Source organism: Bubalus bubalis, chromosome X (genome assembly GCF_019923935.1).
Source record: "Bubalus bubalis isolate 160015118507 breed Murrah chromosome X, NDDB_SH_1, whole genome shotgun sequence".
Classification (NCBI taxonomy): domain Eukaryota; kingdom Metazoa; phylum Chordata; class Mammalia; order Artiodactyla; family Bovidae; genus Bubalus; species Bubalus bubalis.
The window spans coordinates 24,406,939-24,479,027 of record NC_059181.1 but is presented as its reverse complement, the minus strand read 5'-3'; the positions used below and the strand labels follow the sequence as shown (position 1 = coordinate 24,479,027).

The following is a 72,089-nucleotide window of genomic DNA, read 5'->3' as shown; positions in this document are numbered from 1 at the left end:
TGGAGAAGGGATAGGCTACTCACTCCAGTATTCTGGCCTGGAGAATTCCAATTATTGTATAGTCCATGGGGTCACAAAGAGTCAGACATGACTGAGCAATTTTTACTTTCACCTTTCCTCTCTTTAAGAGTAAAGATGCTAAGTGTATGCATACACATGTGTGTTTTTGGTCAAATATTCTTTAAACACTACCTGCTTTCTTCTGTAAATGCCTTGTTTTCATTCCTTTTACGTATTCTCCTTATACTCACCTTTTATTTCCAGTCTTGGTTGAATTAACTATTATATATTTTTCAGCTGTTGCCTAGCTTTCCCCTTTTCACAATTACTGTATTTTACCATATTCTTGACCTATTTTGATTCTAGTAGACAAAATTCAGGCAACCTTCCCTAATAAAAGAGATATTTATTGTTGCTCAGAGAAAAATACCTTTAAATGGACATGAACTTTATCTAGTATGTTCTCACTTCTGAGGAGCGGTCACTGAGTTGGCTTTGATTCACACTAGGAATACAAATTAGTTATCCCTTTAAAATGGGATGTCCATCCAAACAGTGGTACAAAGTACCTACCCTACTCCTATTGTCACATAAACCTAGTAAATGAAATAGGCACTCATAAAGACAGAAGAGTGGGTCTCATCCTCTCATCTCCTGTTACAGAAAATCATATTCTATCCCTTTATATTTTTTTCTTTTCAGAAAAAAATTCCTCAGAATCTCTGTCTGAAACAAGATATCTTATGAAATACCCTAAACAATTTCCTACACTTTAATTCTTGGATGATGGTAATGTTGGATTTGGGGGCCATCTAGTCCCTAGATACATGTCTAAGCATGTTACAGGATAGAGACCTATCTAAGACTTGATTAGTGTTTTCGGATTTGTCCCTGTCTCAGAAAGCTGCTCTCATCCCTTACAGTTATCTTTCTGAATGACAGTTACTACAACACTATAGCTCTGATGGGACAAAAAAATCAGTTCTTAAGGAATGCAAATTTAATTAGCAAGTTACTGTTGGCAGGCTTCTTAAATTCCCTGAACCTCAATTTACTCATCTCTAAAGTGAAAAGCTTGAACAACATATTTTTAAAGATATATATATATATATATATACATATGTAATGGGAATATCATAGAAAGCGCTGCCATTACTTGAGAGCAAACACTTTTTCCTTGTTTACTAAAGTCATATGTAACCCAGACCATTAATTGACTTCATTCCCCAAGTCTCTTCCTCTTGTCCTCATGAATGCCCATCAGATTGAACCATCCAGTGGTCTTATTCCCTCTACTTTATTCCATCATATTCTTTGGGTCTTCTCAGATCCCTTCCATCCTCACAAGCCGAGCTTCCTTTTCTTGTTAATCTGTTGGTTCAATCTGATTTCCCAACTGGGGTAAGGGGCTTCAGATGTGAATGAGGAGGGATGAATGAACTAAAATGATATAATGAAAAAAATCACAAATATTTCTCTTAGTAAAACTGATAAGGATATAACGCCAATATGTTGTCATTCTAATAGTGTCTGTCTCTTTTTCCCATCTTACCAGTCTACTGTGGTCCCATCTTTGTTTTGATTACAATCTAAGAAGAGCTACAGTGATGTATCTTAATACCCCATTTCAGGAAAGAGGATAGGAGGTAAATAACATGCCCTACCACATATGATCCTGTGGTAGTCTCTGCATGATTTGTCATTCCTTTCAAATCCCTAAGCCTTGGTACCAGGCTTGTCCTGGAAAAATCTGTTTTGTTTCTTTTTTTTTAATATAAATTTATTTATTTTAATTGGAGGCTAATCACTTTACAATATTGTATTGGTTTTGCCATACATCAACATGTTTCCTTTCTTTCTTGCTGTTCTCAGTGACTAGCAAACCCCACTGTAGAAGGATATTCAAACTTTTACTTACTGGGGGAGCAGCACTTTATGAAGCTGTTTCTTAGTGATTTCCAGCCCTAATCAAAAGGATGTCTATCCTCTGCCTTGACTATTTAGGTCTCTTTAAATATACTCACTAACTTTTTTTTAGATAATATGCTAAAGATTACTCATTACTGTGCTGTCCATACTAGTATTTAATTTTTAAACAATATCCAATGACTATACTAAAAGAATCCAAGTACACAACCATGTGAAAATCATAAATTCAGCTGAAGGACTGGCAGGGAAGAAATATTTGGGATGTAGATAGAGAAGACTGAATAATTATATATGCAGTTTTTTCAGTATGAATGTGTATATATGTAGCAATTGAGATAGAATATTCATCTGTACCCTATACTTCTAAATGTTTTCACCTATTTTGCAAAGTTTTGTTTCTCTCTTCTCCCGTAAACAAAAACAAAAAAATGGAAGTGTAACGATATTCCGTAAGATCAGATTTGCTCTTTGAAGAATTTTGCTATCACAAAATCCCTAGTTTATTTCCCCCCTTCCTTTTAAGGTACCTGTTTCACATTTTAGAGTATTTAGTGCTGAAACTAAACATAAAGTAGCTCTTGCTTCAGTTGTCTATCTTAGAATAAGTTATTTAAATAGACATCCAAACTGCTTGAGGATTTTGTGAGGAAAAGATGAGTGAATAGTGAAGACAACAACCCATACGAGATTTAGAGGAAAAGTAGCCATAACTAAGAGAGATACTTGAACATCTTGACATTTAATGAATATGTAATGCTTATGCAGATGAACATATACAATTTTTTCATTGAATCAGTAACTGGTTCTCCGACTCTGATACCATTAGCACTTAGTTTAAACAGAAATATTTTGAGTTATTCAGTAACAATTCAGCTACTTAAATATATTATGCAGGAAGCAGAGGAGTTGGTATAATATACCAATATCCATAAGTTAACACTACACATCTGAATTTCTTAAGCAGATTACAATGATAGGATAGGTCCCGCAGTATAAAACCACTGAAATACAAGATAATTGAACTGGATTCTTCCCTCTTTGATTGTTTGCTGATATTATAATATTTAAACGACACTCCATTATACCAGTCCTATTAATGCTCCCTCTTCAACACTGGTGTATAAAGAAAGGCATCACAGCCATTAAAAGAGCAAAATATAACTGCTGATTCTTGCTGTGCCCACCCGTAATAATAAAGCCTACTACCTACCAAATCGCACTGAGTTTGACCAACTCAGTTTGAGTTTGACTCTCCCAGTTTGCCTAGGACTCAGGAGCCTCCCAGGACATACAACTTTCAGTGTTAAAACCAAGAAAGTCCTAGGCCTACCAAACAGGCACCTTAACCCATCATCCATGTAATTGGTGAAACTACCACCTAAGAGTCAACCTTGAGTCTTCCTTACCCTTAATTTTCCAGGTCAAAATTTTCAGTATATCTTGAAACCTCTACCATGAAAACATCCCTTGGGCTCACCACTTCTTAGCTGTCGCCTGTAGCAATAACAAGCCAAACTGGCATGGCCCTGCACCTAGTATACTGTGATGGCTACTGAAGTGTTCCCTTTCCAGCACTGCCCATTTACAAAACTCCCTAGCTCTGAATCAAGGCCAGGCATAATCTTGTTTCCACCTACTTCTCCACTCTCATCTCCTGCTTCTCTTGAAACTTTCACCATGATTTAGCCTTCTGGCTTTTCTCCCTCTCCTTGAACATGCCAAGCTTAGTTCCGTCAGGAGGTCTGTGTGCTGCTCTTCTCATTGCTTCCAGTGGTTTTTCCCCCGCTCTTTATGCAGCTGATCCTAGCACTTGCCATATATTCTAACAGTACATAGCACCTCCACAGAAAGCCTTCTTTGACCACCCCGTCTAAAATTCCAATCAGATAGTGTTGAGTTGGTCACTCAGTCATGTCCAACTCTTTGCAACCTCATGGACTGTAGCCCACCAGGATCCTCTGTCCATGGGATTCCCCAGGCAAGAATACTGGAGTGTGTTGTCATTCACTTTTCCAGGGGATATTCCCAACCCAGGGATCGAACCCAGGTCTCCTGCACTGCAGGCAGATTCTTTACCATTGAGCCACCAAGGACAGTTAAGACAGAGATATTCAGATAAGTCAGAGACAAATACTGTGCACTATCACCTATATATGTCTTCCCTGGCGGCTCAGAGGTTAAAGCACCTGCCTGCATTGCAGGAGACCTGAGTTCGATCCCTGGGTCGGGAAGATCACCTATATGTGGAATCTAAGAAATACAACAAACTAGTGAATATAATAAAAAAAGAAGCAGACTCACAGATACAAAAAACAAACTACTGGTTTCCAGTGATGGGGGAAGGGACTATTAAGGGAGTGGGAGGTACAATCTGTGGGTGTAAGATAGGGTCAAAAATGTATTGTACACCGTGGGGAATACAGCCAGTGATTTTGTAATAACAAAATGGAAAGTAACCTTGAAAAAATGTATAAAAAAATTGTATCAGGGCTTCCCTGATAGCTCAGGGTAAAGAATCCGCCTGCAATGCAGGAGACCCCAGTTCGATTCCTGGGTTGGAGAGATCCCCTAGAGAAGGGATAGGCTACCCACTCCATTATTCTGGCCTGGAGAATTCCATGGACTGTATAGTCTATGGGGTCGCAAAGAGTTGGACATGACTGAGTGACTTTCGCTTCACTTACAAAAATTAAATAAACCTCAAAATAAATTTCCATTCAGTGACTTTCCATCATATCACCATGATCTAATTCTCTCCATAAACAGTACTATCTGCTATTTTCTTATTTGTACTTGTTTATTTTGCATTTTAAAGTTAAATTTACAAAATAATTCAAAACTATTTGTACACAATAAGCACAAAACCATTTAAAATCTCTGCCATGCCATGCCTTGCTTAGTCGCTCAATCATGTCCGACTCTTTGCGATACCATGGACTATAGCCTCCCAGGCTCCTTTGGATTCTACAGGCAAGAATACTGGAGTGGATTGAAAATCTGCAAAATATGCAAAGAAACATCTAAAACTAATACTAATATGTGGATTTACCTGGTAAAATCATGGGTTGTTCATATTTTCTTATTCATGTTTTCTGCATCTTCCAGACTCTATTATATATTGTGCTTTCATAATTTTGGAATCAAACAAAATAAAAATCAAATTTATCCTGGAAGAGTTGTAGCCTCAGGTCTGGCCTCTGCCTAAAAGCTTTGCTGCCTTCCCCATCAGGGTTTTAGAGGCCACACCCCCTACTTCATTTGTTTTTCTTGTATATGTCTATCGTGTTACTTCTTGGATCATTCAGGATATCTTCTTTCCCTGTTGGTCTCTCTGTCTAGAGTGTGAACTCTGCTGAGGAACAGAAATCAAGGTCTGTGTCTTTGAGGTTGTATTCCTGATACCTACAGTACATATATATAAACTCCTTCTGCCTTTAAACATTTATATTCATATCTATGCTATGTTACTCTCTAATCATAATGAAAAAAAGCTTTCAACATGTCCAGTTCCTATCTACATGATTGTCTGCATCATTTGTCTCAAAAGAAGAACATGAACACAGGTCAATAAATTGTCCACACAAGTCACTCATAATTGCTCAATCTACTGATTCATGCCTCTCTTAAATTAGAACAATCATACACAGCAAACCTCCAGGGCAGGTTGGGATTTCCTGGATTCTGTTGCATTATTTACATAAACAGATCCTAAGTGGATTGATTATGTGTTTCAAAATCTGCCCTCTTTACATTTTGAGGGTGTACTATTACGACCACTGAATTGAATGACTTCAAATGAAATTCACAAATGATCTCTGACAAATGACTTAACACAGAAAAGAATACCATGCAGTTGTCAAGCTTCAGAATAGCTTTTGATGGTACACTGGAGAGTCCTACTGGTTTAGAGAAGCAATTAGAATTGCAAGGGTCTTGTAGACCTTAAAAGTTATCCATAATTCTCCTAAGAGTTAAAAGTGCAAGAATAAGGAGGATCCTTAGGGAACAATTTCAAATCGTAAAGCATTCAGACACAAAATAGGTAATAAAATAGACAAGTTGGTCATCAGCATTGTTCTTCGGATGGTTTCTAGTTGCTAGTGGAAAAATCAACATGAGATACATATGTTTACAAGGAACTTGATCTATAGAAGAGTAAAAATAGAATGTGATAATTTCAAGCAGTCTATTAACACAGACAACAAAAACCCACTTGCTTACTGACACCTCACATTCTTCTAAAAGGATGAAAGCCTTTAATTACATATTAATAGGTAAAGTTCTCTGCTCCTAAAGATTGTTACAAGTTCATATAAATTCACAGTTCAGTTCAGTTGCTCAGTCGTGTCCGACTCTTTGCGACCCCATGAATCGCAGCACGCCAGGCCTCCCTGTCCATCACCAACTCCCGGAGTTCACTCAGACTCATGTCCATTGAGTCAGTGATGCCATCTAGCCATCTCATCCTCTGTCGTCCCCTTCTCCTCCTGCCCCCAGTCCCTCCCAGCGTCAGAGTCTTTTGCAATGAGTCAAGTCTTCGCATGAGGTGGCCAAAGTACTGGAGTTTCAGCTTTAGCATCATTCCTTCCAAAGAAATCCCAGGGCTGATCTCCTTCAGAATGGACTGGTTGGATCTCCTTGCAGTCCAAGGGACTCTAAAGAGTCTTCTCCAACACCACAGTTCAAAAGCATCAATTCTTTGGCGCTCAGCCTTCTTCACAGTCCAACTCTCACATCCATACATGACCACAGGAAAAACCATAGCCTTGACTAGATGGACCTTTGTTGGCAAAGTAATGTCTCTGCTTTTGAATATGCTATCTAGGTTGGTCATAACTTTCCTTCCAAGGAGTAAGCGTCTTTTAATTCCAAATAACTGATATTATAGTATTATAGTCTTTCCTGTGAACAATTTATTTTTAAAAAATCATTGGCTTCCTGCTTACATTTTTTAAACATTAAGGTCCATAGCAGAAAGTTTAGGGGAAAAAAAGAAAATGATTTCTAATCCTATCACACAAGATTAAAAATTTTAAATCTTGTCAGTAATATTTCTGAAATTAATACATCTTTGTGTCTGTGGAATTGTCTTTCTCTTCACCAAGCATACACAGAAAATAACACAAAAACTTATAAAAATCTAGTGATGTGAACAGATATAAATCTATCACAAGACAATATTGCAGATCCTATGATTGCAGTGTAAATCATTTGCCACTGACTTAAACATATAGGAAATGCTAAAAATATTAGCAATTCTAATTCTATCATTCTAATTTATACCAAGTGTTGTGAATATAAAAGAGAGGTGGATAACTAAACTTTTCTTGGAAAATTAGGCAAGGTGATCTGTGTGTTGGGGCATACAAATGAGTAGGAGGTTCCTGAGTAAAGAGTAGGATAAAGACGATTTAAAGGTAGCAACAACAATATGAAATGTAGAAACTTGGGGAGAAGCTAGAACATAGGGTTTCAGATGAAAATGGTAGTAGAGAGGGTTACAGATAAAGATAGGAGAGAATTACACTGTGAAGAAATGCATTTCTGTGTGGAAGTGGAGGAGTGTATTTTTTTTTTACCAGGAAACTGATAGCCATTTGAAGATAAGATTAGAAGTTTTTAGATGATTAATCTGGGAGAAAATTAGAAGGTGAACTAAATAAAGGGACTTAATGTTAAGAAGATAAGATAATTATCTTACAATATACCTATAAAAATGACTGCTGAAATAGCTCTGAATTCTCTCTTTAACATTATTTATATTTATCAAGCCTTTTATTATCAAACCATTTCTTTCTCATTTCATTTTGTGTTTGGTTTGTTTTCCCTGCTACAAAATCATGACATATTTTTCCAATCAAGCATACATGAACTAAAATCATCTTTTAAGACAGTATGAAATATCTTATCCATTTAGTAGTGAAAAATACTAATATTAAAAAAGACTGATACCAAATAAAACTTAAGCCCTCTAAATTCATCCATTCTATGCAATTCTGATTACCATACTAAAATGGCTGCAATTTAACATTTGTGTCAGCTAGATTAAAAATGTTTTTTTTCCACAATAGTAATTGTAATTTCCACACACATAAGGAGTATTTTAAAAAGCCACACAAGATCTAATATTACCCCTTAACTTGCCATATTATTCTTTAGAACTTTGAGTGAAAGTAAATATGAGACATAAATACCATTTCCTTTATTTCTATGTGAGGTTTTTAATCTTACTTGCAAAACAGGAATTGTACTTAGGCCCAAAGGTAATTATCTGTATTATTTTAGAATGACAATAATAAACATATGGAGGGAAACACATCTCTAGGTCACTCCTGAAGACACTGGAGAGATACCAAGGCAGTTAAGACACCAAGGGTTAAGACACCGGAGAGAAGACAATTCTAAGTAAGAAGCCTCAAATCCCATGCTGCATTTCCTAGCTGAGAAGCCAAGCAGGAAGCAGTGAGTGAGAGGATGAGCAGATGAGCAGAGCTTCTAGTGGTCTTAGATAGCCAACTGGGCAAAAAGTGAGGTTGTGGCCCTGATAATCACTCGATATACAGTTGTGATGGCCAGAGAACGCAGAGTAAACAGAAATAGAGTAGCCTATACAAACATTAAAGCCCTGTGATGAATCAGCTCAATTCACGGTTGCTTGTTTACTTGCCCCAAACATTACATGTGCTAGAACCTAAAGCAAGTTCTCTCAGAAGTATATCATCCAGCCATTCAAATCATTGCTACTGCATTTTCTATGTAATGTTCAGCCATCAATAAAAAAGAAACAAGCATATGAAAATTAGACCAAATGAACAAAAAAGTAAGAGGACATATGAAGTAGAACCAAAGAGATCCAGGTACTGAGGTTGTCAGAGGTTGACTTTAAAATGACTGTGATTAATATTCAAGGAACAAAAGTGAGTGTAATCATCTGTAGCAGATATGCAATGATAAAAATGTCCAGGGAAGTACTTAGGCAGATAAAAATGAACTCATACAGAAGCAGAAAGAAATAGTCACCAAAACAATACATGAATGTGGATGAATAGTTGCCATTTAAATAATAAAATTAAAATACTGTGGTGTGTGGTCTAAATATATATATATATAAAAATTATAAAGTTACATAAAAAGTTAACAAAACATGATAGGATAGTGAAAGGAGTTAGAGTATTGTATGGTGTTTGTGTCATTCTGGAAGTGGTTAATGTACTAATTTATAATAGACTCATGACTCAGTGATCAATATGGTGTTCACTAAAATTAATACTCAAGAAAGTTTAAAATAATGTATATGCTGACACAGGGAAAACAGGCTATATTTTAAAAATCGAAAGAAGAAGAAATGAATGAAAAAAAGGTGGGGGAAATTAGAAATTACATTGTTTGATAGCTGATTCAAGTGCAAATATATCAGTAATGACATTAAATATAGTGAGTGAGTGAATGTGGGTCAGGTTTGAACCAAGTTTGGAAGCAAGGACCAACTGTGATGGTATACAGAGAGAGACAGTATACCATGATGGCAGAAAATACTAAGGAAGAGACAGTTCTGAGATGTAAAGCAGAAAACAAATCAGTTAGGCAAATGAAGATTTGTACGGCTGGCTGGGGAGAGGATGGCAAGAACATCAAGTAGCTGTAAGACGTTTAAACTACTTTAGGATTGTACATTAGTCTGCTTGGGCTGCCATAATCAAGTACCACAGACTGGGTGGCTTAAACAACTGAAATTTATTACAGCACCATTCTGGAGGCTGGAAGTTGAAATCAGGGAATCAGCAGGGTTTGTTCCTTCTGAAACTTTGAGGGAAGATTCTGCTCCAAGCCCTTCTCATTAGTTTGTCAATGGCTGTCTTCTGCCTGTCTTTTTTCACATCATTTCCCTCTATGCATGTCTGTGTCCAAATTGCCTCTTACTATAAGGACACAGTCATCTCTGACTACAACCCACCAGAATATCCTCATTTTAACTTGCTTATTTTTGTAAAGCCACTTCATGGATCACAGCCTTGTGCATGGCAAAGGAGCTGGCATAATCAATGAAGCTATGAACCATATGCTGCAGGGACACCCAAGATGGAAGGGTCATAGTGGAGAGTTCTGATAAAATGTGGTCCATGGTAGGAGGAAATGGCAACTCACTCCAGCATTCTGGGCAAAAGCAGAAACAATGCCCAGTTGTGGATGTGTCTGGTGGTGAAAGAAAAGTCCAGTGGTGGAAAGAACAATATTAAATAGGAACCTGGAATGTTAGGTCCATGAATCAAGGTAAATTGGATGTGGTCAAACAGGAGATGGCAAGAGTGAGCATCAACACCTTAGGAATCAGTGAACTAAAATGGACGGGAATGAGTGAATTTAATTCAGATGACCATTATATCTACTACTGTAGGCAAGACTCCCTGAGAAGAAATGGAGTAGCCATCACAGTAAACAAAAGAGTCCAAAATGCAATACGTGGGTGCACTCTCAAAAACAACAGAATGATCTCGGTTTATTTCCAAGGCAAACCATTCAACATCACAGAATCCAAGTCTATGCCCCAACCAGTGAGGCTGAAGAAGCTCAAGTTGGCAAGTTCTATGATGACCTACAAGACCTTCTAGAACTGACACCAAAAAACAGATATCCTTTTCATCATAGGGGATTAGAATGCACAAGTAGGAAGTCAAGAAATACCTGGAGTAACAGGCAAATTTGGCCTTGAAGTACAGAATGAAGCAGGGCAAAGGCAGATAGAGTTTTGCCAAAAGTACGCACTGGTCATTGCAAACACCCTCTTCCAACAACACAAGAGAAGACTCTACACATGGACATCACCAGATGGTCAACACTGAAATCAGATTTATTATATTCTTTGCAGCCAAAGATGGAGAAGCTCTATACAGTCAACAAAAACAAGACTGGGTGCTGACTGGCTCAGATCATGAACTCCTTATTGCAAAATTCAAACTTAAATTGCAGAAAGTTGGGAAAACCACTAGGCCATTCAGGTATGACCTAAATCAAATCCCTTACAATTATACAGTGGAGGTGACAAATAGATTCAAGGGATTCAATCTAATAGACAGAATGCCTGAAGAACTATGGACGGAGGTTCATAACACTGTACAGGAGGCAATGATCAAAACCATCCCCAAGAAAAAGAAATGCAAGAAGGCAAAATGGTTGTCTGAGGAGGCCTTACAAATAGCTGAGAAAAGAAGAGAAGTGAAAGGCAAAGGAGAAAGGGAAACAGATACCAAACTGAATCCAGAGTTTCAAAGAATAGCAAGGAGAGGCAAGAAACCCTTCTTACTTGAACAATGCAAAGAAATAGAGGGAAAAAACAGAAGGGGAAAAAGTGGAAGCTGTGGCTGATTTTCTTTTCTTGGGGTCCAAAATCACTGCATATTATGACTGCAACCATAAAATTAAAAGACGCTTGCTCCTTGGAAGAAAAGCTATGAGAAACCTAGACAGCATATGAAAAAGCAGAGACATCACTGTGCCAGCAAAGGTGTGTATAGTCAAAGCTACTTTTTTTCCGGTTCAGTTCAGTTCAGTTGCTGAGTCGTGTCCAGGACTGCAAGCACGCCAAGCTTCTCTGTGCATCACCAACTCCCTGAGTTTGCTCAAACTCATGTCCATCGAGTTGGGGATGCCATCCAACCATCTCATTCTCTGTTGTCCCCTTCTCCTCCTGCCTTCAATCTTTCCCAGCATCAGGGTCTTTTCCAATGAATCAGCTCTTTGCATCAGGTGGCCAAAGTATTGGAGTTTCAGTTTCAGCATAAGTCCTTCCAATGAATATTCAGGACTGATTTCCTTTAGGATGGACTGGTTGGATCTCCTTGCAGACCAACGGACTCTCAAGAGTCTTCTCCAACACCACAGTTCAAAAGCATTAATTCTTCGGTGCTCAGCTTGTTTATGGTCCAATTCTCACATCTGTACATGACTACTGGAAAAACAATAGCTTTGACTAGTTGGACCTTTGTCAGTAATGTCTCTGCTTTTTAATATGCTGTCTAGGTTGGTCGTAGCTTTTCTTCCAAGGAGTAAGCATCTTTTAATTTCATGGCTGCAGTTACCATCTGCAGTGATTTTGGAGCCCAAGAAAATAAAGTCTGTCATGCTTTCCATTGTTTCCCCAGCTATTGCTGTGAAGTGATGGGACTGGTTGCCAGGATCTTCGATATTTGAATTTTGAGTTTTAAGACAGCTTTTTCTTTTTCACTCTCCTCTTTTACTTTCATCAAGAGGCTCTTTAGTTCTTTGCTTTCTGCCATAAGGGTGGTGTCATCTGCGTATCTGAGGTTATTGAAATTTCTCCCAGTGATCTTGATTCCAGTTTGTACTTCATCCAGCCCAGCATTTTTTTTCCAGTACTCAGGTACAGATGTGAGAGTTGGACCATAGAAAAGGCTGAGTGCTGAAGAATTGATGCTTTCGAATTGTGGTGCTGGAAAAGACTCTTGAGAGTCCCTTGGACTGCAGGGAGATAAAACACCAGTCAATCCTAAAGGAAATCAACCCTGAGTATTCAATGGAAGGACTAAAGCTGAAGGTCTAATACTTTGGCCACTTGATGTGAAGAGCCAACTCATTTGAAAAGACCCTGATGCTGGGAAAGATGGAGGGGAGCAGGAGAAGGGAGAGACAGAGGATGAGATGGTTAGATAGCATCACTGACTCAATGGACATGAATTTGAGCAAGCTCCAGGAGATAGTGAAGGACAGGGAAGCCTGGCGTGCTTCAGTCCATGGGCTCAGAATAAGACATAACTTAGCAACGTAACGACAAGAAGCTTTGTAAAGACCATATCTCTAAATTAGGTCACAGTGTGAGGCACTAGAGGTTAGGACTTCAGCATATAAATTTGTGGTGGGGCACAATTCAATCCATAACACAGTGTTTATCATTATCGTCGTGGTTTGAAAGTCAAATGTGTTTGGAATGCTTTACAAGGCAACAGAAAATGTTTTTAGAAACATAAAAATGTTAATAGAGGCTCTTTAGTTCTTCACCTTCTGCCATAAGGGTGGTGTCATCTGCGTATCTGAGGTTATTGAAATTTCTCCCAGCGATCTTGATTCCAGTTTGTACTTCATCCAGCCCAGCATTTTTTTCCAGTACTCAGGTACAGATGTGCTGTAAAAAAAAAAAAAATAAAAGAGAATGAAGAAATTAAGAGAAATAATTCCTGTTATACTTGAGTATGAGCGGAATCTGCTATCAGCAGCAGTGAATCACCTTAAGGATGTTTTATTTGTGTTCAATTCTGAGTTGCACACATAGGAAAGATTTCAAAATCTTAGGAAGGATCAGTGAAGAGCCCCTAAGTATTAGTGAACATCAGTTAATATCATTTTCAAAGAACAAAAGATATGAATTAGTTCAGTTTGATGAATGACATTTACCACTCCCCGTGCCCAGAATATACCTCCTACCCACCTCAAAAGTGTTGGCTATATTTTTACAGTCTCATCCCAGACATCTTACTCTTTGTGGCATTTTAAATACACAACAATTAGGCACACACTGATATATACTGATTTTTCCTAAGTTATATTTTTGTTAAATAGCTGCTCAAATAGCTTGCTCCACTTGGATTGTCACACAACACCTTAATTCAACCATGTGAAATTATACTTTTGTTCTCCAGAGTGTATTGTGTTTAATCCAAGAGGTTTGCAAGATACTCAGTTTGTGAAGATGCAACTTATATATTGCTATTTAATTGTAAAAATAAAAGAGAAATGAAGATTTATTGATATTTTTACATTAAGATGAATAACTTTGTCTACCCCATATTGCTCACATGTCATAGTTGGTATGTGAACTACTTTGAGGGCAATGTTTAGAGTTCCATGAGAGGGCTTATAGGCCCTATGCCCCAACCCCCATCTCCATCCATCTATAGCATCATGAGATGATTTGTGGACTTTGTATGCTTAGTTAAGATTCTTTGATTATTTGTCTAGTTTTAACCAATCAAACCCTTTGAAAATGGATGTGACCTAATAAGATTTCTGAAAAGTAACATTAGAGTGAAGATATTATGAAAAATTCCAGCACAAGAGAAGAGCAATAAAGAGAGTGCACTGGCACTTCTAGCAAGGATTTCTCAGCTGGGACACGAAGGAAAACCATGTCAACCTAATTATTTCTGCTCAAAGTTCTAAAAATACAAATCCTGGAGAATACTATTAGAAAAATGAGTTTGACCTTTGACCATCTTTCAAGCCATAAAACACTGTAAGACTCTAAAAACTAAGCATCTAGAACATGAAAACAAATCTCAATAATTGGAAGTAAAAAGTTTTATATGTATATTAATGAGAAAATAATGTTAAATGTTAACTCAATAATTATCTTCATTTCCATGTCTATTTTGGTGTTTTAAAAATGCATATATTATTATATTATATGTATATATTAAACATAATGAAATAGATATACATATATTGAGATGCTCTAAACTGTTTTGCTAGCATTAGGGTCTGATAAAACAATTGGGAGATTTATACTCTACATATGCTTTATTTGGAAGTAGATATATCAAGTGAATTTCCAACTGAAATTTCTCCATTTAAAAAAATCACACTTACTTTGACAAAGTGAAGCTAGAGAGTTCTGACTAGTAAGTTTCTAAAGTTCCAAGATCAATTCAGAAGCAAATTCTATACAAATATAACTAGCTCATTAAAATGGACATAGGCCACAATGTGCTTAGCTAAAAAAAAATAACAGAGTTGAATATACTTTTCACTTAATCACAGTATGTACTGAATGTTTATTGTATGTCAGGGACTTGTTGGACTCCTTTCTGGTGGAAATGACAAAACAATAAATATATGATGTGTCAAATGTGATAAATGCTAGCTAGGGAGATACCTACATTAGGATGTACTGGCTAAAGAATGCTAGTGAAGGCGACTATTACTTCATCAAAGGTGATCAGCAAAACCCTGACTGATGAAGTGAGTTGAACAGTGACTGCAAGAAGTGCAGCAGAAAGCCATGAGCTGTCTGGCTATTCCAGTCAGAGGGAAATGCAGGACAAACTCCCTGCATGATGTGTTCCAGTAACAGCAAGGATGCCAGTGGAAGAAGTGGAGGCAGCAAGGTTGGTACTAGTAAGACAGTGACAGGCAGCAGAAGACTAGATCAAGAGCAAGCCTTCAGCCACTGGAAGAGGTCTGTATTTAGCTCTGAATGAAATGGCAAAGCCACTGGAGGATAAAGAGACAGTAAGTGACATAACTGAAAAGGATGGATATGTTTTAGAAGTATGACTCTGGCCTGTTGAGTCATAGTCATCTGTGGATAGAGAACTTAGCAGAGAGACCATTTCCGAAAATGTAATAATCAAAGCAAGTGACAATGATGACTAGACCAGGATGGCAGCCATGGAAGGGTGGGAAAAGGTTGAATTCTGGACATATTTTGAAAGTAGAACAAAAAGTATTTGCTGAGGAATTGGGAGAGAAAGACCGAAAAATCAAAACTCCCTCTCAAGTTTGAGGCCAAAGCAACTAGAGATTGGGAGGAACACATGTTGGGGGAGGGGAAGTTGGTAGAAGGGTAGCCTGGAAGTGCTGGTAAGGAACAAGGAGGGTCCCCATCCCTAGGACCATGGTACAAGCAGGTGCCAGCAGGGGGGTAGGTTATGAAATAATGGAGTAGTAAAGAAGGAAGCTGCAGAGGAAGTATTTTCTCAGTGGAAACTCAGGCTTGGGATAGAGTAAGAAGGTAAATGGACGGTTTTGGAAAGAAAATTAGTATAAATGATTCACTTTGCTGTTCAGCAGAAAGTAACACAACATTGTAAATGAACTATACTCCAATAAAAACTAATTAAAGAGAATTAGGCTATATGGAGTTATGACATATGGATTTTTTTTTCTGGTTCAAGAATAACAGGAGTTCTGGAGATCAGTGGAAGGGATTGGGGGAGGTGGGTTTTGGGACATGGGGACAGACTGAGGGTGTGCAGACTCATGTGGGGTTGAGAGTCAGGGTAAGGAAGTCAGTCACTGATATAATGAAAATAAAGGGCGTCATTTAGTAATCCTATCTATCTAATATTTTGGTAATTGATATTAGGATATCATTCAATTCAAATATAATATATTATGGTTTTTGAAACATAAATAAATTTCCAAAGAACCCTTGACCCAGAGGGATGGTATGGGGAGGGAGGTGGGAGGGGGGTTCAGGATGGGGAACACATGTACACCCGTGGCGGATTCATGTTGATGTATGGCAAAACCAATACAATATTGTAAGTAATTAGCCTCCAATTAAAAAAAATTTTAAAAAAAAGAACCCTTGAGGATGAACCATGTGAAAAATTGAATGCTAGGGATAAGAATAACAAAACACAAACTCTCATCTTCCATGAAATCTTAATTTAGTTGGGGATTTAAACCAAATAACTGAGAATTTCTATAACCTACTATTTTATAAAAATGAAAAACAATGCAATTCATATATGGCTATATTTATTTAAACAAATGCCACACAGGTGGTATATTTTAAAAACTTCAAGTTCAGAGGAGAGATACATAACTGTGGCCTGGGTCAAGAGGTGTCTTGACAAAGCGATGAATAAGCAGTACAAAGGGGAGGATGCATTCCAGGTAGAGAGAAAAGATCAAAATTTAAGGAACTTTTCTGAGTTTCTCGGTAGATGTTCTTCCTTCTATCTAAAGCATACATTCTCCATAAATATCTAAATATTTCACTAGTATGGTTATTAACTATTGGATGATTATATTTCAGGGATATTAACCAGCTTGTCTCTACTGACAAAGCTGTACATGTTTATTTTTAATTATGCTACTGACATCAAAAAAAATCTGAAAGCAAAGAGAGCAGATGTGTACTCCATGGGATTTAAAGAGTAATCCATCGTCCATTGCACCCACTTAGGTTCAGGCAGGAAGAAACACTTGCTAATGAGTCAGATGATTACCAGCATTGAGTTTATTTAGAGGAATTCCATGTGTGAGGGTGGGCCTGGAGTGAGTACACCCAGAAATAGAAATGTGAATGCCACCCTGTCAACATTATTAAAGTACAGATATACTGACTCAGCTTCGTACAACTGAGGTTTATCAATTGTTACTGTTCTAGGCTGCAGCTTAAATCTAGATGCTCTCCTAACACGGACTCAGCTTATAGGTGCTGTTTGGCTAGGCTGCCCACACGGCAGAGGTATATACTATAAAAAGCTGAACTGAGATAATGCCATGCACTTTGAAAGTCTATGACAAGAATTCTACTGCCATCAAGAGCATCTTTCCTTCATAGCAGGTCAAACAAGACTCTAATTCAATTTGTGGGATGCTAAAATCTTTGGTAGAGAAATAACCGGAGAAGGCAATGGCAACCCACTCCAGTACTCTTGCCTGGAAAATCCCATGGACGGAGGGGCCTGGTAGGCTGCAGTCCATGGGGTCGCTAGGAGTCGGACACGATGAGCGAATTCACTTTCACTTTTCACTTTCATGCATTGGAGAAGGAAATGGCAACCCACTCCAGTGTTCTTGCCTGGAGAATCCCAGGGATGGGGGAGCCTGGTGGCTGCCGTCTATGGGGTCGCACAGAGTCGGATACGACTGAAGCGACTTAGCAGCAGAGAAATAACCATACTAGCTCCCTCGAAGCAGCAGGAAATACTTCCTCTTCACCAAGCTGCAATTTATTTCACAATCACTATTTGATTTTAGACATAAACTGAACTATTCACTGCAATGATTGACACTATTAATCATTAACTGGCTCTAAGTGTTAAGGAGAATACACACACAGTAATTGTCTGCCACAAAAATAAAGAAAACCATCTTTTTGGTTTCAAATTGTAATATCTGCTTAACTATTCTGTTTCAGTGAAATGTTGAGTACAAAGTCACTGTGTCTGTTTTCAAAATATGTGGGTTTCTTTTTACTCTGAATTTTTTTAAACTACATTTTAAAATGCTGTTTTAATTTCTGTCTTTTCTCCAAATAATTGTCTTGTCCCTCTTTAAGAAACCTGCTGATGTTTGAGATATCTGATAATCTGAAAGGGATTCCCAAGGTCCATTTCTGTCAGCATTTAATTATAGTCAATCTCAGGTAATACTTACTCTTGTGCAGTTACAGTGAAAAAATCATTAACCTTCCCAGAGTAAATCAAACATATCCTCAAACAAAAGCTTTACGCGGGGGACCATCTCCTTAAAGATTATCGCATCACACAGCTCAAAGTACAGTTACTCTGTAGTTTATACCACTAGGTGATTCTGAGCATAATCACAGATATTGACATTTGTCTGAGGATGTAGATTCTTTAAAAATTTTTAGGTTAATGACTGTGTATATCATAATTATGCAAATAGTTGAACACATTAACAAAAAAGAGTTACCTACTAGATTTTTTTTGGTCAAAACCTATAAATAAGCTCTGTGCTCAAAAGGAAAGAAGGTTCGACACTGGAATCCAAATACCTAGGTTTGAATCCTATGTATTTTGTCTTTCTTTAAAAAATTAATTTACTTATTTTAATTGGAGGCTAATTACTTTACAGTATTGTGGTGGGTTTTGCCATACATAGACATGAATCAGCCATGGGTGTACATGTACACCCACGTACACCCATGGCTGAATCCTGTTTGTCTTTAGGAAAGCTAACTGACCTCTCTGAATCTATTTTCTTTCCTTTGTTTTTTTTTTTTTTTATGGTGTGTGTGGGGGCTAATCTTTATAACAGTGATCTTACCTTCTGTTTCATGGTTGTTGAAAGAATTAAATAATTGCCTGTTACATATGTGATAGGTAGTGACTAAAGCTAACTGCCAGTTTTGGCTGTAACCTCAGCAAAATTATTTAAATCTATTACATAGCTACAAGAGACAAGGGAAGGGAAATACTTAGTATTAGGTAATAACCAGTATCTGGGAAAATAATTATTTTTACAAGCATCAATTCAATATTATATGCTCTCTATCCTCGACTGTTCCATGTACCACCACGGCCTCCACACTATCAGAAGGCACCCGGTTCCCATTTAAAGGCAACACCAGTATCTTCAAAAGAGAAATAAAATTAGGATTTGGCTGGAGGGGAGGCAAAGATCTAAAACTAGACAGCATGACAGTCAAGAGGTACGACTGGAAAAGGGGACCTTCGGGGCAGTGAATAACCAAACTCTTCGGATTCAGTCTTTAGCAATCTGTGGAGCCTCTGGAAGAGGCAAAGCCAATAGACAGTGGCTATGGATATCTGGAGCTCAGGGATGAATTCTAGATTAGAAGATTCATGAGGAATTCAACAGCATTTAGGAAGGAGCTGAAGCCATGTGTCAGGGGGAGGTAACCCAGGAAAAAAACACAGGATGAATACAGAGGATTTAGGCAGTATCTACAAGATAGGATTTGGCTGGAGGGATACTTAAAATTGAGCTCACTCAGAGGAAAAAAACTCACATTGGGAAATACAATCACTGGCAGATATATACAAAGAAAACCAAGATGAGTACTCTCACAGAAATCTGAGAAGGAAACTTTTAAAGAGGAAACAGTAGAAAAGTCATTGGATTCAGTGATGTGTTGGGACATATTTCTAAGAAACCTAAGAACAAAAGCCACCCTTCTTTGAGTGAGGAACAAATTAGTAACTGAGAAACTGCAAAGACAGTAAATGTAAAATATTTCATGAGGAAGCTTGGTTGAGAAGGGAGGAGAGAAGTTGGACACTGCTTATCATGGGACATGTGCTCCAGATGTAATAGTTTCTGAGTATGTTTTAGGCCGAGGAAACATTTAGTGCAGAGAAAAAAAGTAGACAAGGCAGAGGAGACCAGACCTGACAGGGGAACGGAGATGATTCCTGAAGAGAAGGAATGGACTGAAATCTAATCCTTAATGTGATTTCCCTTGACCTTCAAGTGGGAACAAAGACAGTCTCTCATTAATGCCCAATTTGAAACTGTCAAGAGACCCAACACAGCAGCAGCATCTGGTCATCTGCTAGAAGTCACATCCCGTTAAGTGGAGATTATACAATAAATTCATGACTTTCAGTGTTGATAATTCCATTGCTCTGCCAATTGAAGAGACAGCATGCAAACATGCTCATTTCCATTCACTAGAAAATTGAGGGTAAAGTAGAAGAGATAAAACTCTGGGAGAAAGCGATGGATCAGATGAAAATTTCCAACTGAAATTAAAGGAATGTACTGAGCCTGAAATGGGCTATGTGTGCTGCATGCTAAGTCACTTCTGTCGTGTCTGACTCTCTGGACTGTAGCCCACCAGGCTCTTCTGTCCATGGGATTCTCTAGGCAAGAATACTGGAGTAGGTTGCCATGCCCTCCTCCAGCTGATTCCCAACCCAGGGATTGAGCCTGAGTCTTTTACATCTCCTGCATTGGCAGCGGGGTTCTTGACCACTAGCACCACCTGGGAAATGGGCTATAGGACATGAGAATAGTTTCTAGAAAATTCAGGGTAAAAGGCACTGTGATGTGTTGGCTGGAGATTACAAACAGAAGGTTCATCCTAAAGGATAAAAGCTATCTGGGAAAGTTAAAGCTCAAAATTTGTTCAACTTATAATACCTGGGGCAAGAAAGAGGACTCTATGAATCCAGAAAAAAGCATGGTGTCTGGAAGTCAGTGGTTTTATCTGAGAATGCGGAACCTCTCAACATTTATTTTGATTGAATCTTTGCTATCAAGGACCATGATTTTCAAACTAAAAAGAATAAAACAAACATGGTCCAGAGATATTTGAAGTACACAAGAGGTGACAAGATAAGAGAGAACGAGTTCAATTCACACAGGATACATAAAAAATTCCCAGAGCACAGAAAGAACTAGCAAACCCCACAAATGGAACTTTTTGAGACCTTTTTTTTTTTTTTAATAGAAAAATAAGGAAGGTGCCAGAAAACATAAGAAAAAGAAAATCACCTTAATTTTCAGGAAAAAAAAGAGATAGAGATCATAGAATCTAGGAACCATAGTGACAAAGGCAAAAATACTAGGTGCGTCATTATACAGATATACAGATAATTTGTCCATATGAGAGATCAAAGTAGGAAAAAGTGAACATACATAGCCTGTACAGACATCCGCAAAGGCTCTTTAGGAGAAATGGCTTTTGAAGATTGGGGACATTTTAACAGATGGAAAGGAGGAGGGAGTAGGACAGTGGGTGGGGCACATCAGACAAATGGGAGCAGCACGACAGAGAAGGCAGCAAGACTGTCCTTGTTAGGTTTGGAAAAAATAAATGGTATAAATATGGTAGAACAGAAAGAAAATCTGGTGCCTAAAAACTTACCACTTTTTGAGTGGGTATATTATGCCAGAGGCCCCCAACCTTTCTGGCACCCAGGATGGGTTTCGTGGAAGACAGTTTTTCCATGGATGGGGGGGGGGGAGTGGTTTCAGGATGATTCAGGCACATTAAATTTATTGTGCACTTTATTATGATTACATCAGCTCCACCTCAGACCTTCAGGCATTAGATCCTGGAGGCTGGGGACCCCTGCATTATGCTCTTCCTGCTAACAATAACATTAGCAAAAGATAGGAGAATGTGAATGCCAAGCTAAAGCACACTTCATATTGACCTTTGTTTTTTATGTAGAGACTGCCTCGGTAATTTTAAAGTCTGTCTCTACCTGAACTCAACCAATCCAAGAGGGAAGAAGAATGTCACTATGAAGACATTCTTGCAAATTCTCACACTTTATGGATCCTTTAATTTAAAGGAAGCTTCACACCTCTATACTATATCTGGCCCTCCAGGTCAGTGATCCAAAACTTCCCACACACTCTAAAGGTTTTCATTACTCATTTCTTAATATGCCACAGGTCTTCCATGACACATCACTTCAGAGTGTAGGTGTTCCGATGTGGAACAGATGTCAGCCCGGCAGGCAGAGCTGTGAAAACAGGATGGAAACGATGGTATTTGAAGTTTGTATGACCTAATTATCAATTTTTAATGGTGTGCATTTTGTTGATTTTAAGTAAAAAATTCAGTAAAAGTCTCCATATTTCAAAGACTGTCACCCATCAATACTAATTCCCTTATTGTCAAGATGCTGTCACCTGCCAGCCTTCTTAAGACCAAATGTGGAATGCAGTATGGCAGTTTTATTTATATGTAAATAAACTCACTCCATTGCCTTAAGGTTCCAGAGTAAAGCAAACAATATATTTTTCTGAGCAGTTGGGAACAATACTAGTACATTCCAATGGCAACATTCCAGCAGATGTCCTGGTAGATATTTTACCAGCTCTAGCAGTAAATTAAGCAATGACAGTGATCACAGAGATGGAAAATTCAATCAAGGCTGCACACTGACCTCAACTTTTAAATATATAAACACATAAATTGGATTTAGGATACTAGCAAAGGCTGCATGGTAAAGACAGACATAAATGTGGACGAACATATACCTGGTTTTGATACTAAAGACAGTACCTGGGGTCGAACTAGGGATTCCTAAATTTGAATCAGATTCTGCTTTCGGGTTAATCATCTCTAAAATGGGAATAAGTTACATGATTGGGATAGTTTAGACAGAGTTTTCACAGCAGGGAAATATGCCTGGTGCATGCACAGTAGGTGAGCATTAATTTTATTGTAACATTTGTATTTTCATCTGTTAATATTTCTTGATCCACATTTGTCACAGGCCTATTGTCTAAGTGATGATTTAAAAGATTTGAAGTTTTTGGAAAGCCTATTAAATATGAACTTCAAGTCTGTTAATATCATTTTGTTATGAAATACCAATTTTTCTCAAACAAATAATATTAACTATCTCACAAGGGCTTCTGTTTTGTCTTCAGTACAGCCCATTTCTGCACAAGTAACTCAGCTTCTACTTGCAGGGAATTTTTCACCTAATCAAGTATTGACATAGAAAATGTATTCCTGTCCTAACCCAAGCAATAAACAGCTGACACAAAGAGGTTCAATATTTGTGCACCAAGTGTTATACAGATGATTTGTGATGACACAAAAGTGTAGTTTTCATCTTCTGAAAGCATTTCCTTGGCTTTCTGCTGAAAGAAGGGGAAAAATCTGCCATCACTCCTTTCTATTTAGACACCTGAATTTCATTGAGAAGGAGACTTGGTGACAAGAGTGACATGATTATATGCTGCCTCGTGCCTTGCTGAGCAGGTGGGGGCACCAAGGCCAGTGGAGATAAGGGAGAATGTGAGAAATGAGGAGTGAGTTCATGCATCTGGTGTTTGTTGATTCTCTAATAATCAGAAAGATTATATTTAGTTAGAAAAGACGCTGCTGTGTTTTTCTGCATTTTTTACACGGCCATATTTTAACCCCTAATTAGCTGAAGTTGCCTTGGTTTTCCCTAATGGCCAGCCAGCTGGCTTCAGAGTATAACATGGCCTGATGCCAAAGCCTGGAGTATGAGGCACCTCTGGGTCTAATGACCGCCTGTGGCCTCAGGTCACCTCCATCCACCAAGCACAAGTGACAATCTGATTTTTATATCTCTTGTCATTACAATAAAGCAGACTCACATCGCTTATGGCATCCATTTCCTGTCATTCAGAAAAGGAAATGGTGCCTTTTTTTTTCCCATGGCAGTTTACTTGCCAATGAAAACAGGTTTTCCCGAAAGAGCCAATAACCTCAAGGCACCTGTATGGGACAAATTTGTTCAAAATACAGACATACTTTCTTCTCACACTGTTGAATCAGTGCAGCCTCAGGCCAGAGGAAACTTGGAATGCAAGCCAATCACCAAAGACAGACTCAGGACATAATCCTGCAGTGTAGAGATCTCATTGTACAACACAGACTTCTCCCAGTTCTTTTAAGTATGTGGAACAGCTACAGTTTTGCCCATTTCATATATATCGTCTCATCTCTATATTCCCCAGTTTTCCTTAAGAAGTTGATAAAAGGGGAATACCCATCCCAACAAAATGCTCCCCACAGTCCACAGTATGGAAGAAATGGAGAGCAAAATACAGTCATCTATCACTAACAGCCACCACTGAGCTACTTTTAGCTTTTTTGGAAGCCAGCAGCGAGTCCCACTCAGAACTCCCACGTGCAGAGCCAGGCTCCTACCTACACAGTAAAATCAAGACACTTTTTCTCCTCGGCTGATCATTTAACATTTCTAAAGTCTTCTGAAGCCTATCAAAAAGTTGAATAAGTAACATTTTCATTAATGTCCTTGATCTACAACTCTAAACACAGACACTGAATAAATCAAACCCCAAAGTCCTTTAGCACCAAAGTAATGTTTTTCATTTGAAATATCTTACTCTTCTTTGAAAATGGAAATAGCTCTTGAAATGAAACACAGATCTAAACTGCTAAGGGTTACAATTACTAAGAGAGAGAGAGAGAGATGTGCTATTTCCTCAGGAGAATATATTTCAATTTTTTTTCTGTAATCTAAAGAAAAATGTTAAGTTTCATTTTACTTTTGGTTTTGACTCCCTTCTCAATGGTTCTTTATTAGTATCTATCTTTAGGAATAAGGGACTTCAACATTATGTAGTTATTCGTGTTTCCCCAATGTAACAGGACTTTAAGCAAGTTCAAGGTTAAAAGAGCATCAATCCCAACCTGAGAGTCATTCTATATTTAACACAGAAAAAAACTAGTATGAAGAGAGGCAAATGTCTGTTCTCCCATTTTGCCTGGTGAGGTGTGTGCATTTCCTGTTTCTGTTTCTCTCCTTGTTCAATCTCATATATTGTGGACCTTATCTCCCTGAACTTTAACAGACATAATTCAGACCCTGCAAAGAGTGACCCAATGCCTTGGGAATTGGCATCAGGCCAGGCTGACAGATGGCTATCAGTTCAACAAGAAATATGCTAGGTTAGAGCATTACCAGCCAAATTCTTCTTTGAAACCACTCAAAGGGAAGCCTGTGAACACGTGCATACTTTTATACACAGAGATTTTCCAATTAGGCTATTATAGTGTTAGCTTAAATAGAGGACTTAGAAGTAAATTTAGTTGTCTGTTTTTGTGGATTTACTTGTTTCCTGGATTTTGAATTTATGTGGTTATTCATACACAGCAGGGAATGGTTTTTATATTTCTGAAATTCATGGAAGGCACTCAGAAACTGCATCCAAAAGGCTTCTTCCTCCTGTGCAAGCCTCCAGCCAAAGCAGGAAAACAACTGCTCAGGATCGTTTTTTTCTAGATGCTGAAGCTTGCTACGGAACTGCTCGTGTATTTTTACTCCATCTTAGACTCGACTGAATCTGCTACACAAACTAAATGAAGATGAAATATCACCTTCTTTGATTATCAGTAAATAGTTCACAAATTAACACTAAACTGCAAATGAGGGAATAATGTGTCTTTTTGAGAAAACCAGATGCTTTCTCTTCTGTAGTACGTGCGATAACAGGGTGGAATGGTTAATGTACAATGCATGCCATCTGCTGACTAATACAGAGTATTTACAAGCATAAATTCTCCCAATAACTGTGTTTGGTAAATGATTATGTGAATTAATACAACTATATTTGAACCACAACTTGGATCTTGCCAATATTGTTTCACTTTTCTAGTCAGGACTCGGCATTCTCTCTAATTAGAAAAAAATGATAATAAAAGGCAGGGGCTCTGAGGTTAAATTCGATGGTAAGTTTTCAAATGCCTCTCAGATATGCAATAAATAATGAATAAATCTGAATGTTTCTCCCTTTATCCATGTCAATTAAAGGAATAAAATATGTTTCTTAAAACCCCATAGTAGAGCCATGAATCTCTGAGCTTTACCTGTTCCTGATATATGTGTTGTGCTACTTTACACATCAATTTGAATTAGATGTAAACCATATCGCTGGAGAAATGTAATTTGTATTTTTGTTTAGACACAGCAAGTACTATAGATAATTATTAGATATTGTGTACAATTTATATTCAGCAGAAACAGTTCAAAAAAAAAATAAAGATTACCGATCTCTGTTGTTAATTTAATAGTTCAATCAGTACAACTGAAATGTGTTCAAATGTACACCATTCACAGGTACTAATCTCATGTACATAATAATTTCCATCTTTAAAAATGAACAGAATAACAGAATATTAATTTTGTATTTTTCTAACCTAAAATTTCACCTGTAATGACAGCCTCTGATTTACTGCCACAGATAACTCACAGTTTGATTTTCTAAGTTCAAATATCATTTTCAGTGTCTTGGAAACTTTATCACAAACTTCATTTGATTGGCATATAAGATAACAGATAACTAATCTCACCACCTCTATTTTTTTCCATTAGCATTGCAAATACTCCCTTTTAAAGGATCATAGGGAGAGCAAGTATGCACCAGGCAGAAAGTGATGATAGTTTGGATCTTGAAACAAGGGACTCTCACATCTCACTTTGTAAACAATTAAGCACCTTTCCACCTAAGGGCACTTTTCAGTCTGTACAATGAAAATAGTCTTAACTGGCTTGAGGAGTCACAAGACAAAGTTTGAGGCTGCCTGGAAGGCTGGAAATTAAAGAGAAAATTTCCAGAAAAGAAAGTCAAATAGAAGGGAGCTCCAAAATCTGCATGGAAACGCCATTCAAATACTTGGCTGACCTTCAGACTATCATGTGCTTGGGAGACTCGAGGAGCAACATATGGAAGGCTAAACTAATTGAACAAAGACTTCAGCTGCTGTCCATTTCAGGCAAGACAGGGTTTGAGTCCAACAAAGGTAACTGCCTGCTACAAGAAAACTGACACTGTTCCGGGAAAGAAAACACCTTTCAGAGTCTCTAACATATAACTCATGCTGTCTACTAATACAGGCTTTCCAGCTGGCACTAGCTTCCAGGAAACACAAAAGACGCAGGTTTGATCCCTGGGTTGGGAAGATCCCCTGGAGGAGGAAATGACAACCCACTCCAGTATTCTTGCATGGGAAATCCCATGGACAGAGGCACCTGGAAGGCTACTGTCTATGAGGTCACAGAGTCAGACATGTCTGAACAGGTCTACTAAAGAATCAAAATTTATTAGACGTGAAACACTGAAATGTGACTCGTGTTCAAGAAGAGAGGCAGTCAACAGAAATCAACCTGGAAATGACCCAGGTAATGGAATTAGCAAGCAAAGATCAGCTATTAGAAATACATTCAAATACTTAAAGAAAAACTATGGTCATAATGAGCACACTGATGAGAAATGTCAGGAGAGAAACTGAAGTTTGCTTTCTTTTTAAAGGACCAAATAGAAAGTCTGTAAGGGAAAACAATATCTTAAATGAAAAAGTCAGCGGATGGGCTTAAAAAGAGATTGGAAAAGCAAAGAAGGATTCCGTAAACTTGAAGTTAGATCAATAGCAATCACCTAGTCAAGTAAACAGGAAGAAAATATACTGAAAAAACAAAAGAGACTCAGTGATTTGTGGGACAGTAGTAAATGGTCTAAGATATATGCAATTAGTATCTTAGAAAAGAATATTATGAGAGAATGAGGCAGGAAAAAAGTTAAAAATGGTCAATTTTTTATGAATTTTATGAGAAATATTCACTTATAAACGCAAGAGGCCCAGAAAACCCAAAGCAGGATAATACAAAGAAAAACATGCCTAGTCAAACTTCTGAAAGCCAAACATCAACAGAAAATTTTAATGCAGACAGAAAAGGAGCCAAAACATTACACATACAGGGGCACAATTAATATGAATGATGACTAAGTTCTCATTAATGGAGGCTAGATGTCATATTTAAATTGCCCTAGGAGGAAAACAAAATAACTTTTATTCCACAATTTTGTATACACTGAAAATACCCTTTAAAATGAAGGTGAAATAAAAACATTCTTTTAAAAAAATTTTAAAAGACCTGAATTATTTTAAAAAATGCTCAACAGTATTTCTTCAACCTAAAGAAAAAGTATATCATAAAAACCCAAATGTAAAGGAAATAAAGGTAGCATCAGAGGTTAATATCTGGGCAAATACAAATGATAACTTTTTCATGCCATTTTTCTTAAATTTATTTAATAGACCTATGAATGTTTAAATCAAAATAGAAAAAGTAATTGTGAGTTTCATAGAAGTATCAGAAAAATATAAGACAACAAAACATTAGTAGGTGTAAATGGAGTTGCAAAGGTGTAGTACGGTCCTTAGACTTCTTGTGAAGTACTAAAATACTATTTGAATTTTGCCTGTGGTAACTTAAAGATGTATACTGTAATCTCTAGATCAGCCACTAAAATAGCTAAAGACATACTGTATATTTGAACAAGAATGTCTATACACCTTATCTATGATAGGTAAAACTGAGATAAAACCAAAATGTCCATCAACAAGAAAAACAAATTATGACATATCCATGAAATGGAGGTATGTAATTACAAAACAGTGAACTAGGGATATACAATAACAATAATGAATCTCAAGTAGGCTATGTTAAGTGAAAGAAGTCAGGCACAACAGAGTATATTCTAAATGATTCCATTTCTAGGATGTTCAAGGAATAAGTAAAAGTAATGTATGGTGACAGAATTAAAAAAATAAGTTGCCAATGAAGTATTGTGTGACTTTGGTCACCTGATGTAAAGAACTGACTCATTGGAAAAGACCCTGATGCTGGGAAAGATTGAAGGTGGGAGAAGGGGACAACAGAGGATGAGATGGTTGGATGGCATCACCGACTCAATGGACATGAGTTTGAGCAAACTCTGGGAGTTGTTGATGGACAGGGAAGCCTGGTGTGCTGCAGTCCATGGGGTCACAAAGAATCGGACACAACTGAGCAACTGAACTGAACTGAACTGAGCTGAAGTATTGTGGGTTGACTATAAGTGGGTACGAGGAAACTCTCTGGGATCAAGGAACTCTCCTATTTATTGAATAGGTGAATCATTACAGAATTGTATACATTCATCCAAACTTATGGAACTATACCCTTCATAACTGAACATTTCACTGTGTGTAAATATAGCCTCAATGAGGAACTGTAAACAAGTGCTGAACTCTAGTTAGTAGGTTTTCTTTTTGTACTGGCTGCTGCTGCTGCTAAATCACTTCAGTCGTGTCCGACTCTGTGCGACCCCATAGATGGCATGAGTTAGCAATTCTGAAACAACTTTTGAATCTCAGGTGTGAACAAATAAGTATATTAAAGACATTAGGTGAAAGATTTTTCATTGTTGAGAAGAGAGATACAAAGATGGAAAGAGAAGATTGTTATAGGGAATTGAAGTTGTCAGGTAAATGTGTGTATGTGTGTCTTTCCTAGTTCAGGCCACTGAAAAATAAAATAGCTCTCCAGCAACAGGACCATCTAGCACCTAGATCTTGGTTTCTGAATACTGTTTTCCACTAAAAGGAAATATAACTCCTTAGAAAACTGCCTGACACCAGCACTGAGATTATGCCAAAAAATAATTCTTGTTGTTTAGTCACTAAGTTGTGTCAGACTCTTTGCGACCCTGTAGACTGTAGCCCATCAGGCTCCTCTGTCCATGGGATTTCCCAGGCAAGAATACTGGAGTGGTTAGCCGTTTCCTCCTCCAGGGGATCTTCCTGACCCAGGGATCAAACCCGTGTTTCCTGCATTGGCAGGCAGATGTTGTTGTTGTTGTTTTTTATCGCTGAGCCACCAAAGAGCCCCCCAGAATAATGAAATGCTTAAAAATTCATGAGAACACATTAAAGCACACAATAGCCAAACAGAAGGTACTCACACAAGCCAAATCTGAGGAAATTTGAGCATTAAAATAAACAATAACAGTAAAAGATTATAACCCATTGAAGAAAATAAGAATCCATGTTTGCAGATTAATATAATGAATGAGCAAATAAACAAATGGAGAAGGAAAAGCTCTTCCTCATAGTACAATAGAATGCCAACTAATAGATGTAAAGGAATAATGCAGTTAGAATGTCATCAATGAGAAATGAAATTAATAGATATAATGTGATGAAAGAGAGGATATTTCTATAGCTTCAATGCATCACTCCACAAATTACTTATGAATTACAAAGAAAAATACAGTTACTTTATATTTATGAATTCTGGGAGATAGCATTTTAACCAAGTTCAGAAAATAACGCATACCTATACATATATGCATACACTTACAGAAAGAGGGAATGATAAAGTAAAGGGGGGCAAAATAATACATAAACAATTGGTGACCTTGATGAGGGATAATGGAAGATCTGCCAAAGTATAATTCTTAAACAAAAAACATAGGAGAAACAGAAGGAAATTTAAAAATAAAATATAAAGTATGTAAATTTCATTATTGGGGCTTCCCAGGTGCCACTAGCGGCAAAGAACCCACCTGCCAATGCAAGAGACATAAGAGATGCAGGTTCGATCCCTGGGTCAGGAAGATCCCCTGGAGAAGGAAATGGCAACCCACTCCAGTATTCTTGCCTAGAGAGAGTCCCATGGACAGAGGAGCCTGGTGGGCTACAGTCCATGGGATCACAAAGAGTTGGACACAACTGAAGCAAGAAACAGAAGTAAATTTAAAAATCAAGTATCAAGTATGTAAATTTCATTATAGGTATTATTATTATTGCATCGTGATCATAATTTTCATTTAACTACAGCACTAAGGATCACTCTGAGAGATCTTGAAAATGTGCTATTTTCTTTGGAAACATATCAAAGTGCTGAACCTGGAGAAAGCAGTTCCCTTCATTTCCTGTACATTAATAGAGAGCAAGCATTAAGATGCATGTCATTGTAAGAACTGATCATAAATTGTAACCAAAAGTCCCACCTGCTTGTGGGAAGAGGATATGAAGAACTGAGTGAGTCTTTTCATGACAAGATGGAAGACAGGTTAGAGCAGGTTAAGTTCTAAAGTGATGTTTCAAAATACCTACGCATTTTAACTAATCATCATTATAAATGCAACATGAGGAGCTAGTCTATATTTAATTTAGATATTCTCTAATACTTGAAAACTGCCTGTTGCTTGGACCCTATATAAGATGACCATGATGAAGACCATGTACAGCTATCCAACTTATTTTTTAAAATTGTTTCTGATCCATGATGCACTGAAAAACATGCCAGCTTCTCTGCTGAACTTGATTGACTTGATTTCTATTACTAAAAAGAGTAGTACTTTTTTATAAATATTATTTTTAATTTATATTTTAATTGAAGTATAATTGCTTTACAGAATTTTGTTGTTTTCTGCCAAAACTCAACATGAATCAGTCATAGGTGTACATATATCCCTTCCCTTTTGGACCTCCCTCCCATCTCCCTTCTCATCCCACCTCTCTAGGTTGATACAGAGCCCCTGTTCGAGTTTCCTGAGCCATACAGCAAATTCCCGTTGGCTATCTATTTTACATATGGTCATGTAAGTTTCCATGTTACTAAAAGAGCAGTACTTTCTAAAATCTAATTTTTACATAATTCAACACCACCTTTCTTTTATATATTCCTTATAATGTACTTTCAAAAAATAGTCATCAGTCATGAGTTGTTTCAAATTCATTTTTCTTCATTCCTTTCTGCCAAAATCCCCCAAATCCTCTGAGTTCCAATACTTCTAGGTTTGCATTTGAAAACCTCAGTAGCCCAAGTCTCAACCCCTGTAACTTTTACTTCCTTGCAACCCTCATTTATTCTGCTTTCCCTGGTGTACTTTTTCTGATGCTGGTGCTTCATGTCTTTAAAGTGCAACTAGATTTTTAACCCTAGCTCATCCCTCCAGAGTCTCCCTCAGCAAAGACTTCTAGAGCCACCTGGGATTGGTACAGAAGACATTCTCATAATATAGAAAAAGCTCAAGACTCTTCACTGGGGCTGCATCTAAAGAGGGTCTATGAGCCTTTATCAGAGAGATGCTTATGGGGAAAATGGAGTTAGAGTTCTATGAAAAAAGGGGAAAAAACTGAGCCCCCTCCAAGTCAGGGAAATAGAAAATATTCAAAAGGGTGACACATGTAAGTTAGATTTGAAGAAAATATATAAATTATATTTGAACATAAAAGATGGCAGAAAATACTTTTTTCAATTTCAGGAATAGAGATGCAGATGTAGTGACAGACTTTAGACGTGGGGTGGGGGGAAGGGAAGGGTGGGACTTGAGGAAGGGAATTAAGAGAGTAGCACTGACATGTATTTACTACCATGTATAAGATAGAGAGCTAGTGGGAAGTTGCTGTATAGCACAGGGAGCTCAGCTCTGTGCTCTGTGATGACCTAGAGGGGTGGGTGGGGAGGGAGTGGGAGGGAGGTCTGAGAGGGAGGGGATATATGTACACGTATAGCTGATAGTCAAAGCTATGGCTTTCCCAGTAGTCATGTATGGATGTGAGAGTTGAACCATAATGTAGGCTGAGCGCCGACGAACTGATGCTTTCAAACTGTAGCATTAGAGAAGACTCTTTAGAGTCCCTTGGACTGCAAGGAGATCCAACCAGTCAATCCTGAAGGAAATCAACTCTGAATATTCATTGGAAGGACTGATGCTGAAGGTCCAATACTTTAGCCACCTGATGTGAGGAGCCGACTCATTGGAAAAGATGCTGATACTGGGAAAGATTGAGAGCAGGAGAAGGGGGCGACAGAGGATGAGATAGTTGGATGGCATCATCAACTCAATGAACATGAGTTTGAGCAAACTCTGGGAGATAGTGAACAACAGGGAAGGCTGGCGAGCTGCAGTTCATGGGGTTGCAAAGAGTTGGACACGACTAAGCAACTGAACAACAAAAACAATAGCTGATTCATGTCATTGTATAGCAGAAACCAACAGAACATTGTGAAGCAATTATACACCAATAAAAAAAAATGTTTTTCTATGCAATGCTGAAATAAGGGTTGAAAACAAAACATTCAGTAAAAACATTTACTTGGTCAATATGAGAAAAACTGTATTTTTGTATACATATGTGTGTACTTATATATATATCATACACACACACACACACACACAAATACCTTTATCTATGGTTAGTATTTAAATGAGGCATAAAATATTTCCATATAAAATATTATAAATATAAAATAGATTAGTGCTGTTAGCCACAAAAAGTATCAAAACACAAACATTTCACAATTATGAGACTTTGATGGAATCCATCCAAGGACACACCTACACAGAGTCTGCTAAACCTCAAAAAACCCTTAACTAATCCTTAAATTGAAAGCTGACAATCAAATTGTATTCCAGTGATTGGGTGCTTTATTTGTATATAAACTTTAAATTTTTTAAAAACTTTCTGTACGTATGAGATACTATTTTTACCCTCAGGCCTCGCTCAAAAACTTAGCCATTTGTTTAGAACAAAATCTGCAGCATTTAAAATTAATCTCTCTCATCCTAAAATAACATTTGCTAAAATAAATATTTCCTAAGTGAAATAAATTATTCATTCACTATAAAAGACATATACCTCATGGTTAAATAAAACACAACAATATCAAGCTACCAATCTGTTCGGGCAATGCATTATTGTAATGATAAACAAATTACTGTCTTTGATAAATTCAATGAATACCATTTAAAAGGAGGACTGAAGCCAAATAGAAAGTACTAATAGAGATAAAACAGGGAGTTAGCAATGTCCTTTGAAATTGAACATATGCATTTTAACAGGCATTATCAGACTTCCATGTTTTAAAGAATGATATATTAGGCACCACTCAAAGGTCCAAGGGAAAACCTTTAAGCTTTATTAAGCATGATTTGGTATGCCTAGTTTTAATGTGAATACTTCTTATGAAGTGTTAACATTATGCTTTAAAGCAATCGCAACAATAGAATAAAGCATATTGATTCAACAACACACATTTATTCAGCAACTATGTATAATGTGTAAGGTACCATCAAAGTCTGTTCTAGATCTCAATTCTAAAATTTGTTTTGTTTTCCTCTGAACAGGAAGTTCTTCATTATGTTTTAGGATATCAAAAAAATTTGTAAACTGGTGATCAAGAGATTTTCTCTTTCCTAAAATTTATACTGAAGTATATTATAATATGTAAAAGGACACATTTCATAAGTTTGCTGTGTTGTGTTTAGCCGTGTCTGACTCTTTGTGACCCCATGGACTGTAGCCCGCTGGGCTCCTCTGTCCATAAAATTCTCCAGGCAAGTATACTGGAAAGGGTTGCCATGCCGTCACAGGGGATCTTTCTGACTCAGGAATTGAACCCAGGTCTCCCACATTGCAGGCGGATTCTTTACTATCTGAGTCACTGGGGAAGCCCAAGAATACTGGAGTGAGTAGCCTATCCCTTCTCCAGGGAAACTTTTCAACCCAAGGATCGAACCCAGGTCCCCCACATTGCAGGCAGATTCTTTACCATCTGAGCCACCAGGGAAGCCTATGAAACTCAAGTTCATTCTCTGACTCTGTGCTGTCCTTTTTATTTATAATTACATATCTGTAATTAATAAAGGCAGAACAATTATGAAAAGGGACAGCACAGACTTAGAGAACAAACTCACAGTTCCTAGAGGGAAGGGATAGATAAGGAGTTTGGGATAGACATAGTAAATTGGATAACCAACAAGGACCTACTTACTGTATGGCACATAGAACTCTGCTCCATGTTATGTGGCATCCTGGAGGGGAGGGGGGTTAGGGGGAGAATGGATACATGTATATGTATGGCTGAGTCCCTTCCCTGTTCACCTGAAACTATCACAACATTGTTAATCAGCTATGCTGCTGCTGCTGCTAAGTCGCTTCAGTCGTGTCCGACTCTGTGCGACCCCATAGACGGCAGCCCACCAGGCTTCCCGTCCCTGGGATTCTCCAGGAAGGAACACTGGAGTGGGTTGCCATTTCCTTCTCCAATGCATGAAAGTGAAAAGTGAAAGTGAAGTCGCTCAGTCATGTCCGACTCTAGCGACCCCATGGACTGCAGCCTACCAGGCTCCTCCGCCCATGGGATTTTCTAGGCAAAAGTACTGGAGTGGGGTGCCATTGCCTTCTCCGTAATCAGCTATACTCCAATACAAAATAAAAAGTTCAAGATATTGTTTAAATAAATTGCATTCCAAACAGTCAGGAGTGAAATCCTACCATGTATTGAGTGAGAATATTAATTCATGTTTCAAAAAACCTCATCACCAAAATAACAGGCAATATTTCTGACCACATCATAATAACTGAGCTAAGAAGCATACACCATAAGATTGGGAGGCTATTGTTGTCTTCATCAGTAGATAGCCAACAGCTCAAGAAATGAGTTTAGTGACATTTTAAAGTGCTTTCAGTGATCTCATAATTTGAATTGCACTCAACTATGATCTCTGACAGCTAGAGCAAAGTTTTACAGTTTATGGGTATTGTACAAGCATCTGAATGAAAGCACTTCCAGCTCAAATTCTAAGACACACATTACCAGAAAAAATAAACTTTAATTCATCATTTTTAATATTTAAATCGAAGTATTTGGCACTATCTCTTCATATAAAGAAAATATATCTATATGAACAATGAGATCCTTAAACACCCTTCCCTCAAAAAAAAAAAAAAAAACCCACTTCCTTTCCTGATACACAAGTATTTTGAAATATTCCTACCACTTTAAATTTGCAATGACCTCATCATTCTCATCCTGGTTTCTTGCAGTTCTCTTTTTTCCCACTATTTAAATCTTGAATAAATAATAGGTCTTTGTTGAACCTCACTTGATTCTCTTATTCTTCTCTATTCTCTTTTTCTCTACTTTGAAGTTTTCTAAACATTTTGAAATATCACAAGAAAACAGAAGATAGTATCTTACTTTTCAATTTTAGACTAAAATTGCAGATATTTTCAAGCATCTTTGTGCTTTCAGATAAACAACTGTATTGATACAGTTCACCTTAGAACAATGTGGGTTTGAACTGCCCAGGGTCCACTTATACGTGGATATTTTTCAATAGTAAATACTACAGTACTACATGGTCCATAGTTGGTTGAACTGTGGATGCTGAGGAACCCTGATGTCGTAAGCAAACTGTAAGTTATACATGGATTATACATTGTTCAAGGGTCAGCTGTGCTGTGAAGATGGTTAATTCCTCCGAAGTACCCTTAAAAGGGTCTCAGTGTCTAAGATCCCTGTCTCTTTTTCCTGAAGTTACCAATACATGCAACTCTAAAGTAAAATTAACATCTTAAGAGCTTTAAAAACAATTCCCATGGAAACCAAATTGAAAAGTATTTTTAAGAAAAGTATATTTTCCTTTATATCCAAAATATATTGAGTGCTTACATATACCATATCTAACCCAAGAAGTTTGTATGTATCATCTCATTTATTCCTCACCTCAAAAAGGGAAGAAACACTCTAAGATAAATTATATCAGTATTGTGGTCGATATTCTTGTTTAATAAATAAAATATAGTGAGGTTAAGTAACTTTCCAAAGACCATGCACTATCAAATGTTGGGGCCAAGATCTGATCCCATGCAGAGTGACAAAGAAGTTCACCTACTTAACCACCATGCCCTGTTGTTTTCCAGATTTGTACACCTGCCTGCATATTCCAAATACTTATAATTTATTCACTGCTCCATCACAGGACTCTCAAGAATAATAAGAACTTTCTTCAACACCCACAATCTAGAGTAATTACTTTTAGGAAGCTCCAACTTCTCTAAAGCCTGGTTTGTCAAAAAACTAAGTTGACATCATTGACATCAACCGAACATCTTAAGACTAATGGTCCATGGGCATATTCCAAAGGAAGATGGAACAGTTTAGGCATGCAAAGTCCAAGGAAAAAATCAGTAACTTGGAGATGTGTGGTAGTTACAAAGGAAGAACAAAATATGTCTAAGATTCGGGGAAAGCGGATACAAGAAAACTAGAAGTTGGAGCATGGGAAGCAAATAAGGTACAGAACATATCATCAGCACTTAAAGCTTAGAAAGGATGTTTTTGAACCTACAAGACCATCCCCTTATTTCTACCTTTCCTACTCAACCCCCTAGAGTCAATGCCAAATAAGCCTGTGTGAAGGCTGGTGGGAGGTAATCACATACTCATAGTCTGCATGGGCAGGAGGCCAACATCATTTAAGAATAAGTTTTCCTCATGGCAAGCTAGCATGGGAGCCCTGGAAAACAGGCAGTGACAAATCGAACACTGTAATACACTTTCAGTGGGAAAAGGGTAAAATATCAGGTATCAGAGTCTCCACAGGTAAACTTTCTCTACTTACTAGTTTCATATTGGGCCAGCCCTGGGGAATACTCAGAATTAATGGGATTACAATATTAACAGGATTTCACACAGTCTAGCGATGTATATCTCTAATTAACTTGCTTACCCCCATATCCCCACTGCTTTTTCCTTCTCCTTTTCCAATCAGAAATCAACAGACAAAGGTAAGAAAAGAGGTGTATAAAGTTGGAGAGACTGAATTCCTTGGGAAGTCTAGAATAGCTTCAACCAAATGGCAGAATGGAAGAGGATGAGGGTATGGAGATTAGACATGTGCACTCAATAAAAGGGGTGTATTCAGACCAATTAAGCAGTGTGTCCAAGCTGTGCAATGTTCTAGGGCAAATGACTTCATAATTGTGTGCCTCAGTTTCCTTAGTTGGAAAAATACATATGACAATGCTTTCTTCATGGAGTTATGAGGAATTGAAGTAAGACATGTGACAGTATCTGGTATATCTTAGGCACTCAAAGAACTCCACTATTCTTTCTTTGAACAAACACACAGATATCTATGCCTCTCTTAAGGCATTAATTTACTTCCTACTTGCTCTATAGTTATTTCTACACACATCCTATCTCTTGAACTAGTGTATAAGCTCACTGACAGCAGGATATGCTCTGATTTATGAGTATCTTTCTTAGTTGGAATTTAGTAAATGTTTATTTGGATGGATATGTTTAAAACAGAAAAGATCACTGAATGACAATGGAGTGCATAATAATCAGCCAAGTAAAGATTGGGAATAGAACCTGTCAAATTGCCCATTCACAGAACTAGAACAAATAATCCTAAAATTCATATGGGACCATAAAAGACTCAGAGTTTCCAGAGGAATCCTGAAGAAAAACAAAGAAGGAAACATAACCATCCCAGACTTCAGACAAAAATACAAAGCTACAATAATCAAAACAGTGTGGTACTGGCACAAAAACAGACATAGAGATCAATGGGACAGAAAAGAAGGCCCAGAAATAATGCCACATACCTACAGTCAATTAATCCTTGACAAAGGAGGCAGGAATATATAGTACAATGGGAAAAAGACAATCTCTTCAGTCAGTGGCATTGGGTAAGCTAAACAGCTGAATGTTAATCAATGAAGTCAGAACATACCTTTGAACCATACACAAAAATAAACTCAAAATGGCTTAAAGACTTAAACATAACACATGACACTATAAAACTCCTAGAAGAGAAAATAGGCAAAGCATTCTCTGACATAAACCATACCAATGTTTTCTTAGGGCTGTCTTCCAAGGCAATAGAAATAAAAGTGACAACAAATGGGACCTAATTAAACTTACAAGTGTTTGCACAACAAAGGAACCATAAATAAAATGAAAAGACAACCAACAGAATGGGAGAAAATACTTGCCAACAATGTGACCAACAAGGGCTCAATGTCCAAAATATATAAACAGCTCATAAAACACAACAACAACAACAACAACCCAATAGTAAAGTGGGCAGGAGACCTAATGACACATTTTACCAAAGAAGATACAGATGGCCAATAGACAAGGGAAAAGATGCTCACTATCACTAATTATTATAGAGAAATGCAAATCAAAACTACAGTGAGATACCATCTCACACCAGTTAGAATGGTCATCATTAAAAAAAAATCTACAAATAACAAATGCTGGGGAGGGTGTGGGGAAAAGTGAACCCTCCTACACTGTTCATAGGAATGTAAGTTGGTGCAGCCACTGTGGAAAACAGCATGGAGGTTTCTCACAAAACTAAAAATAGAATTATAAAATGATCAAGCAATCCCACCCCTGGACATATATCCAGACAAAACTGTAATTCAAAGAGATACCTGCACCCCTATGTTCACAGCAGCACTATTCATAATAACAAGCCATGGAAGCAACCTAAATGCCCATAAACAGACAAAGATAAACAGACAAAGAAGATGTGGTGCACGTATAAAATGGAATACTACTCCACCATAAAAAAGAATGAAACAATGCCATTTTCAGCAACATTGGTGGATCTAGAGATTATTATACCAAGTGAATTAAGCCAGAAAGATAAATACCATATGATATCACTTATATGTAGAATATAAAATATGATAAAATGAACCTATCTATGAAACAGAAGTGGTGGTGGTGGTTGGGCACTAAGTCATGTCCAACTCTTGCGACCCCATGAACTATAGCCCGGCATGCTCCTCTGTCCATGGGATTTTCCAGGCAAGAATGCTGGAGTGGATTGCCATTTCCTTCTCCAACAAAAGTAGAGACATAGAGAACAAATAAGCGATTGCCAGGGGGAAGCAAAGTGGAGCAGGTTGGATTTGGAGTTTGGGTTGAGAAAATGCAATCTAGTATATACAGAATAGATAAACAGCAAGGTCCTACTGTATACCACAGGGAACTATATTTAATATCCTGTGATAAGCCATATTGGAAAAGAATATGAAAAAGAATGTATATACGTGTATAATTGAGTCACTTTGCTGTACCACGGTAAGTTATACAACATTGTAGTTCAACTATTCTTCAATAAAAACAAAAAAAAGGTTGGAAAGGGAGATGTTCAAGGCAGGAGATATCTAGACATTCAATCCAGTGGATAAAGAGCTAGAAAATCCTTATAAGTGATGGAGGGACTCAGAAAATGGACTGTGCTCATGGGAAGCAAGCAAGATGCTACAGTGGGATACCAGACTGGGTCTTAAGCTTGCGACTTGAGTACAGTTGAACTAGTACAAATTTAAACAAAAAAAAATTCTGAACAAAATCAAGTGACTGGGGGCAATGGGAGGAAATAATTAAACATATATATAATTTTAATGTTAATAAAAATTTTTAGAAGCAATGACTGTGCTTCTGGAGTTAGTGAATTCTAGGTTTGACTCTTATGTCAGTTATTAGCTATTTAATTGTGGGCATATTATGTAATTTCTTATGTACAATATATGCAGATCAATAGTACCTATTTCAGGGAAATGATTAGGGGATTAAATGAGATAATTCATCCTAAAGCACTTAGCACAGTGGAAGCAATATAGCAAGTACTCAATAAATGTCAGCTTTAACAACAATAATAATTATCATTGTTACTTTCATTTTACAGGTGAAAAATCTGGAAACATAAAGTAATTTTTCCAAAGTCATATAACTAGTAAGTGTTAGAACCTGGAATTAAGCCCAGGTTGGACAGCCAGCACAGGCCATATTGTTTAGACTTACAGTGAAAGCAAGATGTTTGGACACATGAACAAAACAAAACAGTACTCCTTAGAAGAGGAGAGTTTGCACAGGGCTGACCCTGTTGGTGGTGTGTATTCTCTTGCTCCACTCTGTCCTAACGTAAAGATTAGTCTCACAGTCAGCAGAAGGGTGGCTTGAACCTGAGGGCTCTGGTCCCTGACTCAACCATGGGGGCTGGGAAAGGTATAAATAGGGAGTTAGTTTGGTCATTTCAATCTCCCTAAAATGTCTCTGATAATTGGGAAATCCATCAGTTGGGAAAATACCAACATAATAACTATTTATTGTTGGGAGGTAGAATAAAAACCCGGTCCTTAAATTAATACAGACATGGTCTTGATAATTCAAACTATATGTGAGTCATTTAACATTTTACTGTTCAGTTTTATCATCTGGAAAGTGGCGATATTAAAAGCAGGTACATCGAACCTGGACTGGCAACTCATTTCAGGTTTGATGCACGATACTGGATGCTTGGGGCTGGTGCACTGGGACGACCCAGAGGGATGGTATGGGGAGGGAGGAGGGTTCAGGATGGGGAACACATGTATACCTGTGGCGGATTCATTTTGATATTTGGCAAAACTAATACAATTATGTAAAGTTTAAAAATAAAATAAAATTAAAAAAAATAAATAAAAATTTAAAAATAAATAAATAAATAAAAGCAGGTACAGAGACTTACCTGCTGGTCCAGCAGCTAAAACTCCACGCTCCCAATGCAGGGGACCTGGGTTCAATCCTTGGTCAGGGAACTAGATCCCACATATTGCAACTAAGAGTTCACATGCTGCAACAAAAAGATACCACATGTCCAAACTCAATAAAAAAATAAATATGTAATTTTTAAAAAGTAGGTACAATATAAGTAGCTTTGAAAGTTACATGTAATAATGTACATGCTGTGTATTCAATAAATTTAGTTATTTTGGACACATTGTTAGTACTCACCCATAACTGGTTCTCCTCTCCTCCTTTGACTCATGGGAGGCTGACTTCCCAGCTGTCTTGAAGTAGGTGTGGCCAGGGAAATAGCTCCAACCAATGAAGTGTAAGGTGACAAGAGGTAAGTTACTTAGTAAGAGAAAGTGACCTCCCAGCTCTCCCTCCCTCTGCTGTGGCAGTCTATCCTGTCCAATACAGGTATTATTATAATCACCCAATATCACTGTACTGTTCATTAGCATTTTCATGATATCTATCACTGTACTTAGTATTTTTATGTTATGAATTTTGCTCTATATTTTGCAGCATATTAAATGTGAACTAGAATAAGTATGATTTTGATCAACAATAAGTATGTTTAAATGTTTTGTCACCTTGACCTAACTTATGGGACATTGAAATTTCATACTATGGACAATTCAAGAGGTGAGAGTTAATTTTTTAAAAAAATTTGAGTACCTTTAAAAAGTATGTGACATGTACAATATGACAAAAGCTCAAATTCCAAATGAAGGAAATCTTTTTAAATACTGATTTTATATATATATATATATATATATATGTCTAGGAATCTATTCCTAAGATACAGAATAAACTTACTTAATTTTTAAAGTAGCTACTGAAAACTTATAATGAGTAATGAATTGCATTGGGTGTTGAATGGTAACAATGATAATTATAGTAAAGGCATAGATAAGTAGACAAACTTTGCATTGTTCTTGATAAGACAGTGAAGTTTGAAACCATGAGATGAGAAGAAATGAGATGCAAGTAAGACTATGTTAGATTTTTACTAGATTTTTTATCTAGTACTATGAAATGTCAGCATTATAGTAGATATTTTGGTATAATACCTGCATTACTTAAAGAACACCAATTGCTTTAGGAAGTAACCTCCAAATCTCAGTAGCTCACCCAATCAATGTTTATTTCTCCCATGCAGAGTCCTGGTCAGGAGGTTCTCCTTCAGGTGGTGACTCATGGATCCAGTCTCCAACCATCTAATGGCCGTGCATCTGGCTGGCTGATAAACAAAGAGAAAGAACATGCAAAATGGTAAGGAAACTTAAGAGCACAGGCCTAGAAATGTAGCCCAATACATGTCCAGAGTTAATCAAATATCTTCACTCATATTCAATTACGTTGAAATAAGAATATTCACTAATATGCAATGATTATATATACAGAATTAAGGATTTTACATGGTTAAATATTGAATTTAAACTCTAGAAAACAACACTCAGAGTCATCCAAAAATATACAGCAAGTGATAATGTACTAACAAGTATGGGGAAAAAAATGCTAAGTAGAACACAGAATGAATTCAGAGCCTTCAATGTCCATCTAGTGGGACTTCCAAAAAGACAAGAAAGAATTGTGAGAGAAAATACAATGCTTAGGAATTTCTCTGAGCTGAAAATATTTACTATACTTGGCATTGAAACAACCAAAACTTGCACTGTAAAGCAGGATTTTAAAACCCGTTCTTAGGCACATTAGAGTGTAACTTCAGACAGAAGTTACAAGGAAAAGCCAGATTACTTATAAAATGTTTAAAAAATGGACATCAAGCTTCTAATCAGAAGTATTTGAAACAAAAAGTCTGTGAAAAAAGCTTAAAATTAGAAGAGATAAAAAGAGAAAAACTTTGAACATGGTCATTAAAGAGTGAGAGAAAGAAAAACATTTTAATACATGCAAGAAGTCAAAATTGAACAGTCTGGAGGTGCCTTAAAAAACTAAAAAGAGAGCTATCATATGATCCTACAATCCCATTCCTGGGCATATACCCAGAGAAAAACATGAGCCAAAACGATACATGCATCCCAATGTTCACTGCAGCACTGTTTACAATAGCCAAGATATGGAAGCAACTTAAATGTCCATCGAGGAATGGATGAAGATGTGGTACATATATACAATGGAATATTAACTCAGACATTAAAAAGAATGAAATAATGCCATTTGCAGCAACATAGATGGACCTAGAGAATGTGATACTGAGTGAAGTAAGAGTCAGATAAGGAGAAATATCATATAACATCCCTTATATGTGGAATCTAAAAAGAAATTATACAAATCACCTTACTTACAAAACAGAAAGAACTCACAAACTTAGAAAATGAACTTATGGTTGCCGGGGAGAAGGGATAGTTAGGGATTTGGGGAAGGTCATATACACATTGCTATATTTATAATGGATAACCAACAAAGACCTATTGTATAGCACAGCAAACTCTGCTCAGTGTTATGTCCCAGCCTGGATGGGACAGGGTTTGGGGGATTGGGGGGAGAATGGATACACGTATATGTATGGCTGAGTCCCTTCACTGTCAACCTGAAACTACCACAACATTGTTAATCAGCTATACCCCAATACCAAATAAAAAGTTTTAAGTTACAAAAAAATAAAGAACTCAAAATTATTACCATTAAAGAACACATTCTGAAAGAGCAAATAAAAGATGTATTCCAACAAAAAAGAAAAGAAAATTAGAAATAAGGGATGAGGACAAGAAGTAATGGTAAACAAAGTAAAACAAAAAAAAATCAGGAACTGTTAAATTTAATAATTTACTGCAAAATATCATGCTTATAAAAATCTAGAACTTAAATTCTAAATAATGACTGCATTAGAATTTTAAATGATAAGGGGGAAAAGTGGACAATAAGTTAACCACGTTGTTTTTGTCTTGTTTGCTGTAAAGTTTTAAGTACAGATTTATTGGAAAATCATAAGTTAAATATTTGAAAATTTAAGAGCAAATCACAGAAATATAAAAATTAGAATATTAGAAAATTGGGATAGAATAAAAAATTAAAATTTGAAAACCCAGGAGAAGGAAAGAAACAGACAAATTCAGTAAATCCAACAAAAATCCAAAAAGAGATAAAGGAGAAAATATAGAAAGTATACCATGACACACACAAAAATAACAGAAGTTGTCAAAATTAAATTAAAATCATAGAATATGTGGAAGGTTCAAAACTGCCCCTTGACTCCTCATAATATATAGAAATATTTGAGAGCTTTATCCTTATTTTCAGTATACTTTATTAATCCTTAATTATTCAAGTCATTCATTTCTAAAGATTTTTTACAGTTGTTTTGAATTGTGATTTCAGTATATTTTTGAAGTTTATGACAGTGAGGAGAAGACTAACCTAAGAGACACTAGTGTTAAGCAGAGAAGGATTTGTGGGGTAAGAGACAATGGCATAACTCTCTTTTCACCAGTTTTGAGATATAATCGGCATATTGCACTATGCAAGTTGAAGATATAAAACATAACAATTTGATAGATGTATACATTTCTAAATTATTAGAACTGTCTATCCTTCTCAAACTCTTCAAAAAAAAAACTGAAGAGGAGGGAATACTCCCCAATGTATTGTACCCTGATCCCAAAGCCACATAAGAACACTACAGGAAAACATCACAAGCAACAACAAGAAAAACCTGACAAGCCAATATCCCTGGTGTATATAGATGCAAAGATTGTCAACAAACTACTAGCATATCTAATTTAACAATATATTTAAAAGATTGTATATTATGATCAAGTAGGAGTCATCCTGGGATGCAAGGATGGTGTAATATATGCACATAAGTATATGTGCTCTAACACATTAATAGAATGAGATAAAAATCATATGATCATCTAATGCAGAAAAGGCATTTGACAAAACTCAATAGCTACTTGTGATAAAATCTCTCAACAATTGATATAGAAAGAATATACTTCAACATAATGAAGGCCATATATGTGCAATTCTTTATCCATTCGCAGATACTTTAATATTGCAATGACTTTTGTTTTTCTATAGAATACCTAAAGAGGAGCCTTTGATGATCAGCCCTCAGATAACTAAGACTCAGTATATTCAGTTACTGTTGGCACATGTATATGCTTGTGCTTTACTGACTATGCCAAAGCCTTTGACTGTGTGGATCACAATAAACTGTGGAAAAGTCTGAAAGAGATGGGAATACCAGACCACCTGACCTGCCTCTTGAGAAACCTGTATGCAGGTCAGGAAGCAACAGTTAGAACTGGACATGGAAAAACAGACTGGTTCCAAAAGGAAAAGGAGTACATCAAGGCTGTATATTGTCACCCTGCTTATTTACCTTTATGCAGAGTACATCATGAGAAATGCTGGGTTGGAAGAAGCACAAGCTGGAATCAAGATTGCCAGGAGAAATATCAATAACCTCAGATGTGCAGATGACACCACCCTTATGGCAGAAAGTGAAGAGGAACTAAAAAGCCTCTTGATGAAAGTGAAAAAGGAGAGTGAAAAAGTTGGCGTAAAGCTCAACATCCAGAAAACTAAGATCATGGCATCTGGTCCCATCACTTCATGGGAAATAGATGGGGAAACAGTGGAAACAGTGTCAGACTTTATTTTGGGGGGCTCCAAAATCACTGCAGATGGTGATTGCAGCCATGAAATTAAAAGACGCTTACTCCTTGGAAGGAAAGTTATGACCAACCTAGACAGCATATTCAAAAGCAGAGTCATTACTTCGCCAACAAAGGTCTATCTAGTCAAGGCTATGGTTTTTCCAGTGGTCATGTATGGATGTGAGAGTTGGACTGTGAAGAAAGCTGAGCACCGAGAATTGATGCTTTTGAACTGTGGTGTTGGAGAAGACTCTTGAGAGTTCCTTGGACTGCAAGGAGGTCCAGCCAGTCCATCCTAAAGGAGATTAGTCCTGGGTGTTCATTGGAAGTACTGATGCTAAAACTGAAACTCCAATGTTTTGGCCACCTCATGTGAACAGTTGACTCACTGGAAAAGACCCTGATGCTGGGAGGGATTGGGGGCAGGAGGAGAAGGGGACGACAGAGGATGAGATGGCTGGATGGCATCACCGACTCAATGGACATGAGTTTGAGTGAATTCCAGGAATTGGTGATGGACAGGGAGGCCTGGTATGCTGCAATTCATGGTGTCGCAAAGAGTCAGACACAACTGAGTGACTGAACTGAACTGAAAGGCATAGAATCAAGATTGGAATCAAAAGCTGGAATCAAGATTGCCAGAAGAAATATCAATAAACTCAGATATGCAGATGACACCACCCTTATGGCAGAAAGTGAAGAAGAACTAAAGAGCCTCTTGATAAAAGTGAAAGAGGAGAGTGAAAAAGTTGGCTTGAAACTCAACATTCCAAAAACTAAGATCATGGCATCTGGTTCCATCACTTCACGGCAAATAGATGGGGAAACAGTGGAAATAGTGGCTGACTATTTTTCTGGGCTCCAAAATCACTGCAGATGGTGATTGCAGCCATGAAATTAAAAAACACTTGCTCCTTGGAAGAAAAGCTATGACAAACCTAGATAGCATATTAAAAAGCAGAGACATTACTTTGCTGACAAAGGTCCATCTAGTCAAAGCTATGGTTTTTCCAGTAGTCATGTATGGATGTGAGAGTTGGAATATAAAGAAACCTGAGCACCAAAGAATTGATGCTTTTGAACTGTGGTGTTGGAGAAGACTCTCGAGAGTCTCTTGGACTGCAAGGAAATCAAAACCAGTCCATCCTAAAGGAAACCAGTCCTGAATATTCATTGGAAGAACTGATGCTGAAACTGAAACTCAAATACTTTGGCCACCTGATGCGAAGAACGGACTATTTGGAAAAGCCCTGATGCTGGGAAAGATTGAAGGCAGGAGGAGAAGGGGATGACAGAGAATGAGATGGTTGGATGGCATCACTGATTCAATGAACATGAATTTGAGCAAGCTCTGGGAATTGGTGATGGACAGAGAAGCCTGGCGTGCTGCAGTCCACGGGGTCGCAAAGAGTTGAACATGACTGAGTGACTGAACTGACTCACTGAAAGGCATAGAATGTCATCTAAAAGGACATCTACCAATCACATCCATGTGCATACTAATATGGCAGATATCTGTGTCAATTCAGGGTCAGTTTTGATTTATCTCCTCATCATGGGTCTTATTTTCCTACCACTTTGCATGCTTGGTAAATTTTGATTGTATTATAGATATTTCGAGTTTTACCTTTTTGGGTGCTGGATATTCTTCTATACCTATAATATTTTTCATCTGTGCTATAGGATGCCATTAAGTTCTTGGAATAGTTTGATTTTTTTCAGATTTTCTTTTTAAGACTTGTTTGGCAGGACCAGAGCAGAGCTCCAGCTAGGTTTTATTATCCCTCTTTATTAAGATAAGACTTCTCTGTGTTTTCTACCTAATTCCCCATGAGTCATAAGGTTTCCCAGCCTCTTTGGTGCAGACAGCCACATTTCCCAGCCCTGTGTGCATATTGAGCACTTTCACCTCCCATATGAAATAGATCAATTCACCTGCAGTAATATAATTTAGAAATTTGATCTGGTCCTGTTGTGGGTCCTGTTCTTCTTGGTTTTGATTCCTGTTTATCTTTTAGCCCTTTAACTTTCCTTTGCATTTGAAAAAAGATTTACTTTACTTGTATCATCCCTGTCTCCTTTAGCACTTCAAACTTATTTTCCCATCACTGGTTACCTTTGAATATACTTGGTATCAAGTAAAGTACTGGTAACAATTGAAGAATTCATTTTATTTAGCTTGCCTTTTCCCTAATCCATTAATAATTGCCTAGCAGGCCCATAAAATTGAAAAGTGAGAGACTGAATAGCACATTCTTATTTGTTTTATCCACAGAGAAATAAATCTACTTGTAAGATTTAATCCTACAATCTGTTTAAAAAAACTGGTCCAAGTGTCACTGACTTCCAACTGAGAAGTCAATGCTTTCAATTTAGGAAGATAATGCACCATCTTTCATGACAAAAACGTTTTTCACTTTTCAGTTTTTAAGAGTATTATCAATAAACATCAACTTAAAGCACACTTAATGTCAGAGTGTACAGAACAATCAGGAAGAGTTATTCATCCCAGGTTCATACTATATAAGCTTTTAGATGATATGCTTGCATGTATATATATGTACGTGCATCTTGGCTATTATTTACAGAGTAAATAAAATCATTATAAGAAGATCTTTTCTTTTTGATGGGTAGATGGATCAATGAATGGATGGCACTCAAAAAGGCCGTAACTTTCTCTATTACAAAAGGCACTACACAGAAAACTTTGTATAGATTTACAGCAAGCCAGATTCACAGCAAATCCTGTTTTTACCACAGTCTTTACTACTGGGGGCTTCTCTGATAGCTCAGTTGGTAAAGAATCCACCTGCAGTGTGGGAGACCTGGGTTCAATCCCTGGGTTGGAAGGATCTCCTGGAGAAGAGAAAGGCTACCCACTCCAGTATTCTGGCCTGAAGAATTCCATGGACTGTGTAGTCCATGGGGTCACAAAGAGTCGAACATGACTGAGCGACTTTCACTTCACTTACTATTGATTAAAACAGTAAATCCTCACCTTTGGGAGGCTAGAATAAGGGAGGTAAGTGGCCAAGGAACAGGCCTGACAAACACTGAATCTATTAACATGATCTGGATTCTGGAAACAAAGAAAGAATTAAGACCTGGCTGGGTGTCAAAACAAGTTTGAAATTAGGGAAATAAGAAATCAAAAAGAGCCTAAAATTCCATGTTGGAATCCTATAGTATTAATAGACACGGAATAATGAGAAGGAGACTTGAGGGAAATGTGTAAAATTCAATTCCCCAGAGAATCATGGTGAGACCCTTGGAAAAACAAACCCTTTCATGAAGACAGTATTGAAATCAGGGATATCCATTTACTTGAACTGATCTGAAAGCAGTTCTGCCAAGAATCAAGAAAGACTAACTGGAAAACATTTACAATATTTTTATATGCTTATCTTGCATTTTTTATTGAGGTATAATTGACTAATATAATATTATATTAGTTTCAGGTACACAATATAATGATTCGATTTATCTATATATTGCAAAATGATCACTACACTAAGTCTAATTAACATCTGTCACCATACAGTTACATTATGAGAAAATTTAAGGTCTATTTCTCTCACCTATTTTCAAATATACAACACAGCATTATTAGCTATAATCATCATGGTATACAATACATCTCTATTTATTTTATAACTGGAAGTTTGTTAAAATATTTTAAATCTTATAAGCCTAAGTCATAAGTCATAGGTGGAAAATTCATTTTACTTCATTTTTATTTTTTTCAACAAGAACTTCTTAATGGTTTAAGAGAGCCAATTTGTTCAGAATACAATACAAAAGAGAGGTGGCTCATGAAGTAAGGAACTTCCTTTCCTTCATCAAGGCAGCACTGGATAAATAGCTGTATTTCATATGGGTTTAGGTTTAAACCATGTAAAGTGAAAAATGGCACTGTCACCGCTGCTAGGACACACGTCAAACCAATCTCAAGACATATACACCCGCGTACCACTGTACATCCCACCAAACCCCTAGCAATTGTGGTGCTACATTTCCCTCTGAGTTATTCAAATGGTGAGGAACATTTATACAGGTAATGAAACCCAGTCCATCTCTCTGGTACACAGTCCCCCTAGTGACCACAGCATGCTGTTCTGAAGGAAATACCTAAATGTAGTCAGAAGCTACAGGAGAATTTAATTCATTGGTTCACAAGAGCATTAAGCATACCCCTGGAATCATGAGAAACTCTTAACATAAAAGCTAGTGAAACAGAAAAAGAGATCAAACTAAATAAAGCCTTCAGAGTTGGAATGGTTAAAGATTTTTATCATGATTAGTGAGATAGTCTATTTCTAAGATGCCTATTTAACCCTAATAGTTTAATCTCTCCAAAATAGAAGAGGATAATCTCTCAAAAACAGCAGAGAAAAGAGGGGGAAATTAGAATATAAGCCCCAGCTGTGTGTATGACTGTGTGACCTTGTGTATGTGTAGCTTAGAAAGTGGACATGAGATATAAAACTTACTCTAAGATTGCAATCTAGATCACCTAAGTTTTAGGCTGAAGGTTAGTTTCCATATATATTTAAATTATTCAATGAACATTCTTATGAAAAGGATTGTGTGGTCCAAAGGAATTCCTGCTGCTTATATTAAAATGCTTGCTATGATTCTCTATGATATTTCCAGTGGCATTGTTTGTTTGTTTCTTGGTAACATATCTATAAGAGGGTGACAAACTATTGCCATTGAACACATATTTGTTTCACAGCTGTGAAGAAAGTATAACACAAACACAATAAACAGGGCCACACATGAAACTCTGAAATGTGTCACCACTATAATGAAATATGTAGTCAATGATTCCATAATTATCATGATTGAAAAGGTAATATACATAGAAAGCTTTAAAAGAAAAAGCTATTGCACACTCTCCAGAATAAATAACTGAGCTAATACAAAATTATTCACTTTTCCAGTAGAAAATTGTGGGGAAATTTTTTTATCAATATCAAATTTTTATCAATATCATCTTTCTTCTTTGTTTTATACATTGTCATAAATGGAAAAATTTGAGAGGGAGTGAATTTCCCACTTAGAGCACTGTTCAAGTGGAATTAGCTACTTTATTCTTAATGAACTATTGGTAGAATCAATATCACAGAAGGCCAAAAAGCAGAATGATACAGTGCCCACCCTCAAGACACACCCAGCTACATACAGTCTAGCCCAAACTCCTTGCAATAGTGGTGGTAGGTCTCCCAGCAAGCCGGTGGCTCGCTCAGGTCATTTTGATTAACGTATCTCCATTTCCAACACACAGTAGTGAAATTTCACACGCCCAGTATTCTAGTCTGTACCTCAGGCTTCCTAGTAGATGTTCCCTAAGCTTCCTTTCTGGCCTATGTGGACTGCTCCCAACAAATCTGAAGAAGTATCTACACTCTGATTCACCAAGTAAACAGTCTCTCCATCTTGCCCTCAAGTTTCTCACTTCCCATTTGCATTCAAATAGTTCAGAGGGGGCTCAAACAGCAGTTACAGTCTGCCACTGGGAAATTTCTAGACAGCTAAATATTATTAATAACAATAGCTACTGTTTATTAGCAATTTCTAGCTGCCAGAGACTTTGCCGTTTCACATATTTTATCAACCAAATCTTAGAAGAAACAGAGGATTAGAAAGATTGAATACTTTATTCAAAATCACTGCGATAATAACCATGAAGCTGGAATTTGAACTCTGTGTATGCCCTACTCAAGATAACAAGCACTTAAATACTCCTTCACTGCCTATTGTCCAAACAATATAGTGGATGTAAGCCAATTCCTGATGGCCTAAGGCAAAACAGAATATACTGAAGATGACTCAGAAAACTTCTAGAATCACACACAACACCCTAGGACCTAATTCGTTACCAGAGATTTCAAGCAAGGTTACTTAAGCTTCCATAGGTGGCACATGCAAGGGGTAAAAAATTCAGGTAAAGACCTATGTCAACAAGAATAACATTTGTGGAGCCCTAACAGACAGCTTGTTCAGTACATGGTTCATTGGACATATGATGGTGGCGCTTAGTCCAGTGTCAGTCATAAGTTCAATATATATCTGTGTGAAGTCAGGCAGTGAAATATTGTTAGACCACTGGACACATTCTGAACATGGATATCCCCTCTCATGTCTAAGTACTTAGAGTATCTCCTATAGATACAAGTTCAAGATCCGCATCATTCCCTCGCCTAACTTTAAACCCTGTGACATCTTTATATTAGCTATATTTTGAAAAATGCAAGAGTCCCCTTTTGTATATTACAACAAAATTCTTTCTTATTTTACTTAGAAAAATATTCTCTTTGGAGGAGCACTAACAGATTTTTATATGCTTCAGGGGCTTTCTTGAAGATGTGGGGATATGGAAGAAATAGCTCAATGGCTTTTTTCCCACTTCTAAAGCTGCACCTAAATGCAAGGAGCTGTAGTCATTTATGTTACCATCATCCCAGAGAGCAATGTGGCCATCAGGTGTGGCCATCAAAGTAGATTCAATTATGCACCTATAGAACTTTCTTGACTCAGAGCACAGAAACGTCACTTAGTACAGATTTTAAAATTTATGCAGTAGAATTATAGTATATTAGAAAACTTTCTTCAAACTGAGCAACTCCGAAAGCTGTGAAAACCTTCCTACTCCACATGTCTCACGGAATATAAATGGAACAGAGATGTCAGTAAGAAAAGTCAATTTTCTTTTTCTGCAGATTCATCAGCATATGTTTGCTTAAAGTCCATTGGCAAGATTAGAAGTTTGTTGCTATTCATTTTCTATCTTCTCAAGAGGGACTTTATTCATGGTTTCCATATCGCTAAAACTTAATCATTTAATCTTCTACCAGGTCCCGAGAAAACACAAAGTAAATAATGCTTTACTGAACAACAAGAGGAAAGTTAATGAAAAGGTGAGGGTGGGGAAAGGAAAAGAGCAGGACCCCACAGAGGAAAAAGAGTTGCATTTCTTACATTTAGTCCTGATATATCATGAAAACTAATGATGTAACGCCCATGAGCTGCATGCAAATCAGAGCATTAATCTCTAGCAAAATGGTTTATGTTATAGGAACCCACAAACAGATCTCCTTCAACTGCAGTAAATCAAATATGGTGGGTAGTTTCCGTTTGACTGATGAGTACACATGTCACTGGCAGGAGAGCGGTGACATATGGAAGAGCAATAAATATTTTCTCTGACACTCCAGCAGCCCTCATTCAACGACACTAAAGGAAGATAGAAGACTTCAGGAGAAAATGCAAGCTTGTCTCTATTAGCTGTCGGGCCAGTGCCGAGGCAGCAACTCCAAGGTGATTTGGTGTTCTGTGGTATAGCCTGCACATTTAGTCTTAAACAAATGCATTGCCCGAAAGCCAAGAATCAATAGTTCTCTCAGAACTGTGTCTCAGTGTTTCAGATTATGGCATTCTCCCAATAACTTAGATTTCCTTTAAGGTTAGTGATCTTGGGCATCTTCAGATTGTCTGACCCAGTGCCCAACCAAATCTTGTTAGAGATTTTATTTGTCCCCCTCAACACTACAGTTTATGTGCTATCTGCATAAGTTCCCTTTTCTCAGTAGGAAGAACATCAGAGGCAAATGTGTTAGAATGTATTATGTTACAATCCATGTCCAAGAGATTTTTGAGGTATTTGATTCCAAACCACTTGTACTAATTTTTAAATTATCTTAGTATTTCCTCAAACCTCCTCAAACATTATGATTTTGGCCCCTACTGAGCATGGTTATTGCTTCCTGGGTACTCAGTGGTAAAGAATCCGCCTGCCAATGCAGGAGACACAGGAGACTCGGGTTCAATCCCTGGGTTGGGAAGATCCCCTGGAGAAGGGCATGACAATGCAGTATTGTCCAATATAAAAAGAAGTGAAGAATTGGACTTAAAATTTTCTTCTACTATTAACTTACCTTTATGACTTTGGGTAAATCACTTATCATTTGCAAGTATTTATTTTAACATCTCTTGGTTGTGCTAAATTCAACTGATGGATGCTCCAGCTCTGAAATCCTCACTTTTTAGTTCTACTAATTATTGAACAAATTTACAACCATATCTTTCTACTGAGCTGCTGTTACAATCACAATTCATAATTAATGAGGCATTCATGCTTATAAATTATGTTATGCAGTCTCAGTTTTACAAAAGATATTCCTAGATTGAAAGTTGACATGAATTGCAAGCATCTCTTCAATATCAGTTCAGTTCAGTTGCTCAGTGGTGTCTGGCTCTTTGAGACCCCATGAACCGCAGCACACCAGGCCTCCCTGTCCATCACCACTCCAGGAGTCCACCCAAACCCATGTCCATTGAGTTGGTGATGCCATCCAACCAACTCATCCTCTGTCGTCCCCTTCTCCTCCTGCCCCCAATCTTTCCCAGCATCAGGGTCTTTTCAAATGAGTCAGCTCTTCACATCAGGTGGCCAAAGTATTGGAGTTTCAGCTGCAACATCAGTCCTACCCAGGACTGATCTCATTTAGGATGGACTGGTTGGATCTCCTGGCAGTCCATGGGACTCTCAAGAGTCTTCTCCAACACCACAGCTCAAAAGCATCAGTCCTTCGGGGCTCAGCTTTCTTTATAGTCCAACTCTCACATTCATACATGACCATTGGAAAAACCATAGCCTTGACTAGATGGACCTTTGTTGGCAAAGTAATGTCTCTGCTTTTTGATATGCTGTCTAGGTTGGTCATAACTTTGCTTCCAAGGAGTAAGCGTCTTTTAATTTCATGGCTGCAATCACCATCTGCAGTGATTTTGGAGCCCAGAAAAATAAAGTCAGCCACTGTATCCACTGTTTCCCATCTATTTTCTATGAAGTGATGGGACCGAATGCCGTGATCTTAGTTTTCTGAATGTTGAGCTTTAAGCCAATTTTTTCACTCTCCTCTTTCACTTTCATCAAGAGGCTCTTTAGTTCCTCTTCACTTTCTGCCATAAGGGTGGTGTCATCTGCATATCTGAGATTATTGATATTTCTCCTGGCAATCTTGATTCCAGCTTGTGCTTCTTCCAGCCCAGCGTTTTTCATGATGTACTCTGCATATAAGTTATGTAAGGAGGGTGACAATATACAGCCTTGATGTACTCCTTTTCCTATTTGGAACCAGTCTGTTGTTCCGTGTCCAGTTCTAACTGTTGCTTCCTGACCTGCATACAGGTTTCTCAAGAGGCAGGTCAGGCGGTCTGGTATTCCCATCTCTTTCAGACTTTTCCACAGTTTATTGTGATCCACACAGTCAAAGGCTTTGGCATAGTCAATAAAGCAGAAATAGATGTTTTTCTGGAACTCTCTTCCTTTTTCCATGATCCAGCGGATGTTGGCAATTTGATCTCTGGCTCCTCTGACTTTTCTAAAACCAGCTTGAACATCTGGAAGTTCATGATTCACGTATTGCTGAAGCCTGGCTTGGAGAATTTTAAGTATTACTTTACTAGCATGTGAGATGAGTGCAATTGTGTGGTAGTTTGAACATTCTTTGGCATTGCCTTTCTTTGGGATTAGAATGAAAATGACCTTTTCCAGTCTGGTGGCCACTGCTGAGTTTTCCAAATTTGCTGGCATATTCAGTGCAGCACTTTCACAGCATCATCTTCCAGGATTTGAAATAGCTCAACTGGAATTCCATCACCTCCACTAGCTTTGTTTGTAGTGATGCTTTCTAAGGCCCACTTGACTTCACATTCTAGGATGTCTGGCTCTAGGTGAGTGATCACACCATCCTGATTATCTGTGTCATAAGGGATTTAACTCTTCAATATACCTAATATGCAAATATCCAAACAACTAGAAATTTTTTTAAAAACCTGCTATATGAAAGTTTTAAAACTTGACAAAACAGATAGACAATTCTGCGTATTAAAAGTTGATGAGTTTCAGTCATAAATTCACTCATTCATTCAACCATCATTTATTGAACAAATACCATAAGCCAGATGCTATATCAAGGGGCTAAGAATAGAGGAGTGAATAACAAAGATCAGGGCCTTATCTCCATAGATCCCGCATTTAGGGCGGGCGGAGTTGAAACCAGCTAGAGAACAGTAATATTGTTATTTACAAATGTCCTGTGTAGCACAGCCCTTCCCTCATGGAACCTTCAGTCTAGGTGGGAGAAGATGTTAAGTAAGCACATGAATACTTTCACTTGGACAAGTGCTATGAAGAAGTGCTGGCAGCAGGGAGAGCATACACAATGGAAAGAAACCCACTCTGGGGATCAAAGGATGCTTTTCCAAAGTGACTTCCTCCTATGATCAAATTTGTTTCTTAAAAGTGAGAAAAGAAACTAGAGGTGGAGAAGAATGTTTCCCATGGGGAACATTTGCCAAAGCCTGAGGCAGAATGGTTTGTGGAGCTTTGCAAATCAAACTAAGATTGGTGAAGAGTAAATGAGAGCTAGAATGGCAGGCATGTCAGTCAGTCTCCCAGGGACAAGGGCAGAGACCAGGTCGGCAAGGGCCAGGTGGTCAATTTTCATAGTTTTTTGACTTTATAGTAACAAATACATTTTAACGAGAAATCAACTTATTGAAAGTATTGAGTCAAAATATTTTCACATGTATCTCTTGTATCTCACATGTGAAGAAGAAGAATGATCAAAATGACTGAAATATTGATGTCAACTTGACCTAAATTGTTTACACAGTATCATTTCAAGTATGTGTGTGTGTGTGTGGATTCTATTGCTGATAATCTCAGAATTATATAAGCCCTTTCTCCAAACACACAGACTTCTCCTATAACTATTCAAAATAAAATACTATTTTGTGGGAAAGACATTCTTTTTTAATATTAGGATAGTTATGATCCTGATGGGGAGATGATATGAATTGTAAAAACATGACTTCCATGTTCTAGGGCAGTGCTAAACATCACATATACTTAGTTCACATGCTAAATGTCAAAGAAAGAAAACTAAAGTTACTAACCCAGATTCTGACTCACATATTTCATTTTTCCTCATGCAGAGGCTTAATCAGGCCAACTGAACACAATAATGAATTCAATCTTATTTTATATGAGTCATCTTGAATAATAATAAATTATTCATAGACATAAGGGAAAAAATTATGCTCCTTAGTCATTTTACCATGAAGATATATACCCTTTCTATAAACAATTAGTAGGATTCACCCTAAAATTGACTTAGATATTCCAAGGTTTAAACTTTTAAAAAGGACACTAGCAAGCTAGATTCATTGATGAGGACTGAAAGAAACCAATGCTCCATCAGAGTAGTAGGTAACCCCTAGATCATTCTATTTTCTAAGTTCTGAAAACTTAATGGTTATGACATGAATTTACACCCATTCTTTACATTAAGTGCAAGCTAGGAACATGCGATCATAAATTGATAAGGAAAGCACTGCACTTTGAGTGTAAACATTTCTTTCTGAGGTTTTTAAGCCTCCTATTTCAATTCCATTAAGTCTAGCTATATTTCCACTTCCTTTTTTCATAGTTTTTTCTGATTCATCCCTCTATCACATACTGACAAATGGATGAGATAAATAAATGCATTAGTTTATTTTTCTGCAGTATAATGTCAAACTGTATAAACTATGGGTTCTCATTCCAACTTTGCCTCTAACACTATTTTCATTCTTCTTCTTTTTTTTTTTTCAGAATTTTCATGGCAGAAAATTTAGACTTCAAATGAATAACAGTTAAACTCAATCTAGTACATATTTTAGATTCAGCCTGTAAACTTTCAGAATAAGGTTTTTTTTTTCCTCCTATGTTTTATTCTCCTTATTTCAGAGGCAAGATTAGAGAAGAAAAATAAAACCCAATTTAGATCCCTTATATAACAACGTGTTAAAATTAAAGTGTAAACCAAGTCATCAATGCCCAGTAAATGTTAAATTCCAAAGTGAGGTGTCAGATTAGTATATGCAGAAATTATAAAGGAAAGAGAAGGGGTTGTCAACACTTGGATGCACATAGGAATCACCCAAGGACCTCAAGGAACCACTGATGCCTGGGTTTCAGCCCCAGGAATTTGTATTACATTACATATGGTCTGGGCATTGAAAGTTTTTAAAAGTTATCTAAGAGATTCTAATTGAGAACCACTATTTTATCCAATAGTAATGGTGGCTCAGTGGTAAAGAGCCACTGCACGGGCTGCCAATTGCCAACTGCCGCCTGCCAATGCACGGGTTCAATCCCTGGGTTGGGATGATCCCCTGGAGAACGGAATTGCAACCCACTCCAGTATTCCTGGCCTGGAAAACCCCATGGACAGAGGAGCCTTGTGAGTTACAGTCCATGGGGTTGCAAAGAGTTGGATATGACTAAGCGACTGAGTACACACGCACAAAATGATTTACAGAACATTGAAGGGTTACACTTTCCAGACAAACACTGTGATTGTTCAAGAGTATTTGTTGATTTAAACCAGTAACATGATGCTTCAATTCATTAAGTCTAGTGAAATATTCATGTAGGAATTACATTTAAACTATTGAAGTAGAGACTGAAGCAACCCTCAGCTGATACTGCTTTGGACTTTCTAGGAATAAAGTTTAGATGTCTTTATGGAGTCCTTTTCCTACAGAGATTCTAAGACCATAGCTAGTCTTTCTGTTACTTCCTGAATCCTAATAGTTAGGTTTCTTAATGTCTACATTGGCTAAAATTTGTTCACATATAGAAACTCTTTTTTAAGTTTTAAAATACTATTTTTGAAGTAAATGTTCTGAAAGTTCCAGTTCCAACACAGATCCTGTCTATTAAATCTGTCGTTATCATGATACACAGAAGTAAGAGGTATTTTCCTGCCTGGGATCACAAAATAAGTTTCAGGTTAGGATTTGAGAAAGAATTTAAAACTGTTCGAAATCCCTGTTATTTCAGTGGTTCTAATAAAATGAAATAAATTAAGTCAGTTTCCCTTCAAGCCTTCTACAGCTTACAATGTACTCTTAAATGTGTGTGTGTGCATGTGTGTTTTACTGTCATCTCTCACATTTTGGCACAACCAGATTTTGTTTTACTTAAATTCTATTTGCCTCTTTTGTATTTAATACTAGTCAACTTTATTCACTTCATATATTTTAAGCAACTTCAAAACATTAATCTGACGGATGCTGTATGGTAATGGGATGGACAGATGTATCAACAAGAAAGCTGTAAACACACACACACACACACACACATCCCTCTGGACGTTTAGAAAAGAACAGGGAATCAGTGAATGTTAATACCACCCATGTAGCAGCTTTACTAGACAGATTTTGTGTTGATGTCCTGTTTTATAGCCAATAGCCATATAAGTTCTTTCAAGGATCCCTCTGCTTCCAATATTATAGCTATTTCATTGATAGGCTCTCAGATCTCTGAGACTAGAGGACTTTTGAATTAATTAGCAGTTAATTTTCACCTCTCAATAAGCAAAGTGAGGACTTTCTTAGCTGGTGGACATTTGACAAGACTGTACATTTTTTAATGACACTGGTTGAAGACCAGTTAAAGACTTCAGTATTTCCTTCAGTTAAGATAGATGTATTATTACTTGTGTTAAGAAATTCCTCAGGACTTCCCTAGTAGCTCAGTGGTAAAGAATCTGCCTGCCAATGCAGGGGACACAGGTTTGATCCCTGGTCTGGAAGGATCCCACATGCCACTGGACAACTAAGCCCATGTACCACAACTACTAAGTCAGTGCTCTGGAGCCCGTGAACCACAACTACTGAAGCCTGCATGCCCTAGAGCCCATGCTCAACAACAAGAGAAGCCACCACAATAAGAAGCCCGTGCACCACAACGAGAGAGTAGGCCCCACTCACCGCAACTGGAGAAAGCCTGCGTGCAGCAGCAAAGACTCAGCACAGCCAAAAATAAAAAATCTTGAAACATTCTTCTCTTTCTACTGAGGTGATAACCCTAGAAAACATGAAATATAATGGTGGGAAAGCACTATGTTGTAAACTTGGTTCAAATATCACTGTAACATTTTAACAATTATTTATTTAGAGTCTCTATTGTCAGCCTCCACTTCACCATAGCTTTGCTTGTTCATAAATAAGGGCAAGAGCAGGAAAGACAAGTAGTTAAAAAGATGTTTTCCTCCCTGCAGTGGCCTCCTGGGATCCAGGAGGAGTGAGAATCTGGCAGAACTAAGACTAGGTGGACAGGATTGAAGACATGAGTGGGAATTTGCTTATTGATTCCATACGCTTCCATCCTGATCTGCCTGACGGATTTGGTCAAGCAAAGTTCAGGAACTCCTGAAGCTAAGCTAAAGAATGTCTTCATGGATCTGTTAGTTAAGTGTAGTCAACCAATAAAGGAATAGCCCCTGATAAGGAGGATGTCATTACCCCACCAGCAAACATTCCTGATACTAAATGCTAAGTCTACAAGTTACTAATAACTGAAGACATCTAAGCCGCAGATTATCATTAGCAAAATAGAGAGGAGCTGCTGAGAAGACTGAGGTATTTTGTCGGGTCAGAAGGTCAGACTGTTATTCCATGAATATTTATATTTACTGTACTTCAGGTATGACACAAGGGCTGAGAAGATGAAGATAAAAAGACAGACCCTGCAAACAAGGGGTCTATCGGGTGGTAGGGACACAGACCAAACCATTACAGCAGAATAGTAATCAGTGTAATTATAATATGTAGAGGGAAGAGAGGAGGAAGATGCTCAGAAATGCCTAGAGAAAAAACAAGGAACTCATCATAAGGAAGATAACCTTGGGCTGAGACTTTTAGGACTTAGATAAGTCTTTATATTAGAGATACTAACGTAAGGATGACATCCTAGGTGGAAATAATAATGGTGTAAATGACATGAAGGTGTAAGAATGCTCTTGGGCAAGAGGTTTGTGAGAGTATATGAAAGAGCAGTTATAGAAAATTCGGTTGATCAGGTAGGTGAAGGCCAGAGGATGAAAAGAACAGTATGTCATGCCAAGCAATTTTTTTTTCTCTAAAGGTGATGAGAAGCCAATGACATATTTTGAGCAAAGAGCTGATGTCATATTTGTTCTCAAAAGGTTATTCTCAAGAGATGCTAGAGGATGGATTGAAAAAGGGTAAAATTAAGGAGGAGAGAACAGTGAATAGGATATTCAATACTGTGGGTAGGATCTGCTGAGAATGGTAGCAGAAGGGATGGAGATTGATACGTCAAGAATTTATTGTGGAGCACAGTGAATAAATATACAGACAAATTGTGTGTGGGAGATGAAGATCTACAAGAAGTTTTACGATTGGAACTTGCATAACTGAGTGGATGGTAGCTGTTGCTCACTAATATAATAAATTTCAAAAGAAGCATGTAGAAATGGGAAGATGATGAGTTTGCTGATAAGCCTCCAGAATATGAGGGCTTCATAAGATATTCATTTAGAAATGCAAAGCATCAGGAAAAGAGCCTGGCACATAGTAGATGGTCAAGAAATTACCGTTCACTTTCCTTTTGAAACAAGAGTAATTGTAATTAAGCAATTGAATATATGTAAATAAAACCTGAAGAGAAATATTTGGTCTCTTTTCAGTTTCAAAACTGATTCTTCCCTACTATATATTTTGCACATGCTATTCCCTTCACCTAGACGATCCTGCCTACACAGGCCTCCAGGCCCTTTTCATCCTTCCAGTATTGGCTGAACATCATTTAAGTCAGGCCTTTTGTAATCATGTTCAGAAACCGTTCCCTCCCAACTCAGTACACATCACATGTTCCTATTGATGACTTGCACAGAAAATTTCTCAATTTTCAAATATATGATTCATATTAGCTTATTTGCCTATCCCTTTAGGTTCTATTCTAAGGTGTGGAAAGAAAAAGGAAGGGGCAGGAGAAAGAAAGGAGGAAGGAAAAAGAGAAAGAGGGAAAGAACAGAAGGAAGAAAGCAATAGACTGTGCCTAACTTGGAAATTAATTATCCAATTTGTGGATATAAAAATGCCATTACCTGTTCTTATTACAAATATATGCAAAACCCACATTGTTTTCAGTTTTTATATATTTCACTCCTTAACATCTCAGAATAAGGCAGGGAAGAAAGAGGAAGTTTACAAAGCACACACACGAAATTGTGCAACAGCCTCTTTTACAAGTAATGATTGCCTGAGGTTTGGGCCCCACACTATGGCAAGTGTATTGCTGAATAGAATTCTAACAAAAATGATCAGCCAGAAAGGAAATCACTCCACAATAACATCAGCCAGCTGAATGCATCTACAGCCATTGCTGTTGTTTACTGGCTAAGTCATGATTGATTCTTTTGCAGCCTCATGAACTGTAGCCCACCAGGCTTCTCTGTCCATGAGATTTCCCAGGCAAGAATACTGGAGTGGGTTGCCATCTCCTTCATCAGGGGATCTTCCCAACCAAGGAATCAAACCCACGTCTCCTGAATTAGCAGGAGGATTCTTTACCACTGAGCCATCCAGAAGCCCCATCTACAGCCATACAAGTCAAGAAAATCCTATTCAAACATCTATTACAGGCAAATCAGAGTGCCATTTTTGGCAGGTGATAGAAAATGATTTAAAGCACAAGATCTTCCTTAAATTAATTTACAATTTAGTAATGAGTGTGAGGAAATTATGAAGAACTAAACCATATGGCAGATTATGAAACAAGCTATAGAGATGCTCAAGCACAACACCGTCAGAAGCCATAAAACTCCTTTTCCAAGTCAACAGTGTCCTTTCTTAAATGATAGTGGCATCATTTTTAATTCAAGAATAGACAAGGAAACAAACCAGAGTGCAGGGGAATAATGCAGATCGTGGGAATGTGATATTCGTCTTGGAAATATAAACTACAGAAAGGAGAACAATCACAGGGTCAGAAACCACAGAATAGGTTAATGGCAGTCAGTACCTATTTGAAATCCATCTCCTCATCAATTTTTTGTGACTTTTTAAAGCATCTATATGAAACTGGTTTTCATAAAATCTAACAGTGACTTAACATATTTTAAAGAATTCTGTATTATACACACATGATACTGTTATTACATATGGTACAATCCTCTGCTTGTTAGTTTTGACTCTCAAATACCCATAAAAGACCCATAATGTCTGTATCCTGAGAAATTACACTTGAGATTTTTATACTTTATAGTCTGTTTAATGCTTACCTTAACACTTAAAGAACCAGAACCTGAATTCAAAGGCCAATTCATTTTCCTTAATGATATAAGAGCAAATAAAATCCACTCCAATTGTCCGGGTTCATAAGCAATGGGAAGGAGTTTTGTCAAAGTAAATAGGATGTGAATGCACTGAATGATGATATATTAAATAAGACTCCAATCATATAGTTATTTTCTCACTAATTTCATAATTATTAATTATGATCCTTGAATTTTCACATTGAATTTTAATACATCAAGAAAAAAATTTAAACCTAAGGAAGAAATTCCATAGTAAAATATTTAAATCTTACTTGTTTAATTACAAAGCTATTCTCAGGCAAAAATTTTAATAATGCTTATAACTCCCTAAGAAAAAGAAATGCAAAAAGGCAAAATGGTTGTCTGAGGAGGCCTTACACTTACCTGAGAAAAGAAGAGAAGCGTACGACAAAGGAGAAAAGGAAAGATATACCCATCTGAATGCAGAGTTCCAAAGAATAGCAAGGAGAGATAAGAAAGCCTTCTTAAGTGAACAATGCAAAGAAATAGAGGAAAACAACAGAATGAGAAAGACTAGAGATTGCTCCAAGAAAATTAGAGATATCAAGGGAACATTTCATGCAAAGATGGGCACAATAAAGGACAGAAATGGTATGGACCTAATAGAAGTAGAAGATATTAAAAAGAGGTGGCAAGAATACACAGAAGAACTGTACCAAAAAAGTGTTAATGACTGACATAACCACAATGGTATGGTCACTCACCTAGAGCCAGACATCCTGGAGTGTGAAGTCAAGTGGGCCTTAGGAAGAATTACTACAAATAAAGCTAATGGAGGTGATAGAATTCCTGCTGAGATATTTCAATTCCTAAAAGATGATGCTGTCAAAGTGCTACACTCAATATGCCAGAAAATTTGGAAAACACAGCAGTGGTCACAGGACTGGAAAAATTCAGCTTTCATTACAATAGCAAAGAAGGGCACGGCAGAAGAATATTCAAACTACCGCACAATTGAAATCATTTCACATGCTAGTAAGGTCATGATCAAATCCTTCAAGCTAAGCTTTAACAGTACATGAATCAAGAGCTTCCAGATGTACAAGCTGGATTTAGAAAAGGCAGAGGAACCAGAGATCAAATCACCAACATCAACTGGATCATAGAAAAAGCAAAAGAATTCCAGAAAAACATCTGCTACATTGACTACACCAAAGCCTTTGACTGTGTGGATCAAAACCAACTGTGGAAAAATCTGAAAGAGATGGGAATACCAGACCACCTTACCTGCCTTCTGAGAAACTTTTAAGTCAAGAGGCAACAGTTAGAACTGGACATGGAACAACGGACTGGTTCAAAATTGGGACAGGAGTATGTCACCTGTCATATTTAGCATTGTCACCCTACATATTTAGCTTATATGCAGAGTACCTCATCTGAAATTCTGGGCTGGATGAACCTCAAACTGGAATCAAGATTGCCAGGACAAAATCAACAACCTGAGATATGCAGATGACACCACCCTAATGGCAAAAGTAAAGAGGAACTAAAGAGCCTCTTGATGAAGGTGAAAGAGGAGAGTGCAAAAGCTGGCTTACAACTCAATGTTCAAAAACTAAGATCATGGCATCTGGTCCTATCACTTCATGGCAAATAGATGAGGAACAAGTGAAAACAGTGACAGACTTTATTTTCTTGGGCTCCAAAATCACTGAAGATTGTGACTGCAGCCATGAAATTAAAAGATGCTTGCTCCTTGGAAGAAAAGCTATGACAAACTTAGACAATGTGTTCAAAAGCAGCAACATTATTTTGCCGACAAAGGTCTGTACAGTCAAAGCTATGGTTTTAATACTCGTCATGTATGGATATGAAAGTTGGAACATAAAGAAGGCTGAGCACCAAAGAACTGATGCTTTTGAACTCTGGAGTTGGAGAAGACTCTTGAGAGTCTGTTGAACAGCAAGGAGATCAAACCAGTCAATCCTAAAGGAAATCAGTCCTGAATATTCATTGGAAGGACTGCTGCTAAAGCTCCAATCCTTTGGCCACCCGATGGGAAGGGCCAACTCATTGGAAAGACCCTGATATGGGGAACAACTGAACTGCTGTACATTAGATAACTGGAAGTTGGTACCCCTTTGACCAACATCTCCTTTCCCCCACACCAATTCAGTTGCTCACTTCTGTCTGACTCTTTGAGACCCCATGGACTGCAGCACACCAGGTCTCCCTGTCCATCACCAACTCCCAGTTTACTCAAATTCATGTCCATTGGGTTGGTGATGCCATCCAACCATCTCATCCTCTGTTTTCCCCTTCTCCTCCTGCCTTCAATCTTTCCCAGCATCAGGGTCTTTTCCAATGAGTCAGCTCTTTGCATCAGGTGGCCAAAGTATTGGAGTTTCAGCTTCAACATCAGCCCTTCCAATGAACATTCAGGACTGATTTCCTTTAGGATGGACTGGATGGATCTCCTTGCAGTCCAAGAGACTCTCAAGAGTCTTCTCCAACACCACAGTTCAAAAGCATCAATTCTTCAGCGCTCAACTTTCTTTATAGTCCAACTCTCACATGACTACTGGAAAAACCATAGCCTTGACTAGACGGACCTTTGTTGGCAAAGTAATGTCTCTGCTTGTTAATATGCTGTCTAGGTTGGTCATAAATTTTCTTCCAAGGAGTAAGTGTCTTTTAATTTCATGGCTGCAATCACCATCTGCAGTGATTTTGGAGCCCAGAAAAATAAAGTCAGCCACTGTTTCCACTGTTTCCCCATCTGTTTGCCATGAAGTGATGGGACCAGATGCCATGATCTTAGTTTTCTGAATGTTGAGCTTTAAGCCAACTTTTATACTCCCCTCTTTCACTTTGATCAAGAGGCTCTCACTTTCTGCCATAAGGGTGGTGTCATCTACATATCTATACTTCCCAACAATATTGATTTCAGCTTGTGCTTCCTCCAGTGCAGCATTTCTCATGATGTACTCTACATGTAAGTTAAATAAGCAGGGTGACAATATACAGCTTTGACGTACTCCTTTTCCTATTTGGAACCAATCTGTTGTTCCATGTCCAGTTCTAACTATTGCTTCCTGACCTGCATATAGGTTTCTCAAGAGGCAGGTCGGATGGTCTGGTATTTCCATCTCTTTCAGAATTTTCCACAGTTTATTGTGATCCACACAGTCAAAGACTTTGGCATAGTCAATAAAGCAGAAATAGATGTTTTTCTGGAACTCTCTTCCTTTTTTGATGATCCAGCGGATGTTGGCAATTTGATCTCTTGTCCCTCTGCCTTTTCTAAAACCAGCTTGAACGTCTGGAAGTTCATGGATCATGTATTGTTAAAATCTGGCTTTGAGAATTTTGAGCATTACTTTGCTAGCATGTGAGATGAGTGCAATTGTGCAGTAGTTTGAGCATTCTTTGGCATTGCCTTTCTTAGGGATTGGAATGAAAACTGACTTTTTCCAGTCCTGTGGCCACAGCTGAGTTTTCCAAACTTGCTGGCATACTGAGTGCAGCACTTTCACAGCATCATCTTTCAGGATTTGAAATAGCTCAACTGGAACTCCATCACCTCCACTAGCTTTGTTTGTAGTGGTGCTTCCTAAGGTCCACTTGACTTCACATTTCAGCATGTCTGGGTCTAGGTGAGTGATCACACCATCATGATTATCTGGGTCATGAAGGTATTTTTTTGTACAGTTCTTCTGTGTATTCTTGCCACCTCTTCTTAATATCTTATGCTTCTGTTAGGTCCATACCATTTCTGTCCTTTATTGAGCCCATCTTTGCATGCAATGTTCCCTTGGTATCTTTGATTTTCTTGAAGAGATCTCTAGTTTTTCCCATTCTGTTGTTTTCCTCTATTTGTTTGCATTGATTGCTGAGGAAGGCTTTCTTATCTCTCCTTGCTATTCTTTGGAACTCTGCATTCAGATGCTTATATCTTTCCTTTTCTCCTTTGCTTTTTGCTTCTCTTCTTTTCACAGCTATTTGTGAGGCCTCCTTAGACAGCCATTTTGCTTTTTTGCATTTCTTTTTCTTGGGGATGGTCTTGTTCCCTCTCTCCTCTACAATGTCACGAACCTCATTCCATAGTTCATCAGGCACTCTGTCTATCAGATCTAGTCCCTTAAATCTATTTCTCACTTCCACTGTATAATCATAAGGGATTTTATTTAGGTAATACCTGAATGGTCTAGTGGTTTTCCCTACTTTCTTCAATTTCAGTCTGAATTTGGCAATAAGGAGTTCATGGTCTGAGCCACAGTCAGTTCCTGGTCTTGTTTTTGCTGACTGCATAGAGCTTCTCCATCTTTGGCTGCAAAGAATATAATCAATCTGATTTTGGTGTTGACCATCTGGTGATGGCCATGTGTAGAGTCTTCTCTTGTGTTGATGGAAGAGGGTGTTTGCTATGACCAGTGCATTCTCTTGGCAGAACTGTATTAGCCTTTGCCCTGTTTCATTCTGTACTCCAAGGCCAAATCTGCCTGTTACTCCAGGTGTTTCTTGACTTCCTACTTTTGCATTCCAGTCACCTATAATGAAAAGGACATCTTTCTGGGGTGTTATTTCTAAAAGGTCTTGTAAGTCTTCATAGAACCATTTAACTTCAGCTTCTTCAGCATCACTGGTCAGGGCATAGACTTGGATTACTATGATACTGAATGGTTTGCCTTGGAGATGAACAGAGATCATTCTGTCATTTTTGAGATTGCATCCAAGTACTGCATTTCAGACTCTTTTGTTGACTCTGATGGCTACTCCATTTCTTCTAAGGGAGTCTTGCCCACAGTAGTAGATATAATGGTCATCTGAGTTAAATTCACCCATTCCAGTCCATTTTAGTTCGCTGATTCCTAAAATGTCGACATTCACTCTTGCCATCTCTTGTTCGATCACTTCCAATTTCTGAAGCGGCTGTGAGGAGCTACCCCATGTCCAGGGGCAAAGGAGAAGCCCCAGAAAGATGGTAGGAGGGATGAATTCACATTTAGAATCAAACCCTGTTCCCGCCAGAGATGCTCAGAGGGTTCAAACAAACCTTGCACACCAGGACCCAGGGACCCCAGAGAGACAGAGACAGAACTGTGTTCGAGCATCTCCTGTGGAGGTACAGGTCGGCAGTGGTCTGCCACAGGGACAGGGGCTCTGGGTGTGGGTATGGCATAAGTGCTCTTGCAGGAAGTCACCATTAACCCCACTTACATAGGACTGGGAAATAGACTCTTGGAGGGCACAACAGAACCTTGTGCACCAGGACCCAGGAGAAAAGAACAGTGACCCCACAGGAAACTTGCCTGCGGGTGTCTGGGAGCCTCTGGCAAAGGTGTGCGTTGGTGGTGGCCTGCTGCAAGGTTGGGGACACGGACTGTAGCAGTACATGCATGGGATCTTTTGAGGGAGGTCACCACTATCTTCATTACCTCCACCATAGTTTGGCCCCAGGTAAATAGCAGGAAGGGAACACAGCTCCACCCATCAACAGAAAATTGGATTAAAGATTTACTGAGCATGAGTACCCATCAGAACAAGACCTAGTATCCCCCTCAGTCAGTCTATCACATCAGGAAGCTTTCGTAACCTCTTATCCTTCTCCATCAGAGGGCAGACAGACTGAAAACCACCATCACAGCAAACTAACCAATCTAATCACATGGATCACAGCCTTGTCTAACTCAGTCAAACCATGTGCCATGCTGTGTAGGGCCACCCAAGACGGATGGGTCATGGTGGAGAGTTCTGAGAAAATGTGGTCCACTGGAGAAGGGAATGGCAAACCATTTCAGTATCCCTGCCTTGAGAACCCCATGAACAGTATGAAAAGGCAAAAAGATAGGACACCAAAAGATGAACTCCCCAGGTCGGTAGGTGCCCAATATGCTACTGGAGATCAGTGGAGAAATAACTCCAGAAAGAATGAAGAGATGGAGCCAAAGCAAAAACAACATCCATTTGTGTGTGTGACTGGCGATGGAAGCAAGGTCCGATGCTGTAAAGAGCAATATTGCATAGGAACCTGGAATGTCAGGTCCATGAATCAAGGCAATGTACAGCAGGGTGAGTATAATTAATAATACTGATATATGCACTTGAAAGTTGGTAATCTCATAAATCTTAAATATTCTAACCTTAAAGAAATTGTAATTACATGACATCATGCAGGTGCTAGATAACCTACGGTGGTAATCATTTTATAATACATAAGTGTATCAAATCAACATGTACATCTTAAATTTACATAATGTTCTATGTCAATTGTATCTCAATCAAGTTGTTGGGGGAAGTCATAACCTCTGAGGAAGGAAGTTTAGCCAACACCTTTACCTCTTTTATTCCTGTTGAATTCAGATAAAATTTAATGATTTCAAATTTGCATGCACAGTATAAGCTTATTTTTATAAGAATATTCTCTATCCTTCCAGATATCCTTCTCTCCATATCTATTAATAAGATATTTGGAATGAAAAATGTTATAGTTTAATTCCATTTATTAAGAAAATTTTTATTTCTTTCTATTTTGGATGAGTCCTTTTTTGTACTTTTGCTCTAATTTTGAGCATGTATAATTTATTTAAAAATTAACATCATTAATATAAAAGGCATAGACAACACTTTATTTTAAACAATTATCTTCATGCTTAAAAATTTATTTGAAAGATGTTTTGATTTGTTTTCTCTCTTCTATATGTTTTAAGGGAGTTTTACTTTGTTGTTACTTTTCTGCATTTACTTTTTTTAAAATTTTATTTATTTTTTTAAATTTAAATTTATTTATTTTAATTGGAGGCTAATTACTTTACAATATTGTATTGGTTTTGCCATACATCAACATGAATCCGCCACGGGTGTACACGTGTTCCCAATCCTGAACCCCCCTCCCACCTCCCTCCCAATACCATCTCTCTGGGTCATCCCAGTGCACCAGCCCCAAGCATCCTGTATCCTGCATCAAAACTGGACTGGCGATTCGTTTCATATATGATATTATACATGTTTCGATGCCATTCTCCCAAATCATCCCACCCTCTCCTCCCACAGAGTCCAAAAGACTGTTCTATTTTAATTGTACACCATTAATTTAAAAAGAAAGTGATTACTGTTAAAAACAGAGATGTGAAATGTTATGCATAGTACAGAAAATATTTCCATTCTTAAAAATGATGAAGATGTTAATGGTACCTAAACGTTATTTATAAATATACCCACCATTTTATCATAATTTTCTAATACCTGCTAATTTCTTTGCAAAAAGTAATCTAAGTTATGGTCACAATGACTCTTTTAATCCACTGTGATACTTAAGATTTGTGAAGGATATATCTTAATATTCCTTAGAACACTGACAGGATATAGATTTATTGTTAAAAAATAAGAATAAAGTAAAATCAGAAGAAAATGGAAAATCCTGAAATTAAAACAGAATTTGACAACTGAAAGTGATCACTATGAGAGAAATGGAATAAAATGAGATACTCTTCTCACTGTCATCCATACTGTTACGTGAGAAAGACCAGCAAGTGTGCAGATAAAAAAAAGAAAGAAAGAAAGAAAAGCAGAAGGAAATTCCACTTCTACTGATTTGTGAGTAACTCCATGAGCTTCCACTGAATCCAAATCTAAACAGCATGGCAGGAGACGACGTCTAAACCATAGATGGCTAGGACAGTGGGCAAGCTTATAGCTCATCCACTCCTGTGGTCCAGCAAAGACCACTTGCCCTTTGACTATATTCTCAGGCAACAAATTATCCCTTCCTGGGTCAAATGAAGCTATTAACACATTAGCAGTATGTTTTCTTGAAGATGAACAGCATGTTAAACGGGTAAAAATCTATTACGATTGCACAATTGCCTGGAGCAGAGTGAGAATGGAACTTTCCAACTCCCTAACCTCATGCAGTAACCATCTTGCCAAATGCTAGTTCTCTTTCTAGTTTTATGGCCCAGCAGCTATCCTAGCAGTAAAAAGTTCTTAAGAAACCTAGTAAAACATTCAGCTGCCATTTCAAATTTCTGAGGGAAAAATCAGCACGACTGGCAGCAAACAAATTTTGCAAAGACAAAAACCACTAGAATTTATAAAATTAATCAAACAACTGTTTGACAACATCAGTAAACTCCATCTCACTAAAGCCAAGATGTAGCTACAAAAATTTATTTTGATGTTAGGAGATCTTCATGTAAGCATAGAATTAACATCAAATTTAGTCATGTACTTAAAAATCATTAATAAAAAAGATCTTAGACTATGAATGGAAAAGTAAAACTCTTCTAGATAAATGTTTAATCTTTACATTTTCCCACTTATCCCTTGCCAAGCCGTAATGACAAGAAACAGAGGCACAGTGTAAATATGAGACAAAAATGTAGAAAAATGCACTCATTAGGACGAGGGCAAAGATGATTCTGGCTGTTAAAGTATGAAGAATAGTCTCCAAATTTTACTTATTTTTAAATGAGTGTAGTAAAAAATGCAAAGCAAGCTAGTAGATTTAACTCTTTCTGCCATCCAGCTGGTCTTGGGTTAGGCGTGATTTATGAGAAGTATACTAATTACATGTAAATGTATCCTTCCAAAAATGCTTTGGAAAGCTATGAAGGACTTTGAACACAGTCCTCAAAATTCTCAAAATCTCAATCACAGTCAAGAATCTGCTAAGCAGGGATTTCCCTGGTGGTCCAGTGGTTAAGAATCCACCTTGCATGGTGGCTCACCTGGTAAAGAATCTGCCTGCAATGGGAGGCCTGGGTTCGATCCCTGGGTTGGGAAGATCCCCTGGAGAAGGGAAAGGCTACCCACTCTAGTATTCTGGAGAATTTCATGGATTGTATAGTCCATGGAGTTGCAAAGAGTCAGACACGACTGAGGGACTTTTACTTTGCAATGCAGGGGACATAGGTTTGATCCCTGGTCAGGGAACTAAGATCCCACATACCGTAGAGTAACTAAGCCCTTGCACCACAACTACTGAGCCCACAGGCTTTAGAGTCTGAATGACGCAATGAAAGATCCCACATGAGGCAACAAAGATCCCGTGCACTGTAATTAAGACCTGACACAGCCAAATAAATAAATATGTTTTTAAAAGAGTCTTCCAAACAAATCGAGTTGGATTGCCTGAAACTTTCATTGTGTGAGCCTCAGGCACCTGTTGAAGAAAGTGGTCAGACTCTAAGTGCCTTCAGGCCAAGCCTGTGCCTGCTTTTTGAGTTCCGTGCCCATAGTAGGCATTTTTAAATCTTTATCAAAGGAAGACCAAA

General features: G+C 37.7%; 1 long non-coding RNA gene across 1 annotated transcript; it reads right to left on the bottom strand.

Annotated features, from left to right (window-relative positions):
* Positions 1-12,810: 12,810 nt before the first annotated feature.
* LOC112582019 lies at positions 12,811-41,110 on the bottom strand. Its single transcript, XR_003106629.3, has 2 exons — positions 41,005-41,110; positions 12,811-13,066 (listed from the first exon to the last, which is right to left on the bottom strand). It is a non-coding gene; the product is annotated as an uncharacterized LOC112582019 (long non-coding RNA).
* Positions 41,111-72,089: the final 30,979 nt, after the last annotated feature.